General features: G+C 32.2%; 2 long non-coding RNA genes across 2 annotated transcripts; both read right to left on the reverse strand.

Annotated features, from left to right (window-relative positions):
• Positions 1-3,285: 3,285 nt before the first annotated feature.
• On the reverse strand, positions 3,286-24,090 carry LOC143069208 (uncharacterized). The gene is made up of 4 exons (XR_012976347.1): positions 23,823-24,090; positions 5,096-5,181; positions 3,750-3,843; positions 3,286-3,487 (listed from the first exon to the last, which is right to left on the reverse strand). It is a non-coding gene; the product is annotated as an uncharacterized LOC143069208 (long non-coding RNA).
• A 567-nt stretch (positions 24,091-24,657) lies between these two features.
• LOC143069264 (uncharacterized) lies at positions 24,658-41,577 on the reverse strand. The gene is made up of 4 exons (XR_012976352.1): positions 41,474-41,577; positions 37,929-38,065; positions 25,956-25,979; positions 24,658-24,765 (listed from the first exon to the last, which is right to left on the reverse strand). It is a non-coding gene; the product is annotated as an uncharacterized LOC143069264 (long non-coding RNA).
• Between the last annotated feature and the right edge of the window lie 30,512 nt (positions 41,578-72,089).

Genomic DNA, 72,089 nt, shown 5'->3' on the forward strand with positions numbered 1-72,089 from the left:
AAAAATTGTTTTATAAAATAATTCAATAAGAAAGTTTATAATAAAATAAATTTGGACGAATTTTAAAATACTTTGACACTTGGTGTATTTTGCCTTTTTCGCTCTATTCTACGGTTTGCACCCATTCCTTACATCCGTCAGTTTTTATGTTTATGAGAAATATCTTTTTCCAGTATCCTGACAGAAACACGTTTGTCCCCGCCGACACACCGGGATCAAAGGTTTCCATTTCTGTTACTGTGGATGATTTTTGGGAAATAACTGTTTGTACAAACGGCTTGTAGCGGTTAGCGTCATACTGCTTTTTTAACGTTGCAAACGTCCATACTTTCGCAAACAAACGCACTTTCGAGGAAAAATTGCGGCATCAGAATTTAGCGTGTTCAATCAAATAGCACAGACCATCGCACTTTAACGTATCAAACCATTACACTTTAGCGCGTATGCCATCGCACTTTATCGTGATCGTTGCGTTTTAGCGTCCCCATCGCACTTTATAGTCCTATATATATATATATATATATTACTTCTACATTAAATGGTACTGAATAAAATTATGATTATTCGTGCAATTGAACCGTTTCAGACTATTTGATCAATTGTTGATTAACCACAAGTGAGTTAAATGGTTGTATCTTTACTTCCCAGCAAGTCTTTACTAATATTTAAAAAGTTTTGGTCAAGTCCCTTAGCTTAAAAAATGGCGAGCCTTCGTTCTTAAAGTTATAAACTTAAAGATATAGTTTATATTAACTACCTAAGTGCGCTAACATTCAAGGGCATAACTGACACATCAGAATAATGATAACATGAAGACATAAGGCTCGATTTCAAATTAGACAAATATCATCTAAAGACTAATATACAGCAATGTACACAAATATATTCTTCAACATCGAGCAAAACCCATACCATATACACTTGTAGTTAGTATAAAATACCCAGGATATCAAAATGGAAAACAAATCACCAGAGAAAACCAACGGCCATAGTTAAACTAATAACATAAAATGTGAAATGACTACCGTAGACAGCAACCAACGACACCCACTGAACTAGGGGCTCTTGCTTTGGACAAACATTAATAATATGGGTGGTATAAACATGCTTGAAACATAAAATCAGATCGTTACTAATAAATGATATATAATATGCATATGTAACTTAATCACGGCTAATAACATTAAATGTGAAATGACTACCGTAGACAGCAACCAACGACACCCACTGGACTAGGGGCTCTTGCTTTGGACAGACATTAATAATATGGGTGGGATAAACGTGCTTGAAACATAAAATCAGATCGTTACTAATAAATGATATATATAATATGCATATGTAACTTAATAACGGCTAGTAATCTATACAAGCAGAACAATCGGTTCTGCAAAGAAAACCTTGCGAGTTTTTTCCGGTTATGCTTGAGTGCAGTCATTGTCGTCGCTTCGAAAGGTATATTCATTTCTAAAATCGCAATTTTCTTATTCAACTGATCAAATATTTGAAATTGGGGAATGCTATGCTGTGGTGAATGCTTTCACGAAGAGACACATGTATCGTTTACTGTTGTGCATGGAGTTAAACTCCTGCAAAATCAATCGTCCCACGAGAAATTGCCTAGGGAGTCACCAGTCAGTACATCTGTGTTGACATGAACTGATACGGTAAAATTCTGTAAATTTCCTTCTCTTAAATTTTGATTTTGCGACGAACTTACATGTAGGTTTTTTTGCATCAGTCGTATTTGGCACAATTTTTCTAAACTGGTTTTCATTGATTTTGTTGTTCCAACTGATTTGAGCGCCACTGATGAGTCTCATGTAGACGCATAGCGCGTCTGTCGTAACAAATTATAAGCCTAGTATCTTTGGTTAGGATTTTTCACACAACACAATTCTTGCAACTGAGACGCTTTGTACAGTTGTCATTAAAACGTATTAAAAATCATGAATTGTTTGAAAGGAAGTCTTTTTTCAATCTGTTTAAGGATATGTTGGCTTAAATCAGAGTCCTTGGACCTGATTAAAGCCTTTTGACTTACCATCCGGATTTATTGGCTCAACATCCATGCTTCTTGGGACCATCTGGGCTTCTGAGTTCAAATTTCTATTGAACTAAAGGTGGAGCTTCGTAATTATCAAAATGAAATTTGGCGCAACCTTGGCGGATATATTATAAATATATAATTTTTTGGGCTTACATTCTGGTTGATATTAACATTTCAGCGTCGGCCGAACAGCGAAGCACCTTAGGAAAATTCGTCTTAAATATAATAGTTTTTTTATGGAAAAAGGGGTAGGAATATCCAATTATAAATTTGAAGCCCAAATTATATCAGGACACTTATCAATAAACACTAGTTTCTTGTACGTTTGATCTGTATGATAATAACACATCCGTCGTTTTGGCGTCAGCAAAAATTTTGAAATAGTAATCTTCAATTGTTTTTAAACTGCACTTTATACACTTATGCAAATGGTGATCACCGAGACACATATATGTGTAGGCTACATCTATAATATATACCATCAGTGCGGAAATTAGCCAATTTTAGGTAAATCCTTGTGTAAAAACCAGTGAACTAGTATTCCATTTGCAACAATATTAGCTGTTTTCTGGTTCAACAAAATAATATTCTAGTATTAAAAAAAATATTAAATTCCGAAACTTAAAATGTTCGATTTTTTAATCTCCGTTTATTAGAGTATACTGTTTAGCACCAGGAATTTAATTAAGCGATACTGGGGCTTCTAAAGAAGAATGAAAAGAAGCTAGCAATATGCTATATCAGTCAAGAAAATCTTTAACTTCATATCATAAGATATTAATATGAAAATATAATAGAATTGATCTTTTATAAAAATTACTCTTACATATCGAAGAGGTTAAACAGGGTATAGAAATATGGTCGTCCATTGACTTCACGAACCGGCTTTTAAGAGCTGTGTCCGTTTGGTTGTTGATGATGCATAATTACGCATCCACATACGATAGGAATGGGGACGTTAATTCTGATGCGTCTTTTAGGTAGAACGACACTCCTTCTGCACGGTAAAAAGTCCTTGCTTTCTATGAGGGGTTCATAGATGGCTTCTTGCAAAGTAAAACGAATGCTCCTATCCATCATATATGCTCATTTCTCATTTGTTATCGAAATTCCCGCCCTTTATCTGACAATGAGATTAATTGTTAATTTGATATCCATGAAACATTTGCCACTGGACGTTCAATAAACATCAATTAATCATTAAAATATATTGCTCTTAACACTATACCTACTGTTTTTCGCAGACAAATCGAGATTGATCATCACATGCGCTATCATTCCACAAAAACTCCAAGTTGACATGCACATTTACACAATCTTCCCCATCATTTGCATCGTTTGGTTCTGCAATAGCCCAATTAAATAGAGTGACATTTCTATTATCACTCGCCCATACGAAAGTTCCTTCATCATCTTTGTCTGTTCCACCGATCCAAAAAGCTTTGAATAAAATCAAAATTGAAATCAATGACTGCGCACTGTAAATATAGCGGACGGCTGACGCGTTCAAAACTTGTACACCGAATTTTCAATATATTTAATGAATGGCTATTATCTATTTTGAATTTATTGAATCATAAAACTAATTTTTGACTCTTCACATTGAATAATCCGCGAAGTCAGAACTTTATTTGCCAGTCGTTGTTTTGTGGACATAAGTTTTTGAGTTACCCTTGAATATCTCGGAGAACATATAACTTACTGTCATCCATAGAGCTAGCTATGTCACTGATATAATCTATCTCTGATTGTGTATCAGGTTCTGCAAGTTTAGCGTCATGGTTCATACAGGCTTGCTGAAACAGAGTACAAATCATAAACTGATAACAGTGGCGGATCCAGGGGGGGGGGGGGTTCCGGGGGTTGGAACCCCCCTTTTTTTTGGCCGATCAATGCATTTGAATGGGAGCATATAGTTGGAACCCCCCCCCCCCTTTTCAAAATGGCTGGATCCGCCACTGGATAACACACTTTGTATGGACTTTTGGTGTATTATGAAGTTGTAGTAAAACAACTTAGTTGAAAATTATTGAAACGTATAGCTAGGGTATTTAAAAAATCAAGTTAACTTAAACGTGTTTTAGATTCACATTCAAAACGACAAGACCAAACTGGAAGATAAAATGTTCGAGAGCACAAAAACAAAAAGGGCCCAAACAGAACATCTAAATCCTCCTAAGGTCAAAAGAATCCCCTAAATGTCGCTTAATAATAAATCATATACTTAAGATAACTCTATACAGTAAAAAAAACCTAAAGACTTACAAACGGCTTAATTCAGTTTCTAATTCTAACATTAGACTCGGACTTCTTTTAAACTGAGTTTTACTGTGCGTATTGCTGTGTGTTTGTTTATTCCACATTGGTTAGAGGTATAGGAATGGAGCAGGGTTGAGATCTCACAAAACAAAAATAACCCCACCGCACTTTTGCGCCTGTCCAAGATCAGGAACTTCTGAACGTTGATAGTCTTGAATGTTTTTTTAAATTTTTAAATTTTGATTTTTCTATATGTTTCGGAGTTTAGTGTGTTGTCCATTTTCGCTGAACTAATGTACATTATTGTTTAGTGGCCAGCTAAAGACCGCCTTCGGGTGTGGGATTTTCTCGCTGTGTTGAAGAACCATTGGTGGCCTCGTGCTGCTTTCTGCTCTTTAATTGGTCGGGTTGTTCTCTCTTTGACACTTTCCCCATTTCCATTCTCATTTTTATTCTTATACTTTCATTATGACTCGAATAGACAAAGCAGGTTGTAATTTAACAATTCCGATTACATATGTTACAACGGCAATAAATTCTCTTCAAAATAGTCTTTCCAAATAATAATCAACTATTACAGATAAATGTTAGGGCCTAATACATAGTGGTAACGTTACATATACAAGATAAATTTTGATGTCAATAATACGGTTAGTTCTGCAATTATTTATGTTGCTATATACAAATATGTGTGTAAAAATGAACTATGCAATATTGATATACAAGCACGTTTCTATGTATCCTACTTCTTTTATTTGACAACAGTAATATTTTATCTAAAGGTACTACCCGGGCATCTTCCCAGTCATTGGCTGTTAGGTTGAAGAAATAGCAATTTGAACCTGGAAGATAAAACCATCCACTTTCACATGGAGCTGTAAAATATATATCAAATTTTAAGAAACAAACGCGAACAATAAATTAGTATTCTGTTTTAGGATGTAATCATAGTAATATATGATGACAAACAACACTATCTTCATCACTTCTGCACACAACTTTTGTTTATAAAAATAAAATACATAATTATGAAAAAATCTTGGTATAGCAAGCGGAAATAATTATTTAGGTTTGTGTTGAACAGTTATTATCCTATGTCAAATAAGCGAGTAGTTAGTCCTAACAAGTTATTATATCCACACCAATAATGATAACCTTCTCCCGCCACGTGTTGTTGGTTTTTTTTTTTTTTTTGGGGGGGGGGGGTAGGGGTGTTATCACTTACTGGTGTGACTTTTTAATGAATTCCATCAGATATCTGGTTAGATTTAATTTCAATTAGAGTATTGGTTAGGAACGAATATAGGTTTATGCATTTTCTTTAAGGTTTGAATGTCATACTAAGTATACGTTGTAATGGAGGCTGTGTAAACTTAAATGCAGTACTAAGAACAATCTTGCAAACACGGGTTCAGATTACTAGTATTCAAACAATTATCACAACATTATTTTTTTTCTCTTTTCTTGAAATTTATAAAGCTAAAACTTCAATAGAGATAACATTATTAATTTTGGAAAAAAAGACGACTTTTAAGTGTTTCGTCAATATTTAAAAAAAATCGTATTTTGATAGCAGAGACAATTGTGCATATATCACGTGTTCTCTAGGGTTTTATACCGAGTGTGCCCTAAATTTATTGCAACAAGCTGATTAATTTTTTTAAAAACATCTTCATATAAGGCCCAAAATAATATGAAAAAAATTGGCATTGGTAGATATCTTTGATTTTCGATAGGAGGCTGGTCTTTGGGTTTGGATTTGGATAATCCTGTAAGTTAGTATTTCGATTACTTTTTACATTTTAAAAACGGTAAATTTATAGAAAACGAACATATCAATACTATTTCAGGTCACAACAAACGTGATGACTACTGGGCTATGTATCATGCAATTTTATTTTATCTAAATAAAATGAATGATCCCATGTATTCAAAATCTGTTATAAAATAATCCTTTTAAGTTTGAATGGATAAGTAATTTTGTTTGAATTTTTTTTAAATATCTGAATGTAGAATATTAGATACATAAAAGTATGATAGTTTAAAAAAAAACTCAGAACAAAAGCTTGTTTTATGTATTTACGTATACCAAAATATAACAAAACATCCTGTATTTTGATTTTTTTTTTTAATTTGGGATGAACATGTGCAGGGGAGGGAAACAAGGGTCCTGCCTTCGTTTTAATGCGGATGATAATTGGAATAAAAATGTTGCAAAAAGAACAAAACCTAAAAAAAAAAAACGCTTTAGCCGACTGGTCATACTTGAAATAGTACGTAAAATAAGATTAATGCTTCCTAATTTGAAAAACAAAATATCAACCTCCTATCTTTCAAAATGATCATTACTTTTTCGAACATATGGGATTTTCATAACACTTGACTTTTTCATTATATACTGGTCTTACAAATTGCTAAGTGTATTGTCATTAAGATTGTTTGCTGTCAAATGTTATCAACTTAACAAATAGGTGAAAACATTAGAATATTCCGATATAGGTATGATTAAATTCAGATAGTCAACTATAAAATTTGTATTTAGCTTTTCAAATAACCTTTGATTTTAGTATATCCATTACCAAATATTTTTAATATTTTCAAATTGGAATGGGATTTTTTTCAATTACTAGCCTAGGTTTATTGCTTTCAATTGTAACGCTTTAAAAACAAGAATGTGTCCTCAGTACACGAATGCCCCACTCGCACTATCATTTTCTATGTTCAGTGGACCGTGAAATTGGGGTAAAATCTCTAATTTGGCATTAAAATTAGAAAGATCATATCATAGGGAACATGTGTACCAAGTTTGAAGTCGATTGGACTTCAACTTCATCAAAAACTACCTTGACCAAAACTTTAACCTGAAGCGGGACAGACGGACGAACGAACGAACGGACGAACGAACGAACGGACGCACAGACCAGAAAACATAATGCCCCTCTACTATCGTAGGTGGGGCATAAAAAATTAAGGTGAACAAAAACTACACTTTTCATTTGGGATTAAATATAAATACTAGTATTAACAATGTCTTCAATTCATCTGGGATTTTCATCAAACCAAACGCTACATTATAAACTGATCTAAGACTTACACGTTGCAAATAGTTTTCATTTAGATTTATGGTGGATAAGTTTAGTAGGTGACAAGGAGACTTAATTTCCAGTTGGTATTAAATTCAGATAGTCAACTGTGAGAAACCTTTAAGTTTTTAAAATAACCTGACATTTTCTTCATTTTCGACAATTATCTGAAGTATAATATATTGTACAATATGCAAAATTTTACTTCATTTCAAGATAAACTGTTTGTTTAACAGGAAAATTATATACAGTCGTACATCCAAGCCCGAGAAATCACATCAAAATGATGTTGAGCTTATCATCTGCACCGCGTACGAAACACCATAATTTCAAATTAAACTGTCACTCCAATTAAAATTTATTACTTGCCAGGAACCACATGTTTTGTTATCCAGATTCACAAGTGACAATTGTTGCATAAATGAATTAATAGTAAATACACAGCACTGATCAAAAAGTGTGTCTAAAATTTGTTGATTGATGCACGTGGCTATTCTAGTAAATGAATAAATCTACAAAGCGAGAGCACTTTCCATTTTCATCAGCTAAGAGTCGATTAGCCTTTTTGAAAGGCTAATGCTTGTAGTGGATAATTTGTTGTTAACAAACTATATAGTTAACATACTATATAGCAAAATATCTTTTCTATCGATCATCGCGGTGGGAAGTCGTCAAGAACACAGTATTATTTTATTTAGGGGGTTCACTCTATACGGTAGGCACTTAAAGTTAACCATCATCGAGGGATGTTAACTACCGAGGGTAGTAATGAATATTCATCTTTACCGGATGATTGCAATTGACAGCGATGTAAATAAAAACATGAGAGTGATTACCGTGTGTCAACGTCATATCAAATTAATTCCATTTAATTGTTAGAAATACTGTTTTCTGCTGAAATTTAAAAAATAAATAAAATTGAATTGAATGGAATGGAATTGAGCTATGTACAATACAGTAAATATTAGCAATTAGAATTAGACGGTAGACAAGCATATTTTGCCTATTGATTCTTTTTTGCATGCCTATTTGGTTATATTATAATCACGGCCGACACTCGGCTAACCGAGAGATTGGTCGGTTAATCTATATTGAGTATGCGGCTATATCGGCAATGGGTCTGTTAATCGGGTTGGCTAAAGTCTGTTAATCAGGTGTTATCGAGAAAATCATTGAAAACTCAGAATGTTTCATTGTATAACCTTTTAAATATATGTTTATCATAAAAAATATTTATGTCTGACAAAACTATTCAGTGTACTGAATCCAGTGGTGTAATTATTATTTTTCTAGCTTCTATGTACGATCTATAAAATGAAAAGGCAAATTACTCATCAGTAAATTTATACACATTTTACACACACAAAATGTACACAAAATGACACTTGGGTTGAATTTACTTGCATGCACTATTTTGAACATCGAAAAAAGACAGGCATTATGAGTGTTAACCAAATTGATATCATTTTGTGAAAAATCTACACGAAAATCTGTATTTTGGTGACATAAATCAATCTTTATTAAAAACCTGGTCTGTTAATGGGTCGGATGTATAAAACCCGGTCTGTTAATTAGTCTGTTAAGAGTTATGAATGACAATACAAGTAATTTTATTACTTTATGGTGTGTTCATTTGGTAGGCTCAAGACGAGCGGCTAAAATATACGGAAACAACACTTGAGCAATGGAACATAAAACATATACGGAAACAAAACATGAGCAATGGAATATAAAATATACGGAACAAAACACATGAACAATAACAATGTAGGCAATAGATATTGAAAATTGATAAAAATGGTTTCAAAAAGTGTTAAATTAAAGTAAAATTGATTTTATCCGAGAATGGTCGCATATATCATGTGGATTCTGTTTAATTGTCATGAATGACACCAATTTGTCATCTACATTGGTAACCAGTATATAAATCAGAGATTAACGTCGTAATGTAACTAAACATCAGTATATTGCCTAAATATAAAGAATAGAGAAAGAATAATGGGTAAGATAAATAAAATGTAGAGAAAAGTAACATAACCATTTAAAGAATACAGAAATAAACAACACCCCCAATCCGTACCCTCATGGTATACACGAGAATCTGGATGGAGATACAGAAAACAAAATAAAAGATAAGGACAGTAGAGAGTGATGCATTGCTAAAAAAGAGAAGAAAACAAATTGTTTAAGAATAAAGACATGAAACCCCCCTGGGTGTTGAAACAGTAACGGATTGCGATGTACTCATATTGGTGACAAATGCTTGACGTTTACATGTGGATACCTGCAGTTCTCTTCTGCACATATGTAGAAAAGGAACTAAACGGAATAAAATGAATCAAATTTTAATACAACCAAATGTAGCTGCATTCGCTATTTTCCATTTACTTCTTTAGAATGATTTGTAAACAACAGATGATTAAGTAATACAAGGAAAAAAAAAACAATTGGATGATGCTGAGGAATTAGGATTAAGGTGGTACCGAACACTTTCACTAAAATCAATGTGGTTCGTTTAATTTGGATAAAGTTTTGACAAAGTATTTAATTTGAACCTTTAACAGAAATATAAAAATTTCAAAAAATTTGAACCAATTTGTCAGAAAAATTAACTGGTTATATATCAGTTTGACAAACACCAATTTTGATCTTCGAGAAGCTTATTATTCCCTTTACAACACAACGTAATTAAAACGTATCACTGACTTTACAGAGTTATCTCCCTGTAGTGTTGGGTACCACCTAAACGTCCAGTGACAAATGTCATGTGCATATGAAAACGACAACACGTTATATATGTACCCTGTGTTGTATTAGAAAGACACGTTCAATCGGATTTGAGAACATGCTACTTTGAGCAGACACAAAAATTAAGGCTGATTGAAATCGTTAATAATAAATTCATGCATATTCCAGCGACCAACCCAGATCACGCTATATTGAAGTGACACACTCTTGAGTAAAATGCAAAGAAAGTCAAAATAAAAATGCTTTTACTGGAAGGATAGTGTTGCATCGTATTATTATTTTTTGTCGAGCCTTCGACTTTAGTCGAAAAAGCGAGACTAAGCGATCCTACATTCCGTCGTCGTCGGTGTCGTCGTCGTCGGTGGCGTCCACAAATATTCACTCTGTGGTTAAAGTTTTTGAAATTTTAATAACTTTCTTAAACTATACTGGATTTCTAACAACCTTGGACAGAAGTTTGTTTATGATCATATTAAGATAGTATCCAGAAGTAAATTTTGTAAAAATAAAATTCCATTTTTTCCGTATTTTACTTATAAATCATGGACTTAGTTTGTTCTGCGGGGAAACATTACATTCACTCTGTGGTTAAAGTTTTTAAAGTTTTAATAACTTTCTTAAACTATCCTTAGTTTGTACCAAACATGGACAGAAGTTTGTTTATGATCATAAGATAGTATCGAGAAGTAAATTTTGTAATTAAGTAAATCCATTTTCTTTTCCGTATTTTACTTTTGAATGGACTTAGTTTTTCTGCGGGGAAACATTACATTCACTCTGTGGTTAAAGTTTTAAAAAAATTAATAACTTTCTTAAACTATCCTGGGTTTGTACCAAACTTGGACAGAAGCTTATTTATGATCATAAGATAGTATCCAGAAGTAAATATTGTAAAAAGATAACTCCATTTATTCTGTATTTTACTTTTAAATGGACTTAGATTTTCTTCCAGTTAACATTACATACAGTCTGCAGTTAAAGTTTTCAAAACATTTATTAGATTCATTCACTATCCTAAATTTTTACTAAACTTGGACAGAAGCTTCTTACAATCATAAGATAGTATCAAGAGGAATATTTTTATTGATTTTTTTCCTCATTTTTTGTTGATCCTGCGATTTACAGCAAAAGTAGGCGAGACACTGGGTTCCGCGGAACCCTTACAATATTTTTTTTTTACTCAAGAACATCTCATTTTTAACATTTTCAATGGGAAAATGTAAAGGTAGCACAACTATTTTCGTGGCTAAATAACTCTTAACTGACACAATTTCAATTGTCCAACCCATTAACAGACTTTATTCACATAATTTTCACTAAAACTCACGTTATATTACAATTATGAAATATTTACTAATGCCAATTTATATTTAAGAACCAAAGTAGTATTTTGTGTCTTTTAAATGATATCTAAAATTGTTTGTTTCGCCTTTTATTAAAAAATTGCTATGCGTGTAATCATAAATACTACATACTTGCGCGACGCCTTTTACTTTTACTGAAAACTGCGCAGACTATGAAATGTTTTTAAAGGTGGAAAATGTTCTTTGATAGATATCATTTTGTCAGACACTTTTCTTTTTTTGATTTAATTCTTATAATATGCCAAAAATCTGTATATTTGATCGAGTTTAACATTAAATTGTGCGTTTTACTCTTAACAGACGTATAGCCAACCCGATTAACAGACCCACTGCCGATATAGCCGCATACACAATATAGATTAACCGACCAATCTCTCGGTTAGCCGAGTGTCGGCCGTGATAATGCACTAATTGTTTTGAAACTGTTTAATGTTTAAATAAGACCTATATGTGAACCATTTATGCACTGTTAATATAAAGATCAGGTTCACACAGGATCATACAGTTCGAGCTAACTATTTTATGAGGGGGGTCTTTTATGTACGAGAGCTATTACTAATGTAACGGTGATGCTGAGATAATCCCCCTTTGCTAGAAAATGGGATGACGCAAAATGAACAATATCACTGTGCAAGAACGGAATAGCAAAGTGAATATATAAATCAAAATGTATTGGGATGTTTTGGTAACGTTTATCCAACTTACTGGATATTTTATGGAAGATTTTGCCATTTGTATAGAGGAATTATACCTTTTCAAATGAACTTGGGAGAATAGAATTTTTGGCAACTTAAACGATCTGATTTTGTCAAATCTATAATACTAAAATTACGAGGTCCAATTTGTCAACCGTCATCGGGTAAAAACGACAAATCAAAGAATTCAACTCTATATATAACTAATATAGGACAATGGTGTAGATTAAAAATTACACCACTCCAGACCCTTTTGTTTTCCACATAATTAATATTGCCAATAATTAACAAGTTCCGGGTCTAATCCGATACCGATACCAATAGTATATTCACCTGTTAGCTATTACCTTATCTGTACGTTCCGCATTTGACAAGCGCACCACCAAACGGTGTATTTAGGATTTTGCTATATACACGGGTCATAATCAAAGGGCTGACACTACTAAATTCAATCATTGTCAATGCAAATTGTTCCCTATTGTAGCTTTATTCAGCAATCAGCAAGACTTTCTAAGATAACTAATATAGGACAATGCTGTTGATTAAAAAATACCCCATTCTTGGATAGCCTGGACCTTTTGTTTTCCAAATAATTAATATTTCCAATAATTGATAAGTTCCAGGTCGACGGGTTCAAACAGAAAGATTTGAAAGCAGAGAAAACTGTGTATCTTATAATCGACATGATTTTATCAGATGACAATACCAATTACTAAAATAAGGCTTAGGCATAGTTATATACTTTAATTCAGTCACGGACCCGCGATATCACGGGTGTGTACTTGTATACATTAAATTCATACTCTTTGAATGTAAATTTGTTGCGTGCAATTGTTTAATATTAAAATGCGATGAGTGTCACTATAGCCTGAAATAAGATTTTGATTACAACGATTAAGAAAAAATCCTGATTAATTCAAACGCAATATTTCAAAATGCGAGTCTTAATTATTGTTGCAATAATAAAAAACCTCGCATTAATTTCGTAATTTACAGACATCTGTACCGTGAGCGTACCGTGATCTGTTAAAGGTTTTTTTTTATAGTTAATTCCGGTGTCACTTTGTCTCTTTTAGAGAGTTATCTCATTGGCAATCATGCCATATCTTCTTTTTTTATATAATAAAACAAAAACCTGAACGACTTTACATCATAAATTAAAATGCATCCTAGTCGTGATGGAGGCAGAGTCAAATGAACAAATGGACTAGATGAAACTGGACGAAAAAAAGAAAGAAAACACCAATTTGATCTGATACGAGAAAAGATTATATTTGCTTCGGCTTTTTCCATTTGCGCCAATCTGCACTTAATTAGCGCCCATTTGTTTTTATTTCTTTGCGCCAAATTTATTTTCTTCATTTGCACAAATTAACAGGTAAACACAAGTCATGAGGCATATAAGATGTATAGAATTTATTTATATAATAACAAACATATTCCTTCTGGCCTTTTGCCACCTGATACTTGCTCACACGTGACGGGGAGGAGGAGGGGGATTGAAAGCAGGATAAGTTTATTGTAAAAGTTTTAAAACTGTGTATATCACACTTGAAGTAGCACTTTATAAAATAAAATTGTAACAGTTTGACATAAAAAACACATTTGCATATGCACAAATATTTTTTAACTGAGTATTGTCATGCAACACTTCTATTGAACTGCAACCTTGTGATATCTTCCCTACAATAAAGCATCCCCTTTTTTATTAAAAAAAATCTTTTCATGTTATGGTACATTTGCTGCCACGTTGAGAGATCTGATTATCATTTTTACAAGTTAATGCCTGTTTTTTTCTTTATGGCATCGGTTCCATATATGAAAGTAAATGTTCGGGTACCAGAAGTGTGATTAAATGATGATACCCATGAGCTCAACATGTGTCTATATACACATTTTTCTTTATTGTAGCTTGTGTTCATTGAACTGCTGCGTTTGGTTAAAAAAAGTTTAATTTTATCATCTAAATTTATCAGACCTAACCTTTCGAATCAATTTGGCGCAAATTAAAAAATGTCAATGTGCGCAAATGAAAAAAATATGCTTTTTCAAAATTGGCGTAATTGTCATACGTACATTCACCGATCACATATTACTGGTTAGATTAAAGAATAATATATTATTTAGATTAAGAAGTACTTTAAGAAATTGATTGATTGTTGTTTGTCATCAGTACAGCCGCAAATATTTTAGACAAGTTCAGGGAGAAAACTAAATAATGAATACAATAGGGAATGTTACTGGTCAAATAAATGTCATCGGTCATTCAGAGTGAAGTATAGATACAAAACTATGGACTGCCGATTGAACATAGTTTATTTTGATAACAACCGCCGGTAGGTATAGACAAATACGGTTGATAGACGGTATATAGGAGCACTATAGTGTAGGTTAACCACATACGGTAGGTATAGACAAATACTGTTGATAGACGGTATATAGGAGCACTATATTGTATATTAACTACCGACAGTAGGTATAGACAAATACTGTTGATAGACGGTATATAGGAGCACTATATTGTATGTTACCCACCGACGGTAGGTATAGACAAATACTGTTGATAGACGGTATCAAAGAGCACTATATTGTATGTTAACCACCGACGGTAGGTATAGCCAAATACTGTTGATAGACGGTATATAGGAGCACTATATTGTATGTTAACCACCGACGGTAGGTATAGCCAAATACTGTTGATAGATGGTATATAGGAGCACTATATTGTATGTTAACCACCGACAGTAGGTATAGACAAATACTGTTGATAGATTGTATATAGGAGCACTATATTGTATGTTAACCACCGACGGTAGGTATAGCCAAATACTGTTGATAGATGGTATATAGGAGCACTATATTGTATGTTAACTACCGACGGTAGGTATAAACAAATACTGTTGATAGACGGTATATAGGAGCACTAAATTCTATGTTAACCATCGACAGTAGGTATAGACAAATACTGTTGATAGACGGTATATAGGAGCACTATATTGTATGTTACCCACCGACGGTAGGTATAGACAAATACTGGTGATAGACGGTATATAGGAACACTATATTGTATGTTACCCACCGACGGTAGGTATAGACAAATACTGGTGATAGACGGTATACAGGAGCACTATATTGTATATTAACTACCGACAGTAGGTATAAACAAATACTGTTGATAGACGGTATATAGGAGCACTATATTGTATGTTAACTACCGACAGTAGGTATAGACAAATACTGTTGATAGACGGTATATAGGTGCACTGTATTGTATGTTAACCACCGACGGTAGGTATAGACAAATACTGTTGATAGACGGTATATAGGAGCACTATATTGTATGTTACCCACCGACGGTAGGTATAGACAAATACTGGTGATAGACGGTATACAGGAGCACTATATTGTATGTTAACCACCGACGGTAGGTATAGACAAATACTCTTGATAGACGGTATATAGGTGCACTGTATTGCATGTTAACCACCGACGGTAGGTATAGACAAATACTGTTGATAGACGGTATACAGGAGAACTATATTGTATGTTAACCACCGACGGTAGGTATAGACAAATACTGTTGATAGACGGTATATAGGAGCACTATATTGTATGTTAACTACCGACAGTAGGTATAGACAAATACTGTTGATAGACGGTATATAGGAGTACTAAATTCTATGTTAACCACCGACAGTAGGTATAAAAAAATACTATTAAAAGACGGTATATAAAGGAGCACTATATTTTACGTTAACCACCGACGGTAGGTATAAAGAAATGCTGTTAATAGAGGTTTTTCAACATCTTACGAACGAACGAAATTTGACCCAACTTCACGTAACTTGCCGTAACGAGAAAAGAGGGAGCATTCATTTATTTAATAGTTTTGGACTATCGGCTGTGATCTTCTTCCCTTCGAAATTTCTTTTGCATAAAAAATATTTACATTTTGGAATTTGTAAGACCTTTTTGAGTCGTAAAAATATTATTTTTACTTGATATATATAACATATGATATACAATTTACGGTTTAATCAAAACAGTTGAAAATCTAATTGATCAATAAATTATGGCGAAGGATATAAAATATTTAGACCCAGGACAGCAATCGTACAAAAGATGTTGATAAACATAACAACATCATTTCGAATTTTTTAATACATATATATGAAAAAGGGTAAATATAGAACTTTGGAATAAAAGAGGCTAGGAATAATTTTGAATTTTAGAAATGATAAGATCAATGGAAAAAGGTCTTTCGCAAACATGAGGTAAAACTAATTTAGGAGTGAACGCCTCTATTTTTTTTTTTTTTTTTTAAACATACACGGATCCGGGGTAACCTCCTTGCCCTAACTCTAAAATTTAAATGATCACTTCTTGACCTTAAATAATTATAACTGATTTATATTCTAGCTAAACTGATAAAGTCAAGAAGATAACTAAAGGGAAACATTGAAATAAATATTTGAAAAAAAACCAAAAAAGAACAGTTCCAAAAAGATGTTCTGTAATGTATTTAGGTTTTTTTGGTTTGTTTTGTTTTCTTCGCAGTTCTTATTTTCTTTGTTAGTATATATAAATAATTATTATTATTATTTTCGTGGAGTTTTTATGGAATGCTGTACATGTTTTCTTCGGTTTTTATTTTTTCATTTTTTTTCTTTTAAATTTGAAAATAGAATTTTATGAAAGTGCACTTTAAAAAACTATGTAACTATCAGTTTTGTTGGTGCTGTAGCACTCATACTTTCAACAAGAATACACAAAACTCTATAACTTTACGATTGATTGAGTGCACCTTTATATTTCTGTAACTTATTCCCAAAAATAGTTTAACAGCAAGTTGGACTAATTGGACCTAGCTCACATTGAGACTTTTCTGTTGGGTGCTTTATTCTAGGAGACAGAATTTACCCAATTTCACCCTCCTTTATTCGTTCCATATTTTAAAGGATGTGCGGATACAGTTGCGGACCCAGAACTTTTCATATTTAGGGGCCCACTGACTGACCTTAGAAGGGCCACTCCCAGTCATGATTAAGTGATTCCCTACATAATAACATTTTTTCCCCACAAAAGCCCCCACCCAACCCCCGGGGATCCGCCTATGGGATATATTAAATAACAAACAAATAAACTTGTGTCATCTCAATCACTTTTCAATCCATTTACAAACGCTAATCTGGTCGTGAAAAGCATGGAATACTGGCAACAGAACGTTAAACATTCAACAATCAATCAAATGAAATGCAAATTAGACTTAACGATTGTTTTAACAACATAAGGGAGATAAATCGAACGAATATATTCGACATGTAAACAAACGAAACTCAACGTAAGAATACGTAACATTCAACAACAGAAAATAAATTGGAACACCGATGTTTAACCTCAAAAATAAAATGCAAGGTTGCAAAAAGACTAGGCAATTGTTTACTGTTGTCTTTAAGCACACTGATATATAGGTAGACATTTATCGTAGATTTTATCATAACAAAATTACTGCTCCATAACGATACGTTCGTAGAGTTTCGTCCGTTCGTAAGATGTTGAAAAACCTCTAATAGACGGTATATAGGAGCACTATATTGTATGTTAACCACCGACGGTAGGTAAATTCAGATACTTTTGACAGACGGTATATATAAGCACTATATAATACGGACCATATAATACGTTATATTAACCATCGACGGTAGGTATAAATGAAAACTGTTGATATACGGTTTATAGGAGCGACAGTATGTATAGACACATAATTTTAATAGACAGTATATACATTTTGTAGGAGCACTATATTATACGTTAACCACCGACGGAAGGTATAGACAAATACTGTTGATATACGGTATATAGGAGTACTGTATTGTTTGTTAACCACCGATGGTAGGTATAGACAGGTACTGTTTAAATACGGTATATAGAAGTACTGTATTGTTTGTTAACCACCGATGGTAGGTATAGACAAATACTGTTGATATACGGTATATAGGAGTACTGTATTGTTTGTTAACCACCGATGGTAGGTATAGACAGGTACTGTTGATATACGGTATATATAAGTACTATATGTCATGTTAACTACCGACGGTAGGTATAGAAAAATAGTGTTGATAGACGGTAAATACATGTAGGTGCACTGTATTATATGTTAACCACCGACGGTAGGTAAAGAAAAATAGTATTGATAGACGGTATATAGGAGTACTGTATTGCTTGTTAACCACCGATGGTAGGTATAGCCAGGTACTGTCGATAGACGATATAAAGGAGGACTATATTGTATGTTACCCACCGACGGTAGGTATAGACAAATACTGTTGATATAGGTATATAGGAGTGCTGTATTATATGTTAACCACCGACCATAGGTATAGACAAATACTGTTGATATACGGTATATAGGAGTACTGTATTGCTTGTTAACCACCGATGGTAGGTATAGACAGGTACTGTTGATATACGGTATATAGGAGTACTATATGTCATGTTAACCACCGACGGTAGGTATAGAAAAATAGTGTTGATATACAGTATATAGTAGTACTGTATTATATTTTAACCACCGACGGTAGGTATAGACAAATACTGTTGATATACGGTATATAGAAGTACTGTATTGCATGTTAACCACCGACGGTAGGTATAGAAAAATAGTGTTGATATACGGTATATAGGAGTACTGTATTGCATGTTAACCACCGACGGTAGGTATAGAAAAATAGTGTTGATATACGGTATATAGGAGTACTGTATTGCATGTTAACCACCAACGGTAGGTATAGATAAATACTGTTGGTAGCCGGTAAATAGGAGTACTGTATTGTTATTGGTTGCTGTCTTTGATATTGATTTTACGTTTATCGTTTCAGCATTAATCGGGCTGTTAGTTTTCGTTTTTCGTCACATCTAATCAGGAATGGGTTTTAATAGCATTTTACATGAATACATATGTGTAACTCATGGCTGATTCACGTTCGTTTGTCTTTGGTGGATAACATCTTTCTTATTGGTCAATGATCTTTCGGGTTCAGCACGAGTTCACGTGTAAGTGTGTTGTGGCCACTTCCTTTTATCATCAGCATTTGATGTGTTAACTTGTGATTCTTATCAAACAATTTGTTAAACATTTTAATTTTATGGATAATTTTGGACTGGAATGATTTCCTTTTAGCAATTTAAGGTAAAATCGAACTATACTTTTATTTTTTAGCTATTGTATGCTTTCATTCTGAACAAATGTACAGCTAATTTTTTACCATTCTTCCATTCGGATAGATCTCACGCTTTTGAATCATGCAAAACATGTAGCAGTTAGTTGGTCAAATTCATTTCTTGGTCAAATTAATTTTGGTGTTGGTGGCGACACTGTGCGTTTGCGATCAAAATGTACTATACTTATAAAAATTGATAGCTGATGATTAACCCGATGTTGTAATTTTACAAGTTACTGAATGCTTAATAGCATCCTAATTTTTGCAGAACGTATATCCGCCTTGTGTATCTGTAGGAGACATGGTTCATTTAAATTTAACTACAAATACAAAACTTTTTGCATAACGATAATAATACCATACATGATAGAATGCATAGTTACACACTTATATACGATGTTATTCACGATTCCATACATTTAAACACTCTCATATGAAAGAGCAAGATAGTTTAAGTTTTAAGGCTATACTATTATTTATTGGGCTACAAACCCATTTGCCTTACTTGTTTAGGTAAGGTGGACGATATTTCAATTGGTGCAGAGAGCTTGGTTGCTTGTACTTATAACCTCTGTGTATTTCCTTTTGCAATTATGTTTTATTTAGTGTTTATTGTTTTATGCTATGTCACGAAACTCATGCTACTTTCGTAAATCTCGTAATAGTGGTTTGTTTGGCGCTTATAATTTTGCAAGTTAGACTAATCGCTATTTGTTAGTATTTTAATTTAAGCAGATGTACCTTGTTTGCTTAATGTTAACGGTATAAAAAGGATATGTCTCTTACCCAATGCTTATTTATTACGAACCAATTTACCTGTCTTTGCCTGTTTGGGTAATGTGGACGATATATAAATTTTTGTAGAGGGCGAGGTTGCTTCTACGTATGCCCTCTGTGTATTATTTTTGGGTCTAAGAGCTTGGTCTATGACCTATGTGTATTTACTTTTGCAAATATGTTATTATGTAGTAGGTATTGTTTTATGCTTCGTCATGAAACTCATGCTACGTTTGCAGAGGTCGTCGTAGCTTGGTCTATGACCTCCTTGTATTTGCTTTTGTAAATATGTAAGTACGTAGTGGGTATTGTTTTATGCTTCGTCATGAAACTCATGCAACTTAATTTGCAGAGGTCGTAGTAGCTTGGTCTATGATCTCTGTATTGTTTCATGATTCGTCATGAAACTCATGCTACTTTTAATTATTATTTCGTCATGGTGATTGGTTTGGAATAAAAAAAAATTGTAATCAATCCTTTTGCTACATACAAAATTGCCAGTATTTTGAGACATGTAGCTAGATTCACATGTTTGTCAGTTTTTAACACAACTTTTTAATGTATAATTTATTTTAATTATGTTTACTAGTATAATTCATGTACATGATATAGTTTGGGTTGCGATGAATGTAATTGATAATTTCTATGCCAATACTTATGCATTGTAAGGTTTGCTTTTACTTTATACTAGATTTATTATTAAAAATAACAATGGACATACATACTGATAATATTTTAAAGTTCATACTCTTCATTTAATACATAATATATAAAAATCATGTCTGTTTAATGGTTGATTATTGAAGTTGAAGTTGAAGAAGAAGAAGAAGAAGAAGAAGAAGAAGAAGAAGAAGAAGAAGAAGAAGAAGAAGAAGAAGAAGAAGAAGAAGAAGAAGAAACTATGATAATTAAATATGTTTTCGGTCCTAGAGTAAGATCAAGTATGTTTTTAATGAGAATTTAAGTTTTTCCATTCTTTTACATTTTAATTTTGTTTATTTCATGCTTTAACTATGGACAAAAGGCGCTGAGTCTGGTATTGATCTACAAAAGAACTTTTTCCATTGAAGGAAAAGTACAATAAAGCGTGATATCAAAAACTTACACATACTTTCATATATCAGCGGTACGCCATAGTTCCGATAATACAAACATACGAATGTTGATGGGTTGCTGTTTCACTGACATTATTTAATGACACATACCTAATTTCGAGATTAGAACTTTGATCCAGACGTGCGAGTCATATCAACAAGAATCATTGACAAATAGAAAATTCAAATTCCCGATGTAAATTAAGTATAATTTAAGTGTAAATTAAAAGTCCCCAAGTTTATTAGTGTTGGGTAAGAAAGTTTGGTGGATTCCCGTTATTTTTATAGTGGTATTATCGATATGAATTATTACTATTAATATTGAATGGTGGTATTCACCAGTCAAAAATTTCTAAAAAGCTGTATTTTCAAGTTTATGACTAAAGCTGAACTTTTTTTTTATCGAATCATAAGTTACGCAAAATATTTCTGAGTCTCATATCAATAATAACAAAAATAACTGAGAGTTAAAAAGGTCTACATTAGATACTTGTGGACCAATATAAAAACTTTTTTCTTAAGAAATTAAATAAATCTATGATCTTTATACAATTTTGATTGAAAAATGTCAAGTGTAGTATGATAATCAGTTGCTTTTAATCCCATATAGAAACAGTCAGATATAAAACTTCGTATTTAGAAAGGATCCAGGGCTTCGTAAAAATGTACTCATATTTTGTTTGAAGATTTACGATTAAAGATAAAGTTTCGGTTAATTAGTGAACTTATTGTCCGTACTAAAATATTTAGGGGATACTATAATTTATGTCTAGATGTAAGACGAAATATGAATCTGAAACATATACTTCACGACGATGATATCGTATTTTTTTTTTTTTTTTTTTTTGGCTGTGGTCCTGACCGGAATAAGATTTACACCTTTAATCATTTTTATCAGTAAGAGATAATTTAAAAGTAATATCTTGGTATATGATCATATGAACTTTTGATATTTCTGCTCAATGTGGAAACGTTTTACAAAAATAAAGTGTTATTGTATTCACGTCGCCTCGGGAGGGGTTCCACTCTTTCAGCCTAAGAGTGGATTTGGGATCCACTCTTTCAGCTTAAGAGTGGATTTGGGATCCACTCTTTCAGCTTAAGAGCGGATTTGTGGCAGATTGTTCTCCCCACCTTTGCTATTCTTAGTCATTTATTCAATTGATATGATATTAGTAGATGTAATTTCGTATTAATTATTTATTAATATTTCTTATTAAATATGAACTTTTATGTCAAATGTTTTATTTGCAAAATATATTTTTTGCATTTTATGATTTTGAATAAATGACCTTTATTCGTCAGTTTAGTTTTTATCATCTTCGCTAGCCAAGGGTTACGATCCACTCCCGCTCTCTCCACCCTTGGCAGATTAAGCCAACATTTGTGAAAACAATGTTGCGCCATCTATCGGAAGATTAAAGTCACGCCCATTTCGAATACATTATTCTTGACCAATGGTAGCACTTACCCTCTTCAATTTGGAGGTAAAACCACGATAGCGTCTAGATTCTACACACTTGGTAAAGCCGGAAACGAAAATATACGTCAACATTCAGCATTTGTGCATGAAACATTCACAGGAACTTCTAATAGTTGATTAAAAACATTCAAATTGTCAATAAATATAGTAGTATGTTTAAGAATGTAAAGACTTGTTGCACAATAAACACGTGGCAATTGTTTACAAACACCTTCTACATTTACACGTGATCATGTACGAGACGCTTTTTGATTGGAGGCAGCGAGTTTCGACTGCAACCAATGAAAATCCTCATCCTGTGTCTCCGAAATTTTATCTCAATCCGCCAAGGGTGGAGAGAGCGGGAGTGGATCGTAACCCTTGGCTAGCGAAGATGAGTTTTTATATCATATAGCAACTCAAGCTCAGACTCTGGCCTGTGTATACATAGTATGTTTATGGCATCTAGCTGTCTGTCTAAAAAAACTATTCCACTCATATCCAGTCAATAAGTATAAAATATCACATCTCCTTATTTAAAGATATGCGATAAAAACACATTCTCCAAAAAAAGAACAACATTAAGATACAATATTGTATGTTATATGACAACAACAAACGATGATCCTGACTTGGGACAGGCACAAAAATGGTAGGTTTTGTTAGACCATTACTATCCCCTTTCTAAAATGCAATGAGATGATAAATAAAACACTCATAAAAGAACATATTACGATAAAACCAAGTACAGGATAAGCACTTAACTCTAAAATCTGTTATCCATTTGGAAACTTCTAAATTGAAGACGTGGAATGTTGACCTGATCTATATATTTATCAATTGATTGATTTATGGAATTTTTTGATAAATTGTTTGAAGCTTGTTGATCATCCAGTGGCAAATATTGTTAACTTATTTAGAACCATAAACTTATAAAATGAACAACTAATACAATTGGAAGGTTCTGTAGTCAGCTGATGAATATAAAGGAAAGGCATATATGAATATATAATTTTGGTGTGTGATGGAATCTATAAAAAAGAAAAATAGATTGCTATATTTCATAAGCTTACATGTACAATTTTCACCAGTGACTCCGTTTTTGCACGCACATTTTGGCTGCAATTCATCAAGAAAGCACGTCCCACCATTGTCACAGCTATAGTTATCGCATGGAGTACCTGATATTGAAATCAAGTGTTAGGTTTAAATAATGGGAGAAAGTAAAGTCATTTGACGATCGTATATGGCCTTTAAAATATTTATTTTTCTTTCTTTGTGTGTTGTAAGGTTGAAGTCTAATAGACGAATATTTCGTAATTTTTGCAGTCATTCTCTATTCTTTGAAGTAAGAAATCCATATGTACATATACCGGTGTGTATTGTCCCAAAAACTGCATTTAAAGTGTTTATTTTATGTTTTCATACTCATAAAAAAAGATTGGAAATAAATAACCTTCACACGTTGTACCATTGTCATCGAAGACATGTCACCCTACCCGGACACAATTATTCCAACTTCTAGTCTTGAAACGGCTTCGTATTTATACTTTCGACACAGGGAATCGAAGGCCCAACCTTAGCGTGTGTTTAGCTGTTGGATGGGATAACTCTAGGGACGACGGATTTTCTAAACCCCAGTCAACCATTAAGATGGACATGTTGCATTACTGTCTTTAATAGTTGAAAACTTAATGTTGCCCTTTAGATACCGTTTAGTATTTTCGTCGTTTGATTGCTGTCTAATTCGGCTGTTATCTGCTCTTTGGTCGGATTGTTGTCTCTTTGACATGTTCCCCATTTCCATTCTCAACTTTATATACCGCATCTCTATTAAGAATAACGATTTATTTAACGGTTATAATGCCTATAACTAAGCACGTTAAATGTGAATATCATATTACTCAATTTGGCATTGTAATCCTGTGAATCCGTTTAAACAGGTACAGGAAAAACTATTGTCTGTTACCGAACAATTCCCACCGTGTTCACATGGGGATCTTGAACATGGCGTTACTTGAAGAAAAGAATAAATATAGTAGTTGAATGTAAACATAAGAAGGCGTCGTATGAATGCTTATGAGACAACTCTCCGCCGGAGACCAAATGACATTGAATGTGCATATTTAAATATGAGAGTTGTTGTGTTCTACCCTTTTTGTGGTTAAATAATGCAGAAAGAAAATGAGTTGCAGTAATAAGGTCGCCCAAAATAGTCATGTTGCCTTCGGTTTCAGAATCTCCATCTCTGTGTAACAGAAAAACGTATGAATGTATAGGTGAAAGTTTCTGAATAATGCAATACTTGTAATTTCTTTCTTTATATAAATATTATTCGTTTATGGTGGTTGCTCATTCATGTTTCTAAATTTCAGTTTCTTCACCAGATAGGTATTTGTGGTAGCCTTCGTTAGATATGTTTTGATATTGATGAAATTAAACTGAATAATAAAAATGTTTCTCCTATTTTATTATGAATAGAAAGAGATGTCCGGTATACGTCAATGGTAATGTAATAAAATCACAAAAATAACATGAGACATTCAGATGGCAGCAAACAGTCTTCCATAATAAACAGGTCTCTACACAGCATATCAAATCAACTGCCCATAGTCTATTTAAAAGTAATGCATATTTAACAGCAACAAGCATTGCACAAGGTCATGCTTTTTAATTCTATCTTTGACGTATTTACACTAAACTGAAGTTTGAAGTCTTTGAGATTATGGCTTATTTCTAGTCAATAAGTATAAAATACCACATCTCCTTACTTACGAAATGAAATATATGTTTTATTCCGTTTTCGTTTGTAAAAGTCGTTTATCAAATTGTGTGCAGTCAAAACATTTTTTCCTCTAACATTATCTGTATTAAAACAAAAAATTATTGTACAGATAAATAAAGACTAATTATCATATTTTGTTTTATTTTATAAAATGAAAATAAAACACACAAAAACGATTCTTAAAATTACACAACATTACACATGTTTCAATTTCACCTACTTCATCATAGATTTATGTATATCATAAAATTTAGCATTCCTTAGTCAAGCAACAGAAAGTTCGATAAACAGTTTCGATTTGAAACAATAATATCACATGATTGCAGTGTTTCAATAAAAAAGATCATTAGCTTAAGAGGTCATCACCTGCGAAAACTGATTATGTTTTGAAAGCAATATGCATTTACAGATGTTAACCTACCTTGATTTCCAGAATTTGTGTCTCCTGTAATAGAAAAAAAAGCGATGTCTATTAATTGAGCGTAATTGTTTGAGTGAAATTTTTTTAAAATGATAATGCAATTGAATTTCTTTGTACACATAATAATCATTATCAAATGATCAAGAGCAATGTTCAGTGTCACTACGCCATGACATCAAACTGGATTGCCTTTGTTAAAAGTGAACGTAGGACCTCCTTTATAGGCATTTCATTTATAGATTAGTCTTAGTGATAGATGGACTAATTTATAATTTTATATTTTATGATTCAGGAAATTTTAATAAATTGTATTTTGAACGTTAGATGACACAACGGTGCAATGAAATAATAGAACACAATGTATAAGTTTCCTAATGTTAATTATGTAATTGGTTAGTGAGGAATTATCTTTTGTTCATTAACAGTTCAATTTAATAAATTTAAATCTGAGGTACTCTTTTATACTGTATATACATCACACTTCCGCGGAGAAGTTTTATCGAGCACCAATTTTATAGTTTAATTGTTGATATTCACCCCACATTTACCAAGTTTTAGAATAGTTTAATTGTTATACAAAAACTTTCTTAGTTTTCCTAAACGTAAGGTTATACAGACAGAAGAAGTATACTTATCTTCAAAATTATTTTCATTTACCTGTGTTTAATTTTGATATTACAAATGGCGTAATTTTTTTTCCAAAGCTGATGTTTTTTTCTGAAATTGTTTAGCATTTCACAGCGGTTTAATACTTTTACTATAATTATTCATCCCTTATTTTTATTAACTTTGTATTAACATTGCATCACATATCAAATTTATTCGTTCAGTGTATGTTCATTTGGTCACTACGTCTTTTGATTGAGATAAGTCATTCCGATTGATATTTTATAGTCTGTCTTTCTATGTTGTGATGTTACACTATTGTTCCAGATTAGGGTGAATATTTGGTACCATTAAAACGTTTAAACCCGCTGCAATTGTTTGCACCTGTTCTAAGTCAGGAATCTGATGTTCATTAGTTGTCGTTTGTTGATGTAGTTCATAAGTGTTTCTCGTTTCTCGTTTTTCATGTAGATTAGACCGTTGTTTTTTCCCGTTTGAATGGTTTTACACTAGTAAATTTATGGGACCCTTTATAGCTTATCGTTCGGTGTGACCCAAGGCTCCTTGTTGAAGACCGTACCTTGACTTATAATGGTTTACTTTTATAAATTGTGACTTGGATGGAGAGTTGTCTCCTTGGCACTTATACCACATCTTCTTACATCTATTTACAACTTAATTGTATTCCACAGCCAATCTTATTCCAGCTGTTTACATCAAATACTACCTAAGTAATTTAAACTTAAATTGAAATCCACAAGTTATTGTTAATTCCTGTTTCAATTGTATTGGTATATTTGAAATAACCATTCTTACTAACTGTGGATATAGTAATTTGTTTGGTAAGGGTAGTATCTAAAGATTTAAATTCATATTATTTTTTTTTTATTATTTCTTTTTCATTTTTGCATTGTTTTGATATTTCTTATTTTTCTTGTATTTTTGAAGTTCAAATTATTCAAATTATTACATTAATGGATTAAATTGTACTGCACCAATAAAAAAAACCTTTTTTTTTCTCAATTCAACTTTCAATCAATAATCCATTAAAAAATAAAAAAAAAAAACATGTTATAAATTTCCTGCGTCCGAAGCGCTTTTCTGGATTTACCTGTATTGACCTGCAATAGGAACGCTCAACGTCAATTTTTTTTAAAGCCAGGGATATATAAAAACCGAAACAGTTGAAGACCTATACGACGACAAAAGACCTAAAAAAAATAGTCAAATCCATCTATAGTCAATTTGCCTGAAGGAGTTGAAACCTTAGTTTCTCATCAATTTCAAAAATTACAGAGAGGCAATTCAAGCTGATAAATGTGTTGTCTGCTCTATGGTCGGGTTGTTGTCGCTTTGACACATTCCCCATTTCCTTTCTCAATTTTATTCGAGGCATTTGTGTTTATAGAAATTCTTTGTTTTGAACTGTGAATATGCTTAAACAAAGGATAATCCCGTACGCAGAACATAATGTACATTCGTTCTTCACAATTATGGAAAATCAAATCCTATTCCTATTTCATTGGTAGAGAGCATTTGGTTTTTTAATAGACAAAAGCGCGCCCGACGTACACATTTAAAGCCTGGTTTCTCTGATGCAATTATTGACCAAAGATATTAAAAACAATTCTCAAATTTTTTACTTAAACTTTTGTTAGATTTCTTTTCATTATATACAGTAAAGCACCCGTAAAAAAATCCCTCATATTAAGGTCAACAAAACAGTTTATGCCAATACATAGACTAAATTAATAAAACAAAAAATAGGTGAGAAGACGAAATTATCCATCGCTTATCTCCGAAGACTGCCGACGGTCATATAATCCGATACATGTATGAATGTAAATATAAATTAACAGACAAACATGCGCAATCATATATTGACAATTTTTCGAAGTTTGTTTTATTTCATGTTATAGCTTTAAATTTATGTAAATAATCGTATTAAAAGTTTAAAAATGATTTTTTGTGGGCCTTATCAGTAAACGAACTGATTATTCCTGGTGGCTTCCTTGTTTCACTTTTCAATCTTGAAATTTTGTTTCTCTTTAGTGAATAAACATACTGAACACTTGCTAAATACATGCGCTACCTATCTCCACTAAAGGTGAAATTAAGGATTGCATGAATACGGAAAAACTGAGTTGAATTATTGACTTGCGATGTTTTTATCTTATTTTTACAAAATGAACCAAACTGATTGCTAGTAGAGAAACATTATTTTTTTATTTTCCTTTTCAAAGCATTTTAAACAAAATGTATTACCATATAACCTATTCGCTACGCATGGACATATTATATGAATCGAATAGACTCAGAATAATTATATAAACTAACAAAATCTCTTTTTTTTTCAATCTCTCTAAACGTTGGGATTGGGTAATACTACAATCTAGTTTGATTATATACTAGTATACAAATTTGCATCGATTCGGATGTGCTACAATATTGACTCTGCACAAATCATAATTGATCAATAAATCATGTCATCTGAAATGAGTCCGTATCATATTGAGTTTTATGAAATGGGGTGGCACAAGATGTTTAGGTTTTTTTTTCAGTTCGTTTTATTCATTTATTAAACTTTGAAATTGATGTAATATTAAGTATGGAGTTACTTTATATGCCCTAGTAATAGGAACATAGGTTTAAAGATAGTCTACAGAATGTAACAATTATATATTAATCACCATTTCTAAACTGATAAACTGAATTCATCAAAACTATATACTGTAAAAAATGATTTGACAGTTAACATTGACAAAACTAAGGTAGTTGTGTTTTGAAACGGTTGTCTTGTCAATGATTATGAGAGATGAGTCTACAATAATGACATTTTAGAGACGGTCGATTACTTCTGTTGCTTGGGATTTAATTTAAAATACAATGGAAAATTTCTATTTTCACAGAAGAAACTGGCAGGGCCATAACTACCTATGAGGCAGGGGAGGCCTCCCCTGAATTTTCTACACCAATTTTTTTTTTTGAAGTAATAAAATGAAATATTGACAATATGTACACGAAGAACTTGAATTTATATTATAAACAACAACAGTTTACAGTTTTAACTGTTTTATCATGATACGTGATATAGGTCAGTTTTCGGGATTTTGATCGATAGTGAAACGTTTCAGTATTTGGTTTTTTTTTCGTGTGGCCGTCCGTCTGTTACTCAGTATTCGTACGAGAACATATATGAAACCAAGGATTTGTATAGTAAAATACAAATCCTTGATGAAACTTTGCTTTCGACAATTTTGAATAAAACTTAACTGTTCACATTTATTTAGGGGCTCAGTTAAGCAGAGGAAGTTCCCTTTGTATTGTGAATCTTTTATGATATTGGAAATTCGTTACTGGCTGAATCCGAGCTGTTGGATCATTTTTTTAATGTCTCCCGATCGTACGAGAACATTATGGTCAATGTCTAAGTAGTTAAACACTCCCATTTGTTGTAGCAGGGACTTTCTATACTAAGTATATACTAGTATAGAAATTCAAGGCTCCGTGTTGAAGGCCGTACATTGACCTATAATGGTTTACTTTTTGTAAATTGTTATTTGGATGGAGAGTTGTCTCATTGGCACTCACATCACATCTTCCTATATCTATATGCATGTCTGTTTGGCTTTTAACAATATTGAAATTCAAGGTCCTCGATAAAAAAAAAATAAAAATATTGCGTTCTATGATCTTGCTTTAAATGTGTTTTTTTAACTTACCAGTTTGATTTCTAACAAAAATATCTTTAAATACAGATAATAATCATTATAATTGTTTGCAAAAAAATGCTTCCACGATCCTTTCTTAAAGTAAGGAAATCGAAGGAAAACAGGTCATTTTTAGCCACTGATTTTATTGAGAAAAAAAAAATCAGCGGTCACAATGTATTTAACTGTTTAGGGTTAATAATTATAAGTCAAAGTACCGGGCCTACAAGACGGAGCAAGCCGGAGCCTTGGCTTACCCCGAACAGCAATATCAGCTTGTTTTTGCATAAAAATTGCTTCCAGGTTCAAGCAATACTGATGTTTCTTAAAGTAAGAAAATCGAAGGAAAAAGGATCATTCTTAACGATTTTACTGAGAGAAAAAATCGGCAGGGGCTGTGCCCTCCCAACCCCCCTCTCTAAGGGCCTCAGTCGGCGGCCCCAAACCCGTGCCCCCCTTTGAATTTGAACCCTAGTTACGGCCCTGACTGGCATAACTAGGTTGAACATCAATGTTTGTCATGTTATCTACGTCAAGGAATTACTTTATCAATACTCAAACTCTCCTGTCTCTATTTGATTTGTACGTAGGTAGTATAATTTCATACGCATGCAAAGTCTGGGGATTCTTTAAAGCTGATGGTGTCGAAAAAGTCCACTTGCATTTTTGCAAAAGACAGCTAGGTTGTTAAACATGTCTACACATTCTGCTATGATATACCTGGAACTAGGAAGACTTCCAATAATTGGTAAAAGGAAAATTTTAAGCTCCATATATTAAGAAATGTGTATCGATTTTGATATCGAAAACCTTCAAAATCTGTAAATTGGGCAAAGTTAATAAAAAGTAAAATCACAAAAATACTGAACTCCGAGGAAATTTCAAAATGAAAAGTCCCTAATCAAATGGCAAAATTAAATGATAATACACATCAAACGAATGGACAACAACTTTCATATTCCTGACATGTTACATGCATTTTCAAATGTAGAAAATGGTGGATTGAACCTGGTTTTATAGCGCTAAACCTCTCACCTGTATGACAGTCGCGTCAAATTCCATTATATTTCAACGATGTGTGAACAAAACAGACATAATGTGTAAAAATAGTCAAAATATGGGTACAGCAGTTACCACTGTGTCACAATCTCAAAACAAACAAATATTTAACAAAAAAGCACAAAAAGCATCTATCAAATTTAAAATCCACATTCATGGCTTCGCGTGTATGACGTCAGAAAATGTAAACGTCACATAGGGAGAAATATAAAATAATTTTGTCGTTCAAACTATTTTCAAAAAAATTATTATTTCACATGGGGAATGGTGATATACAGGGTTAAAAAAAATAAAAGTTATGTGAGAACTAATTTAAGAAACAGACCGAGATTTAAAATTATGCAGAAGTTCTTTAGAAGTTTTAAGAATCAACATATGGTTAATACCACTACGCTAGTAAAGTAATTTTGTCGTTCAAAGTATTTTCAAATTTATAATAGAACAATAACATAATTGCGGGATCTTTAAAAGTACATAGATGAGCTAAACAACATTGGCATTGGAGATATGTGGTTAAAACAGTATTTGAGATTGATTATCCTCTTATTAAGCAACAACTTTTAGATATTAAAAACGTGAGATATATTCGTTAATAGATAGCAGTAGTAAGTTTCGTATCTATAAATGCATTATAAACAGCTTTGATTTACAATATTATTTGACGAATTTGATCCCTACTGTGTACCAGAGAGCACTTACTAAAATTAAACGTACTTCTCATTCGTTAGCAGTTAATACTGGACGATATCAAAGCATTGAGTTACCACGTCGTATATGTACAATTCGCCGTCAGCGTATTAAAGACGAATTCCATTTTGTCTTAGAGTGTCCGAAACATAAGGAACTTAGAGTAAAATTCATCAAGAAATATTACTGGTCTAGGCCAAGTGTGTTTAAATTTATTGAACTTTTTAGTATATAGAACATCAAACCGTTAAACAATTTAGGAAAATAAACTATTGCTTTTAAAATCAGAGACAACATTATAACATTCAATGACAGAAAATTCAATTTACTTTTGCCATAATCACAACGTCACAATGACATCATGAATATCACGTCATTGCTACAAAATAAACTTAGATGACCGATGGCAATACAATTGTCATGACTCATTGATTATTTAGTGTGTTGAATAAAAGCAACAGTAGTATACCGCTGTTCAATAGTCATAAATCGATTAAGCGAAAACAAATCCAGGTTACAAATTTAACCCGAGGGAAACACTATAAAAGGAAAACAACGGAACAACAGAAACACTGAACTGCAACAAAAACAAACGTCAACATGCATATAGAAATGGACAATTTGATAACAACTGCCATATTCCTGACTTGGTACAGGACATTTTAAGAAAAAATGGTAGGTTGAACCTGGTTTTATGGCTAGCCAAACCTCTAGTTGATATGGCAATGGTTTATTCCTTTGTAATAAATTTCATTGTCTATGACCATGTATTTGGATGACATTTTGTACAAAATGTGTACAAATTATAATTTGTATTTTAACTTTCTTTGTACACATAATTTGTGCATTTTGTAATTTGTACAAAAACTGACTATACAAATAACTTTTTGTACAAAATTTGACTTAAATTGACTAGTATTGATTTTGTTATATAAAAGCATTGGTATAACCTTTAAAATTATTATTCAATGACCACATAATAAACCTTATGTTGTACTATTAAACCCTGTCCCAGGATGAGGAGGGTTGGGCGACAACTAGCATTTTTTAACCCCGCCACACTCTGAATGTGCCTGTCCCAAGTCAGCAGCCTGTAATTCAGTGGTTGTTGTTTGTTGCTGTGTTACATATTATTTAGTTCATTATTTTGTATATGAATTATGCCGATAATTTTCACGTTTGAATTGTTTTACATTTCTGCCGTTTCAGGGCCTTTATAGCTGACTATGCGGCATGGGTTTGCTAATTTTTTAAGGCTGTATAATGGCCTATAGTTGTTAATTTATGTGTCATTTGGTCTTTTTTGGAGCTCAGAAATTGTTGTTGCAAAATAAAGATGTGTCTTAAATCGTTTTTCAGAACGAAAAAAAAAAGTTCTAAAACTCAAATTAACAAAGTGTCACTGGCTTCATTTGTGTTTTGAAAATAACAACCAAAAAAAAATAAAAACCCACAGAAATTGATGTACAAGTTTTAAGTGAGCTCAAGTCGAAATGTGTACAAATTGTAATTTGTACATGCATGCACTTTTTGTACAAAAAACAATTCGTACAAAATCAAAATACAAATTATAATTTGTACAAATTGATATCTTGTACACCACATATATAAAAGATGTTTCGGTAAAAGTCGTATGGACCTAAAGACCTATCCTCATCAGGTATCCCTACCCATATGTTTCCTTTTTCTTGATATTAAGAATTGCTCGAATTTGACTTTAACGTAAATATGGGGATAATTAGGAAATAACTTTATTGAAATTTAAGCTCCGACGGCATCAATTGCCAAATTGATGCCGTCGGAGCTTAAAATACAATATTGTTATCTTCATTCTAATGAAACTGACAGAAAACAACGTTAAAACATGTATTAAAAATCTGTCATATGCAGTCTGCGGTTATGCGTACGTCCCATAGCATCAATTGATGCCATGTAAGAAAGTGACGTTATCCAATCAAAATGAACGTTACAAACGTTTTTTTGCATTAAAATGGTCCTTGTACCCCATGGGTACATATTAAATTCAAATCTATTCAATTATCAATATGTATAACAAAAAGAAAAAAAATATGACCAGAATACCTGATGAGGATCATAATTAAAATGTATATATGACTCCGTTAAGGTCTACATATAGGTATAGGTCCATACAATCAGTATATATATGATAAGATCTACGGGATTAGTCCTGGACCAGACTGATTTTAATATTTAATTTACTGTTATCTTTTTTTGTCCCTTTTTAATTCCTAGTTATCTGTTTTAAGCCAAATCAGTTAACTGTTTTGCTGTTATTGGGACCCCTTTGCCCCCCTGATAATGCTGAAAAGATTTTTAAACAATAAAATAGTAAAAATGTATTCTGCAATACACGGACAAGAATCCAGCAAAACAATACGATCATTATTGTTTAATAGTATTGATCGAATAAGTTTAAGATCGTTGTGTCCCTATTTCTTACTATTTCGTTGAACGACTACAAGGAAAATCTATAATTTGATCAAAATAAATGAATAAAAAAACTGACAGGAATCAAATCACATTCGAATTCGATCTATTACTTTTTATTATATACTTAGAAGTAAATACAGATAAATTGTAGGTGAAATAATTCATTGGCAAGCATGCTGTATCAGCCAGCCGTGATGATATCGATATCAGCACGGTTGCAAAGGCTTTATCACACCTTTAATCTGTATGACGTCACATCATCGATTGTAGTCACTGTTGCAAAGGCTTTATCAAACCCCTCATCTGTATGACGTCATGTCTAACCTATAATCTCTATGACGTCATTTCAAACCTCTGTATCTATATGACGTCATGTCATATAAAAAAAATCTACTTGAACAGTATGAGGGAGGGTAGGAGGGGTCCTGATTCCGAAATCCCGGGCTTAAAAACACGAAATCCCGAGGTCCCGAATTTAAATAAATTGAAATCTCAAATCACGAAATTCAGAAAAAAAAGAATTCCTGGATCTTGAAAGGGTCAATCCCAAAATCCTGAGCTACAAAACACTCGATCCCGGTGTCCCGATAAAGTTCCTATCCCCCTCAAGTATATGTATATAATAAAGTGTATATGATATGGCTTTTCCAATATCACACACCGTATCAACCCTCAACCAATATAATCCCTCGAGCAGAGCTCTTGGGGTTATATTGGTGTATCGTGTTGATGCGGATGTGATATTGAAAAAGTCATATGATATTCTCTATATATCAATCTTTTTTCAAAACGTTCGTTTATTTGAAATTTATTCAAAATATACTTGTATTGTCGAGGTCTTTCCTAGCTTTTATGCGGGGTTGGTTTTGCTCCATGTTGGGGGTCATACCGTTGTCATATAGTTGCAAACATTTCTGTCATTTGGTCTCTGGTAGATAGTTGTCTATTTTGGCAATCATACCACATCTCCTTATTTTATATCATTTTTCTAGTTACACAGTAGCGTAAAATTCTAAAATAAAATAAACCAAACTAGAAATTTGTGTACTTGATAATTAATAAAAAAGGATAAAAAGAAAACTTTTTTAATTTGATCATCTTTATATTTTAGTTTTATCTAGAACAGTCATTTGCAATTTATTGTAATGTTGAAAAGCGACAATACCTAAAAAAAACCCGTTAAAATGTGTGAATTTTCCCTGACATTAACATTTTTCTTTCTATCAACTTATTTTTTCGGAAAAAGAGGAAACCGTTATCGAATTAAGTTTTAAAAGAAAACAACGTTCGGACATTATCAAGCACGTTAAATTTACGTTTCGGTGAAGGGTTGGAAGTTTTTTTTTCTTGTTATCACGGCTTCCTCCACCAACAAAACAGTACACCACGATTAAATTAAGATATTGTTGAAAGCGGCGTTAAACTTTCATATAGAAAAGTTAATTTTATTTTCTTTGAGTCAGAAGGATATTTTGAAAATGGGATATTCATTTTCACCTCTTGCAAAACAAAGTCTGCTAAATTATACGTCGGGCATTTATTTTTTCGATTTCGTTCATTTTGTTTTGCCTAATATTCATTATACACTCCGTTTTCTAAATTGGACGGTATAAAGTGATTGGAATGATCAATTCGTCCGTTCTTTCGTCCCTCTGTGTATGCATTGCACTCATACCATGCAGATAGTAGTAGACAATATATATCCGCCTTTGGATCTACTTAAGGCCAATGCACGTCTTAAAATTTCGAGTCGACGTTAACCGCTCGCTTCATATTGTATCAAACACACCACAAAAAGCCGGGATAATTTTCAATGCAATTGCATTTTGAGAAAGTCCACACTTAAATCTTATATCGGTATTAGTATTTAACATCAGCGCAGTATTTAAATCTCTTTCCTAACACGTCTAATAACAATGAATTGAGTCTTTTTGATTTAACATAATGATACTGCTATCGATGACGACTTTTTTTTTTTTATCGAAGACACTAGTGACATTCAAAATTGTTGTATTTTATTGGATCTTCGTAATCTTCAACAGTGTATTTGAATACAAATTTTAAATGATTTAAATTTACTACAATACAAACAGTTCTTTGCTCTCTTTCAGAAAATGACATCTAAACTTGTTGTAATGAAGCTAGTATAAAATTTGTCAAAGAAAGCTTCAATTGAATGATGTTTAATTGTCATTTCGAAGTATTTGTGACGAAAAGGATTAACTCTTTACCTTGGCTTCTATTTTTGCTGGCGACTATGTTATCGTTTGAAGTGCAAAAGGTCTATTCCGTACTAACTCCGACTCCTTAACAATGGTTGATAGCCCCGATAGTTCACCCCGATATATCACCCTCCAGTGACCGGAAATTGCGTTCCCAATATGTATGCACAGTTGGTATAAAGAAGTGATATATTGAAAAGTGTATTCAGTATAATATAACACATACTGCCTGTAATATCTTGAGATACGCCGGAATGCCACCTTTTATTATAGACAGTTTGTGTATTATATTATACTGGAATAATATATCCCAGCTAATACTGCAATTTGATTTGCTACCTTGACAGTGTATATATGAGCCTATATACCCTGTGAAAAAAAAATGAAAAAAAAAGATAATGGTCATTAAAATTTAAAATGAGGGCACTCGAGTATAATATAATTGTTATTCGGGCTTCATACGGAAGATCTATCACAACATATAACATGGGAAGTAAAAAACATGGCAGATGTATTGCAAGTTGAAAGAGATTTGACAAGTCTCCTTTCCGGTGCACATAGTGCGTTCACCTCAGTTTAACGGGATCCGTGTTCCTCGTAAGGGTTAATGTGGCCATTGTGCGTTTTTCTGGTCTCCGGACATTTTTGTGTCCCTTTATTTCCTTTATTCTTGACTAGAACTTGGATTTCCTGCCAAGTTTAATAGATGTAAACCACTTTTATGAATACGTTTTAACTTAAAACTTAGTTTAAATTTTAACCACCTTTATAAATACGGGCCTTAACATGTAAAGTCAGATACTTTTGTTACTATGGTGTGCGGTTACCACTGTCCAAGGTTAATCGAAGGATAGGACGCTTAAACATGTTTAACCCCACCACATTTTGTATGTGTCTGTCCAAAGTCAGGGACCTTTAATTCAGTGCTAGTAGTATGCTAGTGTATATAATATTTGTCTCTCGTTTGTTGTTTTGTATATAAATCAGATCATTTAAGTTCATTTACAATTTGTTGTGGCGGGGTCTTTTATAGCTTGATATGTGGTTTGGGTTTTTCTCATTGTTGAAAGCAGTCCGCTAACATCTATGCCATTTGGTCTCTAGTGGATAGTTGTTTCATTGACAATCATTACAACATTATAACCATTTGTCCTGATAATAACATTGAAATTCTAAAAGCATCATTATATTTGCGAAAATGTGCGAGCTTTAAAACAAATACAAATGTATATATCTACCTTTATATTCACTCCAAATAAATAGGCTTACGAATATCACTGTAGTGGACAGAAATAAACCTGTGGTAATTTTCCATATCCGATTTGTATTCGACGAAACTGTTGTTTTCGTAGGTGACTTGTCCATACCTTTATACCTAGAAAATAAGTTATCTTTTTAAAATCTATTAATGATGCAACGAATGAGCATTTGACTTTACTTTTGCTACAAAATATGCTTTATTGAGTTTATGTAGAACTCATTAAATATACCAAGATTATGATTTAATACACCAAACTCGAGTTGTATTTTCTTAAGACTCATTGGTGGTGCTTGAATCAAACACAGTTGGAAACCAAAAATATCTGTGAAGTTGAAAACATTCTGTTTAATTCTTGACTGTTTCCATGAATTTTTATAAAAAATTTCTTCTTTACTCGAAAAATAATTTCTTTAATTAAGTATTTGTCACTGAACTTCACACAAACAATCAATTAAGCAAATATGCGTCGCTTTATGTTATGCAAAGTGCCAATCAATCAATAAATCATTTCATTAATCAACAGACCAATACATCTACCAACCAACCAACCAACCAACCAATCATATAGAAGCATATTAAACTTAAAGAATATGAAATGACTTTCACCACATCTTCTTTTTATATTCATCAGTAATCGTTAGCTAAAAGAGTTATTTGCTAAAACTATTATCTTATATTTACTGGTAGCAATGGCACAAAAAATATCAATGTGCAGATTAAAAAGTAGAATAACAAAAATACCAAACTCCAAGGAAAATTCAAACGGAAAGCTCTTTATAAAATGGCAAAATCAAAAGCTCAAACACATCAAAAGAATAGAAAACAACTGTCATGTTCCTGACTTGGTACAGGCATTTAATATGTAGAAAATGACGGATTGAACAAACTTGGTTTTATAGCTATATAAACATTTCATTTGTATGACAGTCGCATCTATTATTAGATTCGGACGTTTAGATGATCCCTTACTTAAATGTCTCGACTCTAGTCTCTCGACATTTTTTTTTTAATAAAAACATCATCTTCAAAAATATTTCCAGAATAAAAAAAAAAATGAAAAGTGTGAAGTGGTGATTTCGGAGGTATGTTATAACAATCGCTACCTATTGATCAATTGACACGCGTTCCTTAAATAAAATGTTAAAGCGATAAATTCTCTCCAAAGTTAATCCATATGAGAAATTTACAAGACATGATGATGCGTAATCTGTAAAAGTTTGAGAATTAAGTTTCTCCTATTTTCATGCTATTTTGACATTTCTCAATCGGAAAAAAACTTTGTTCTCGGTAATTGATTGGTCGAAATGCAATATTGACGTCAAATTTTCTTGATTTCTACTTAATTTCCAATCGTGACGTCATAAAAAAAAAGATGACCATGCCTGATGACGTCACATGTAACACAAAGAACACAACTATCTGCAAACCTTTGAAAAGGAAGGATAAACTTTCTTTAGACATCGCCTAAAAATCATTAGAGAAACAGATTCCAAAACTATATCTCGTGAATTACGATATTTTTCCACTCTCAACAGTTTAATTATAGATATTCAAAAAGCTCAACAAGCCTCGCGTTTTAAATTTTAAAAGTTAACTGTCTCGAGTGGCGAAATATCGTAACACAATCAATGCAGTGGTTAAATCTATATATTTTTTTGGAATCGGCTGTTTGAGATCACGAGTAATATGTTAGTGAAATCATTAAGATCTTTAATTGACCTGTAAATCAGACATTCATCTGTGAAAACATATTCGTTTAGATGGTCACAATACAATATTTCACATCTTGTGTTTTTTCTCAGGAAGTCCTTGATAGAAGGTTGCTGCTTACAAGGAAGCTTTTGAACAAAGAATTCCTATTGGTAAAGTTTGGGTCATCCCTCGAATGTTAAAGGACGTCGTCATAATTCTGTTGACTGCTATGGAATATATGTGCGATAGATGACCACGAATATGTCTCCATGGTCGTAACTACAATCCCATTTTTTTTAAAGAGTGTATAGGCAAGTTTGTCAATTGAAAAATACAATGAGTTTATAAACATTTGAACATGACTAGATAATACTCAGGGTTGAGCACCCCTGTCCTCTACTATTACTCATTTTCATAAGTTTGATCCATCACATTGCTTAACTTTCAAGTAGTTGTTTGTAAATGAAGATTTTTTAAAGTTCATTCTCATTTCAACTAAATTTCAATCTGAAACTGCTGATTTAGAATATCAATTCCTTTCTTTTTAGGTTTAGACTATTTTCTAATCTTTTTCCTGAATTTATTGTAAACATATATTAGGTAATATATGTATGTGTTAAAGTAATTGGGTGAGCATTTGCCAATTATATCAAACCAAATTTTATTAATTTGATCCAACAAATTCACAGTCATGAAGTATACAGTTAATGTCATATCTGATGAAACAAACACAAATTTTGAAGAAAGCTTTATGTTAACTTTTCATTATTTATCACAATTATTAAGTGACTCAATATATTTGACCTCAAAGCATATATAAAAGAAAAAGACAGTGATTTTTTTTTAAACATCATTAAATGCAATATATATAGAAATACTTTCCAGCATCTTTTTTAAATGACCTTTTAGTCATAGCCCCTAACATTTCTACGTTGTTGTTGTTTTTTGTTCACCTCAGGATGTAAATGTCTAGGTTTGAGCGTTCCTGATTCCAAAGAGGCGTGCTTCTGGCACACGAAATCCATAAAGTGTTATTTTCATTTATTGTTCTTTTATGCTCTCCATTTCAACATTAAATTATCTACATTTCTAAGAGTTTTCTAAGAGTTTTATTTTTCCTCCAACATCTTTTGCAGGTAAAAAAAATAAAAGATTGTGCAAAGAGTATAGTTACTATTTTTCAAATTGTGATTAGACGAAAAGTGAAACATTAGGCTCAACTTCAAACGACAACTTTTTTTAAAATTGAGTTTGTAAGGGATATAACGCTTGACATTTGTAGAGCTTACTAAAATTCAATTCCCTGACACCTGAAGTATGAGTATTATGGAAATATTTTGTGTAGTTTTGTTCCCTTGAATTTAAGATGATAATGAATGCAGTCTCTTCTGTAAATGGTCAGGGATAAAATCACTAACCATTTCATCTTTAGTAAAGAGGATTTGTTTCTGCGGACAAACTAGTTTTATGTCGACGTTATGAAAAATATGAAGTCATCTCATTTTGCTCATAACATACAAGAACATGTATAATTAATTTCTCAAATGATTCTAAATTTATTATTTTAATGTTTACACTATAGAAAAGCTGATGTAAATGACAGAAAAGAAATTACAAACCAAACTTACCTATTACAATGGAGGAACATGTATACAATTGATTTGCATGGTCGTCATTTTGACAGATAGTAATTATTTTGTGGAACTTGCAACATTTATCTTATAAGCTGATTTCGTGTGAAGTACACACTAAATGTCAGCAGTAATAAGCTAATTGAACATGTATCAAGTCTGTGTAAAATTTTGTAAATGTAGAATGAAATTGTCTTACCTTTTTTATTATTGAAGACTTCTTCAAAGTATCCTTTTTAACAAAGATCTTTTTCCTTTTCTTTAAGATAAATTAAAACAGTAAGCAGCAACTGTAGAATTTATGTAACTTAATGAAAGTTACTTTAACATTATAAATTCATACAACGAGTTTTAGTTGACTGCATTTTAGGTTTGATGTTATTATTGGTTACTGATTTGCACGGTCGTCGATTTGACAGATGGAAATTTCTTTGTTAGTAATTATTTGGTGGAACTTTAAATATTTATCTTATATAAGTTACATGCTTATCTGATTTCGGATGATGTACACACTAAATATCTGCAGTGATAAGCTAATTGTACATGTATCAAGTTTGAGTTAAATTTTGTAAAGGTAGAATGAAATTGTCTTACCCTTTTTATTATTGAAGACCTCTTCAAAGTATCTATTTTAGCAATGATGTTTTTCCTTTTCTTAACGATAAATTAAAACAGTTATCAGCAACCGTAGAATTTATGTAACTTAATGAGAGTTATCTTAACATTATAAATTCATACAACGAGTTTCAGTTGGCTGTATTTTAAGCAGGATGATATTATTGCTTAATGATATTAAGACGGAAAATCTTTAGATCCAATTTTGATGATCAAGATTCATTACATTTCTTTCGTATGGTTGCCTTTGGTTTTGTTTCAATGTTTGGTAATGGTGATGCAGCTTGAGCAGCAAAATGAGATTTATTTTTCTACATTTACGGTTATAATGGTGTAATGTTTAGATACCTTACACTTAGATACATTCGGCGTATTTAGTCTCAACCAGTAATAGTAGATTGTCTTGATGACTTTTTGCAATTATGAGAAAATCAAATTCCATTTTGATATTTAGCAATTTTCACAGACCTACGATATTGTCATCATTATTTATCAAGCATCGCCGTTCATACTTTGTCCAATGAATACTATAAAAATCAAACATATTTTTGCAAATGATAAAACGTATTTTGTGTTGATTTTGTAGCAAAAATAATTATTATACATAGCGTTGAAACTATACATGTGCAAAATTTGCACCTCAATATGCTTAATCGTTATTTTTATTTCTTTTCTTCAGTTTCACTAGATAAAGCCTTATACACATTAATAGCGGTTTTCTTTTTAAAAAAAACCCACCCCCACCCCACCACAAAACGTATGCTCTATGTATAAAAATAATAACCATTTATTTTTCATTGCTTGGACATATTGATAAGAAAATATTAAAATCACGGAATTTACCGAAGATGTAATTTCGTTTCCAGCACTTTCATCGCTTCATTTTTCACATATTTTTTTTATATTATCATTAAATTGAACTTTTTTGTCACAAAATCAAAAGTTGAAAGATATCCATTGAATATTAAAAAAGTTATTGTAGTTAGAATTAGTCCGACATAGATTTTCAGGTCCCTTCAGGTCTTTTCATTTCTCCGTTCAGGTCCAAATTTTGGCATCAATTTTTTTTCCTTTTTTTTTAATTTTAAAATTTTAATGAAATATAAATATTTACAATTAATAAAATTTCAACTTGAAGAAATTCCATCCAATAATAAAAAAGTTATTGCAATTTGAATAATTTTAATCGTATATTTTCAGGTCTTTTCAGGTCTTTTCAGGTCCACTTTCAGGTCTTTAGTGTAACCCTTGATTTCTGGTGTAAATAAACAAACCCGACGATACTGATTAGAAGAATACAAAAATTACAAGGTGAGCAATATGGTTTCTTATGTGCAAAGAAGCCTACACCAAGCATCACGGTATTGTAATGGGCAAGGGTTTCAGTGCACTATAGGATACTATAGTGTCAGCTGTTGCAAATTATATAATTTAGCTTTTTACAATGCACAGCTCTATATTTGACAATGACCCCCAAGGCAATCATTTTATACGATCCTTCGAACCCAAAAAAACTTGCAACACAGTGAACTCCCAAAAAGATGTTTGCATGTGGAGGAGACAGTTTGATGATCTTTGATGTACTCGTACATGATGATTTATTCTTTGGAGTTGTCAAGAGGCTGATTTAGAAGGGGGCCAGGGGGCTTGCTATCCTTTTCTGGGAAATTTTGTGGTCCTGCACTTATGAAAATTTCTGGATCCGGCACTGGTTGTTGGACCATAATAGTCCCAGTATGGACACAGTGGTGATCAGCAGTCATTATAAAAAAGAAGATGTGGTATGATTGCCAATGAGACAACTGTCTACAATTAAGAGACCAAAATGACTCAGACATTAACAACTATAGGTCACCGTACAGCCTTTAACAATGATCAAAGCCTATACAACACAGTCAGCTATAAAAGGCCCTGATATGACATCTATAACAATTCAAACCAGAAAACCAAGGCCTTATTTATATACAAAAATGAAGGAAAAACAAATATGTAACACATAAACAAACGACAACCAATGAATTACAGGCTCCTGAATTGGGACAGAAACATGCATAAATAATGTGGCGGGGTAAAACATGTTAGCAGGATTCCGATCCTCTCCCTAATCTTGGACAGTGGTACATGTATAACAGTACAACATAGGAACAAACTATACAAATCAGTCAAAAAAGGCTTAACTCATCAGATTGCCCATTGATATATCAAAAGCACTGAAAACTTCATTTGATATGTCTGATTTCAATTTATTCACATCATCAGGTCTTACACTTAGTATATTTTTTCGTGATGAACATTACTATTTGGTTGATTATGTAGGAAATCACTGAAGCATGACTGGAGAAGTCGCACCCTCCCCCCTCCCCCCCCTTATTGTCCCAGCTGACCTGAGAATCTGTCCCATTTTAACCATTAACGTCATACAACAATTACTTTTCCATTGTGGCATCATATATTTTGTATGAAAACATCAAAATTTTACATGGAATATATGTGATGTACATGCATGCATGTACAGTTTGTAATGGCAGACATATACATATTGTAGCAATAAGGTGTATCCAAAGCAAAATAATTAATAATAAATCAACTCAATGGATAGAAGCATACTGGTAAGTCAATTTTTTTTTTCACACAGCATCTGCTTAGAGTGATGAGATATAAATCAGGAGATCAATCACTGGTTTTAGAAGTCAAGAATTTTTATATTTTACTTATTTGGGTAGATACATGTACATGTAACACAACATTTATCTTGTCATAATACCTGTACGCTCAGTGTTCTTCATGAAAACTATCACACTGACACACTGATTTTAAATCATTATCATGATTATAGGAAAGCACAGTGTATAAGCAAACATTTCAGGAGGCAAAGAGTCTATTATAGGCTGACTGCAATAGTCTGTATATTATCTGAAAAAGCTTAGTTCTTGTCAACTTTCTTATTATTTCAAACATTTAAATAGATGTCTATGTCTCCCAAATTTGGTGTATTTCTATTAGCTTTTTTTAAAGTCATTTTCATTTATTTTTCAACCCGGCCCAGAAATATGTTTAATATAGCTGATTTAGAGAAAGGCGACCTGGGTCACCTCTAACATAGGCTATATTTATTGTCACTGCAAACATTTTACCTGTTCAACACCAAATGCTGTCAAGTTTGGGGCCCCTGGCCATGGCTCTTTTTTTTTCATAATTCATCTTACATGTACATCTCCTTTGAATTTGTTTGCTTATTTGTTCTATGGTCTATCTATGCATATCTATCTATATACCACATTTTCATGGTCCAACAAAAATGTTTAAAATGTATACATTTGACTTTTTTCCAGCTTCTCTCATGTGATAGCCATACCTTTTTGGTCACTATTTATGTGTTGCGTTTAAATATGAATTGTAACACTTTACAGTGACTGAACAGGTAAAACAAATACTTCTCAAGAAACAGAAAAAAGAAGACTACTTGGAACAGCACCAGACTACATGTATGTACATGTATGAATAAAAACTCAGATCGGAATAGCATGGAGGATATGATATGTCCTTGTGAATAAGCAAGGAAAGCTTTTAATAATAGTGCCTATTTTTTAATTTACTAGATCTTTCATTCATTATCTGTGCAAATTTCAACATAATTTGTCATAAATCCTTATCTAACTTTACTCAAACTTTCAGTGGTGGATCCAGAAATTTTCATAAGCGGGAGCCCACTGACTGCCTAAGAAGGGGCCAACTCCAGTCATGCTTCAGTGATTCCCTATAAAAACAACAAAATTTTTCCTAAAAAAGGGGTGGCCCAGGCCCCCCGAAAAACCCTCTAACTCCACCTCTGACTTTAATTTAATATGACAAGTGTTTCATTCACCAAAATACTGGTGCGTTTCTGTGATAAATATCATGCACGATTTTATAAATGAGAGGGGAAAGAAGATCCACATGTGGTGTACCTGCACATGACAATTGCAAACTGCCCCATTTTTCTTATCACAACCAATCAACTGATCATGCTGATACTGACATTACCAGAGAGTACACATCAAATGAAAAATTACAAATAACTGATACATATTATCAGATATTACAGAATTAAATATGTTTTAAATTTATTACAAAAAAATGTGTTCTCAATCTTGTAGATAGATATTATTGGATCTCATATACATGTAAGTACCAAAGACAACTGTCTATCCAAGTCACAATTTATAAAAGTAAACTCTTAAAGGTTGTAGTTTGGTCTTCAACGCAAAGCTTGGTTCACACCAAACAGCAATTTTATATAGTCCATATCAATCATGACAATGGCGTTTGGGGTTAAACCTGTTTTCGTAGGTAAATAATATTGCCATGGAACTTTTTTCATGAGAGTGTTATAGTCTATAGAGTATTACTTCCTGTTTGGTGGAATAGTGAAATAAAAGTCAATACGTTCTTGCTCAATCCTATGTCGCTTTGAAGGTGTCATGATTGTAATCCTCAGCTTAAGCAATGTGTTACTGTAATTTGAATTTCAAAATGACTGCAATGAGCAACGTTTTTCGAAGCACTGGTCAACTCCACCATATAGGAAATCACATGACTTTGACAATCAGTAAATTCCAGCGAAAAATATCTCTATAAGTAAAGAATTGTCGGATAAAAATTAAATAATAGAGTACACAGGAAATGGCAAAGTTCACATAGTCGCGTATGATTAATCATTTAAAAAAAAACGAGCAAAAAAGGGGGGGATGTGGCATACACACTTTATGTCCCCCTCTGGATCCGCCACTGCCTTCTGTTGTTGTCCATTTTGTCAAGTAGTAATCCTCAAAAGTATGTGTAGGTTATATGCTATTTTTCTAGATAGTTTTTACAAAGAGTTGCACGTTTAACTTTATCTTTTTTCCCATTCCATATGAAATTATATACTAGAGTTTTAAACTTTTGTATTATTTCTTTTGATATGTACATATTTGATGCGATATAAGTTAAATTTGGAAGAATTAGTGATTTTACTACTATTATTTTACCTATTAATGTTAAATTTCTTTTCATCCAGTTTGATATAATTTTTTCACATTTTTTAAGCTGTTTATCAGTGTTTAGTTTTTGACAGTCTTGATTGTTATAACCAAAGTAAAAGCCAAGACTTTTAATATTATCTGTTTTCCAATTTATGTTTTCAAATTTGTCTCTGCTATGTTTAAGTTTTCCCAACCAAAATCCCTCTGTTTTATTTCTGTTTAGTTGTAATCCTGATAAACTTCCAAAAGTTTCAATTATATTCATTGCTAAACTAACATCTTTTGGTGATTTAAGAAATAGTGTTGTATCATCTACAAGTTGACATATTTTAAGTGAGCAATTTCTACCATCTAGTTTCACCTCTAAACCTTTGAGATTATTATCTTCTCTTAGTTTAATTGCCATAATTTCAACTACTAATACGAAGGCTAACGAAGAAATTGGACATCCTTGTCGAATTCCACGAAAAATGTTAAAACTGCTGGACACCCAACCGTTGTTGAGTATACAACCTTTTATGTCTGTGTACATTGTTTGAATCCATCTTATAAAGCTACTTTTAAAGCCAAATTTTACCAAGGTTTCTGACATAAAGTTCCATTCGAGGGAGTCAAATGCCTTAGAGAAATCAACAAAAAGTATAGCACCATCTACTTTAAAGTTCTCTGAGTAATCAATAATATCTTGTATTTGCCTTATATTGAAGCCTATGTATCTATTTTTTATATAGCCTTTTTGATCAGTATGAATTATTTTTGGTAATACTTGTTTTAATCTTTGAGCAAGTGCATAAGCCAACAATTTTACATCATAATTTAACAGAGTTATTGGACGATAATTATTTAAAGAAAGTGGATCTTCTTTTTTATATATTAATGATATTGCTCCAATTTTTTGTGAAGTTGATAATTCTCCTTTTTTATAGCAAAAATTAAATACTGATACAATTAAATCTTTTATTTTTTCCCAAAATTTTCTGTAAAATTCAACATTAAGTCCATCTAGACCTGGGGCTTTATTTCGTTTCATTTTGAATATTGCATCTGTGCATTCCTGCACTGTTATTTTTCCTTCACATAAATCACTTTCACTATCACTTAATTTTGGACATTTTTTAATATTGTTAAAGTACTTTTTAGTATCTTCCACATCAGGCTTAGTTGAGAGATATAATGTTTTATAATAGTTAACTTCAAGGTTAAGTATTTTTTCTTGATCAGTAATTATATTATTGTTTACATCATACAATCTAGTAATGGTTTTTTTGCACTGCCTGGCTTTTTCAAGACCTAAGAAGTAAGAAGTATTTTTTTCTCCTTCTTCAATCCATTTCACCCTTGATCTTATTTGATTGCCTTTAATTTTTTCATTATATAGTTTTCCTAACTCTTGTTCTACTTTCTCTATTTTTTCAATCAGGGAGGTATTTGTTTCATAATCATTAACTCTGATGTTAGTTGTGTGAATTTCATTATTAAGTTGCTTAAGTTGATTTTCTAACACATTAATTGAATCTTTTTTGTTGAGGGCTTTTAATTTACAGAATTGAATTGTACAATCTCGAACCTCTATTTTAAAAGTGTCCCATAAAGTAGCTAGATTTATTGAATCATTTGCTTTAATTTTATAGTTGTTAATTAGATTGTATATTATTTTTAGGTAGATTTCGTCGTTTAAAACGCTACTATTTAATTTCCAGTATCCTCGTCCTTTATTATTTCTTGATATTTGTAATTTTAAAGATACACTATTATGGTCAGTGTATTGAATAACAATTGGTCTAATATCACAAGAGGAGCAATTTTTTTTTAATTTCAGTACTAACAAGGAAGTAATCAATTCTAGTGGCTTCTGTTTTATTTCTTTTACACCATGTGAAGTGAGTTTTATCTTTGTTTTTTTCACGCCATATATCTGTTAATTTTAAAGATTTAATTAAAGTTTTAAGTCCGCAGACTGGTTTATCAAATTTTATTCTTTTATTTTTATTTTTAGTATCTTTTTCAGATAAAATATCGTTAAAGTCTCCTATTATTAGTTGTCCAAGACTATATTTATCTATAAAAGTTTTAACTGTTTAAAAAAAAGTGTTTCTTAGCTTAGTATTATTTGGTGCATAAACGTTTGCAATTGTAAGTATGCTTTCGTCAATTTCTATATTTACGAGAAGAAGTCTTCCATCTTTATCTTTATAAAAGTCAATAAATTTGTAGTTAAGCCTACTTTTTAACCATATAGATACCCCTCTAGCATTGCTCTGACCATTACTGAAGAATAATTCACCTTCAAACTCTTTTTTTAAAGATTCTTCTAAGTTGTCCGTAAAGTGTGTTTCTTGTATTAGGAGAATATCACATTTTTGTTGTTTTGTCCATTCAATTAGTCTTTTTCTTTTTTCAGATTGCTGTAATCCCTTAGCATTAACTGTACAGATGTAAAGTTTTTGATCAGCCATAATTATTGTTAATGTAAAAAGGTAAGTTTATGTTTGGGGAACCCCCATCTATTTATAGTATCAATTATCGATTTTATTCTTTCTGTTACCAGTTCACGAGTATTTACTTTATTCAACAGGTGAATAATTATCGGCAGTTTTGCTGTACTTTTAGCATTACATTCTTTATACTTTCTACAAAGTGCACATTGTTTTACTATAAGAAGTGATCCTACATAAAAACATATTAAATAGTGATCAAATTTAATCACAATAATTAGATACACAGTATCAATAATGTTTAACTTTACGGTATTATGTAAAAGAATATTACACAATGTTGTTTTCAAATTGACAATACATACAGTTTTTACACATGATGACCTCGCCTTACGGGTCATTATTTGGGTCAACAACGTGACTTTGTTTACAAACTGAGCTGTGACAATCATATACCACACACAGTTTGTGAAGACAATAATTGAGAAATAAATTGTACTCAATACAAAAATAATATAAATATTACAATAATTCTGTAGAGAAAAATATTTACATGAATATATTATACAAAAGATATATTTACATAGTTTACAGTAGATAAAGATCATGAGTTCTTTATGTAAATATGTACATTTTTTTTTATCAGTACTATATGTGTTTCTTTTGTCAGGTCTTAATCGTAATGTTTTATTATTCTCATGCTTCTTTGCTTTTAATTTGCTAAATTGTTTTTTTATAGCTGTTGAATGCTAAAAAAATTATGATTTTTTTCAGGAGATATAAGTAATGGTTTGCATTATGAAGTGGATTATATCTGTTTACCAGTTTGGACTCAAAGCTTTGCACATAATTTAGATACGAAGTATGAGCATATATGGAGCTATAAGTGTGATTCTGTATGGGAACATCTGTTGTCAATTTACTTATAAATTTTTGTGTGCAAAAGTGTGTCTGTTGCATATTTGTATACAGAATTAATAAAAGATATGCGTGTTCATTTTGTGATCTAAGAAGAATTTTGAGGCACATCTGGATTAATTGGAACTGTAGTGAGAAAAGTGCGAACTTTATATAAAATATGCAATTCACCAAATATATATATTGTGAAATATGAGTGTACCTATGACGCATGTATATCGAGTGGTACTAAATTCAACTCTACTGTGAATGAGTTTTGTTACACATTTCATCATGATTATACACAAAATAAATATCACTGAACATGTATTACAGTATAATAATAAACTAGTTTTACTTTTATTTGTTTTCATATAAATGTTCTGTAAACTGTTTGTTGGTACGTATACAGTACTGATAAATGCCATTTAGTTTCAGTGGTTGTTATTAAGTTGCCAAAGTTTTTGACCGTTTGGCTGTGGTATCACCTTCTTTGTCATGCAAAACATGGGTCGGGGTAACTGGAGACCGTTCCACGTTTCTGTTGTTTTTTTGTTTAGCCGGAGTTGATACAGACTCCTGTTGCCCCGATACAAATGAGATAATTTGAGTTTGTGTTGTTTTTCTCTCTTTCTTTGACTTTTTTTTCTTTCTTTTTTCTGCCTCCAGAGATGTTACTGATTGGGACATATCAATGTCTTCTTCATATACACTGGTTGATTCATGTTCGCTATTTGTAGATGGATCATCTGTGTGATTTGGTTGTTGTGTTGTATCATTTTCTACAGTAGTGTCCTCAGCATCATTTGTGTTTTCATTTGTGCTTTGATGTTCATTAGGATGTTGAGTGTTATCAGGGAGGTCATTTTCTGTACAGTCAATTTGTTTATGACCTTCCTTACCACATGATTTGCAGACCCAGTCATTAGGGCAATTGCTAAAATTATGCCCATCAGCTAGACATTTCGAGCACTTTTTGGGACGATTGCTTGTAGATGGTTGATCACGATACATGACTGTCGCTCTGTATTTGCCTATAGTAATAGAGCGAGGAATGTCTTGGGATAAAGGACCCTGACATATGATGATTCTATCACCAGTGAGACAGTTTTTGATTTCATTCTCATACCTAAGACGTTCTCTAAAGTGGTTCATTATTACACAGCTCCGTTCTTCTAGAGCTCTTAATATTTGGCCGTCATCGGCAGAGAGTGGAACATCTTTCACTCTCAATCTTACAGTGTCTATATTCTCATTTATGGTTACCCGAGGGTTTCTTGAGTAAATGTTGATTTTTTTACCCCGAATTTCCACTCCCTTACAGATAAGGTGGTCTCTAGCGGACTCACAATCGAGGTATATTCGCCAGAGGCCTCTTATTCGTTGAAGTCCTATGATGGAACGTTGTTTTCAGACAAGAGAAAAATTGTAAAATTCGAAGCAGATTACAGATTAACTGCAACATTTTGATGTGTAAGGTTTACCAAAATCATTTCTTTTGACATTTGCACGATCTTAATATACCAGAATATTCTTAAACTCTTGAAAAATGGCAAAATCTAATGAGGAGAGCCAGGGTGAAGAAAAAATGGCGTCGTATGCTGACGTAACCAAAACTGATCCAAAGACAATAACCTCTTCAACAATGACTGGAGTCAAACCAGTCTTCGTTCAAGAAATAGATCTATTTGGTTCACTAACAGATCGAGTCACAACAAAAACACTGTACCTTACAAATGTTGAAATGTACCAAACTATATATATATTCGTAATGTATTTGCATTTGCGGATCAAGCTTTTTTGAAGATTTTTTTAAAAACGGTTGGGGGCACCAATGCAACATTAGGAGTGTGACTTGTAATAAGTCAATGCATTAACCATATATGTAGCTCCAGCCAAGCCCGCCCCTGTGCTCCCCAAAAAGAAATAAGAATAACAATCCAGCTTTGACTTCATAAGCCTGACAAAATTAACAATTTGATTGAAAGTAAATCGATCATTTAAAAATTTTCGATCGGCTACTGCTTTCTTTTGATGTCTTCAATTTCTTCTAAATTCAGATAAATATTTTTAAATGTCGCACTGAAGTATTTGTGAAATACCCTTTACCTTGGCTTCCTTTTTTGCTGGCAAGTACATTATTAAAAAAAAAGTACCGAACTCTAATGCTTACTTGATAAAAATGGTACCATCCGCTACAATAATTTTGTTTTTGGATATAATTTTGCATATTTCATAAAAATGAGCCCGAAAATAAAACATGCTACACCGAAGTACAAGTGATTAGTATGCTGGAACTTGTCATTGACAACATGTTTGTTGAATATGGAGGTAGAGTTTTGGAGCATGTTATCGGCATTCCTGTGGGGACCAACTGTGCAATTTTCCTGATAGATCTTTTCTTATTTTAATATGAACCGGAGTGTCTTCATCCACTTGAAAAAAGTAAGATGATCATAGAAGCTAGATCCGTTAATCAAACATACAGGTATATGTATATTGATGATGTTTTTTCCATTTACAATCCAAACTTTTCTGATAGGGTTCCATTAATATATCCCCCTGAAGTAGAGATAAGAGAAACCACAGATACATTTCTGGACATTAACCTCAATTTTAAAAACAGCGGTCATCTCAGTATTGAATCTTTGACAGGATTTCAGTTTTGAAACTATAAATATTTTTCACCTTAGCAGCAATATTCCAACTTCCCCCGCGTATGTAGTATACATTTCTCAACTCAAGAGTTTGTTGACTTTGTAAAACGTCATCTATGTCTTAGCAAAATAATAGTTTGCAAGGATTTTACAAAGAACGTCTAGTTCTTTTTTTTTTAAAGTTCATCTGAAAGTACCAACACCTAACACATAAATTTTGAGTGTATACTTCAGAAATGGTATAAGATGGTCTCGAGTTATAGATTCTCAGTGCGGAAGTTGTGTATGTTTTTATGTATTTTAATGTTTTGCCTCTATTTGTCTTCGTGCTATTTTTTTTTGGTAGTCTGACTTTGACGTTACTCGGTATTTATGAATCCCGCTATTAGGTTTTTGACTCTGAGCGTTCCTGTTGAATGTGGGTCCTGAGGTGTGATTTAGACAAAAAACTTTTTAACCGGATTTTTGTGTCAAAAATGTCGGTTATTGATTTGGGGATGTACGGCGGGCGGGCGGGCGGCGGGCGGACGGGCGTCAACCAAATGTTGTCCGTGCATTTACTCATGATGTGTTCAACCAAACCTTTTAAAATTTTAATATGTTGTTACTGACAACATAACGGAGGTCAAGTTCAATAATGACGATTTTTACTTTTACCGTTCAGGAGTTACGGTTCTGGAAAGTTTAAAAAAATGTCGTGTCCGTGCATTTACTCATGAACCAGTCAACCAAACCTTTTAAAATTTTGATATGTTGTTACTGACAACAAAATGGAGGTCAAGTTCAATAATGACAATTTTGACTTTTACCGTTCAGGAGTTACGGTTCTTGAAAGTTTAAAAAATGTTGTGTCCGTGCATTTACTCATGAACCGTTGAACCAAAACCTTTTTAAATTTCCTATTAGGAGTTTTGGTCCTTGTAATATTGATAAATGCCAGAACACAAATAAATGTAAAAGAATCCGGTTTACTGTCATTTTGACAGTTCTTGTTAAAGTGTTGTTCCAATTTGTTAACCCTTGTTTTTATATTTACTTAATTTTTACTTGATGAATAAAGTGTATGCTATCTAATGTATGTACTATTAACTACAAAACTTTTTTTCGGCGTCAATCAGTATCAATTAGAATTAGTTAAGTTATGGTTCCAATTGATGTGTTGTGATTCTCTAAATTTTGGACAATGATATATCACCTTCCGGAGATGTTCATGTTGAATTATATTTAAATCACCAATAATTACATTTCCAGAGGATATGTAAATATATGAATAGTAGGAACAGTCACATATCAGAGGGCTTTTTGAAGATCTTGTAATGGTTGTTTATAGTTAAATATCTCAGGTACAATGGTTTTGGTGTAGCTATAGGAGACAATAGGAACAGACTGATTTTGAAAATAAGGCGGAATTTAAAATTTTACTTCTTTGTGTTGAAAATCGTTGCAGAAGTTGCTAGGATCTATTCCTTTGTTCGAAAACTGAATTGGAAGGAATTTCCGATGTTCTTCGTGTAGTGGTTCAGATTTACTTTTGTACGATGGTAATTTTTTCGACCATGATTACACGCGTGGATCTTAAGCTAGTTTAGAATACACCCATTACATTAACACCACAGGTGGACTTGACAAATTCACTACACCTTTGATGTTATGTTTTAACCGTATGACATTGCAGTAACCCTAGTCCAGAAATTCCGTCTACCTGTTCGGAATGGCGTACTTGGTATATGGCTATCAGTATGGCAGTACTTTTTTTCAATGATTAGTACTTTAAATTTGTGGATAAAAGGAAGGGTCATGGTCCGGTTAATTAAAATTAATATAAAGAATCCTAAATGTTTGAGGATGTTCATCTACATATAATAGCACACATAAGGTAAACTCTATTCTGTAAATTACATTGTTCGTGGAACTGTACAGAGGCTCAAATGATTTTTTGTTCTAGTGTTTTACTGTTAAATTACTAGTGAATTCTTGAGTGATAATTAATTAGCATGCTGCATGTTTTGCATGTGCTCTTTTTCCCCTTTTTTGTTGTCAATTCTACATAATTGAAGCCACTTCACTAGTTGCTTGACTTTTTAATCAAAATCAAAAGACTTTTGATCGTGTATGTATAAACAATAAGGTTATTGCATTTCCTCAAGGTAAGTTTTATCACTAAAAGTTGAAGATGCTAATGAAACATGCAGATGCATATATCATTTAAAAAATGCTTATTACCACATCATTTGCTAGAGGGATTGGTACCCTCAAATGTCCATTGAAATAAATGCATAATAGTTAATACTTAAAGATATATACGTTATAATTATATATAAATAAGTTAGACAAATGTAGACATAAACAATGTGCAATACATTCATTTATTAACATTTTTCAGGATAATATAACATAATGTTAAATCAAAAATGTTTTATTACTTTTATTTTAAGACCTTTCAATGACGTTTGATATTTTTGAGGATAAAATTAAGGGAAGAAGATGTGATACGATTGCCAATAAAACATCTCTCCAGCAAAGACCAAATGACGTAGAAGTTTGCAACTATATGTCACCGTACAGACTTCAAAAATAAGCAATTCATACCGCATAGTAAGCTGTTTAAGGCACCGAAATGACAAATGTAAAACAATTTAAACGAGAAAACTAATGCTTAAATACGAATAAGTTCACATCCAACATCCAAATGATTTAGTGTAGAGACTTCATTCACAGTCAGTGAAAAACATGACTTTGTGGAATTTTCAAATATAGGTATTGACAGATTGTTTGACATATATGTATAACAATAAAATTAAGTTTAGTTTTAATCTACTGATAACAAAATCAATATTCATACCGATAAAAATAATATTCAAGATCCTACTACTGTATTGAATTGTTAAACTTTTAATATAAATTTATTTAAAGAACAGACAAGTTCATCTGAGTTCAATGCAGAAAATAGTACTCCTTTAACTTGAAACTGTGAATCGTCGAAGTTTAGATATGTTCCCTATGGCCATGTTATTACGGGGGACCTCAAAATCGTCCAGGACAAAGAAGAGTTTTAAAACTTGAAAAAATGACCAAAATATCGTCTTCCATCTAAATATCTAAATTAGATTGGAAACAGTATCGTCAGGTCACCAAAGATGCTCTTTCCTCGTTTTGTAAAAATTGGTGTAAACGGGAAAAATCTGATAAAAAATCTCATGACTCTTATTTAAAGGTATGAATGTTGTAGATAATAGAATATCGCATTTTGAAAATAATTTAGAAATAAATAAAAGGGTACATAACACGCCTCATTTTTACGAAAATGTTGTTCACTGTGCACGGAAATTTAAAACGATCCTGGTAAACTGATCGATCCTTTAAATAAACTTATTCTAAAAGGTTATCAATTCAACACTATAATTAGGTCATTGAATATTGTTTTTATTGGTATGCATATTGACTTTTTTATCAGTAAATTAAAAGCAAACTAAATAGTATTGATATATACATATACACATGCATGGATCTATAATCTGTCGATACCTGTATCTTGCCATTGCACAAGGTCATATTTTCCCCTGATTGTTTATGACGTCTCTACGCTAAATCCATTGGATGTTGGATGTGTACGGATTGATAATTTAGTCTTAAATGCATGATTAATTTGTTTAATTAGTTGTTAGTGGCTTTGAACTAGCTGTCAGTAACTGCTAGTACTCTAAGATCTGTACTTAGTTTCCTTTTTTATTGGGATATACAAGTACCCGGCCACGTCCACTATGTGTAGTATTTCTGTTGTATTCATCTGATGATTTACGCCTTTTTCAACTGATTTTTGTAGTTCGTTCTTATTTTGTACTGTTACACCACTATACCAGGTTAGGAGAGGGTTTGGATCCCGCTAACATGTTTAACCCCGCCACATTCTGTATGTATGTTCCTGTCCTACGTCAGAAGCCTGTAATTCAATGGTTGTCGTTTGTTGATGTGCTACATATTTGTTTTTCGTTCATTTTTTTAAAGATAAATAATCCCGTTAGTTTTCTCGTTTGAATTGTTTTACATGTCATTTCGGGTCCTTTAATATCTGACTATGCGGTATGGGCTTTGCTCCTTATTGAAGGCCGTACGGTCACTTACAGTTGTTAATTTCTTTGTCATTTGTTCTCTTGTTGAGAGTTGTCTTATTGGCAATCATGCCACATCTTTTTTTTAAGTTTATGGGCTCAGTAAACAACATCACCGTACCAATTGGGACGTGTTATCCTGTTTTTGATAAGTTTTCCACAGGAACAAGCAAATTCCAAACCAAATATGTGTAACTTTGAAATAATTCAGTAAAGGTTTACACTAAGTTGCTGTAACGAAATCCCTGACTTAAGAATTTACCAAAAATACATAGATTACATTTAGAAAAATCCAAAACGCCACTATAGACACGGGCACATCGAAGGAGTTGGAATATACAACAGCGTAAGATGGTGCCAAAGAAACATCACCGAAAAATTAACAATAGAAAACGGAAATCATCCCTCTTGTAGTAATTTCCCGGTTAAATAAAGGCAACAGTAGTATACCGCTGTTCAAAACTCATAAATCCATGGACAAAAAAAAAAGAATCGGGGTAACAACTAAAACTGAGGGAAACGCATTAAATATAAGAACACGTCTCATGGTAATGCGAATTCACACTCAGCAAAACAGTCACAATTGGGAATAAGTCACGTTTGGTAACTAAAGATTAGACGACGTAATGACAAACCACAATCTACTATGCAGTAAAAATGTCCTTAACTAGTTTGGTGAAAGACACCTCGTATGGATCCACCAATTGGTGATGGTGTCCATGAAATTTACGGAGTGTCAATTTTAATCCGTCTTCCTCATTGTTGGAGCACTTTCTTCGTAAGGGACACACTCCTGTATATGAAGTCCGTATAGTGTGAACAAGCACGAGAATAACATATCAATTGTGATATGTTAACACCAAACAAAGGAGCAGAGGGTATGTTACTGCTGGGAAGTTGAAATCGTCCCGTTTATCATAGATTTTTTGTGAAGTCGTCAATCTGCGTCAATATTGAGGAAAAGATCAAGGTATGAAGCAGTCCTTCTAGTATCGGTAGTAAAAACTAAAAATATCTCTAAGTCTAGAAAAGAACATATATTGCCGTTTATATTTAATTTATTTAAATTTGATATAAAAATAAGAAGATGTGATATGATTGCCAATGAGACATCTCTCCACCAGAGACCAAATCACATAGAAGTTTACAACTATAGGTCACCGTACGGCATTCAACGATGAGCAAAACTCATTAACGCGTAGTCTGCTATAAAAGGCTTCGAATTCGACAAAATTGTACAAACGAGACTAACGGCCTGATTTTTGTTTACAAAACAATTAACGAAAAACTAATATGATATACAACAACAAACGACAACAACTGAATTAAAGGCTCCTGATTTGGGACAGGCACATACATAATGGTTCATTTTGGCTAATCTCGGCAGTATATTTAGAGAATTCCTTACTATTTAACGAAAAAGTATACCGGTAATTTTTGTTGAATTTACCCAATAAATGGAATTAAGACCGGTCTTTAGTGAGTTTGGCCATACATGGTGATTCATAACAGTACAGGACCAAGTATGCTATAAAAGTGACGCAATTAATGCCCATGGGAATACCTAAAACCTGTCGATAAACTTTATGGCTGAAACGTATATAAATATTGTCAAGGAGAAAATTTACAGCTTTATTCATTTTATTAAACATCTGTTAAGTATATCTAGCATATTTAACGTTCACAATAAAGAAGAAGGCTTTATATGGGTTGCAGCAAATAAATTTGCAATCATATTTTTTTAAACGACAGTTCAATTGAATAGGAAAACTTTTGTTTGGTAAGATTGTAGTGCCATGAGTTGAAAAGTCAAGACTGTCAACCCAATTTAAAGGAACATCAAAAGCAATATATGTTTGTGTTCATGGATTTGAACAGTAAAAAAACCATCGGTATACTTTTATCCAACTTAGTCAATAAGATGTCGTCAATGTGATCTAAGTTGAAAAAATAATTTTTACTTTACTTTTTTTTATCATACTATTGGTTACATTCTTATCAATCAAAAAATATTGGGGACAATAAATAATTTTAGGTTAAACTTTTAGGAAATTGTTGAGTTCAAGATGCTTTAAAGTCGACATGTATATAATTGGGAGTTCTATTTTTTAAAATTATGAATATGTATATGATATATATAAAAGGAACATACATTGTAAGCTGTCAAATTCATGTTCTCTGATTTGACTCAAATTTGCAATATTTTATTTATAACATACTAAAACGTATATCAAAATTAGATAAGTCTGAAATAATCAATCAACAATGCATGGACTCGATAATATATATCAGTATTTCGTGTTTTTTTAGTCTAGACAGAATTTAATTAACCCTCGAGATGACCTTCGAAGACTACAGACGGTCACATATCTAATATAAACAGAAACAGAAATATGAATAGACAACGTGCAATTGGACTTTTCTAAGTCTGTTTGATTTCATGTTATAGGTTTTAAAAAAGTTAATCACCGTTTTTTACCTGTATAAGAATGATTTTCTATGCATCGAATCAGTCAACGAAATGGTTCACCTTCGTTTCACTTTCAATGTTGACATTCTTTTCCTTTTTTAAATGGCTGAACACGCATTATACATGCGTAACCATTATCTTGCTAAGGGTTGAAATTGAAGGTCTCATGAATACGGATTCAATCAGATCGAATTATGCACTTGCAAGTGAATAATTAATTAACGATGTTTCTTATCTGATTATGACAAAATTGAGATAAACTGGCAACTAAAAGCGAATTATCATTAAATTATTTCACTTTCATTTATGATTGAACAAAATAAATCATATTTTTATTTTTTTCATATCTCATAGGGGAGGGACGAAAGATACCAAAGGCCGGGACAATCAAACTCATAAATCTAAAACAAACTAACAACGCCATGGCTAAAAATGAAAAAGACAAACAAAAAACAGCACACATGACACAACATAGAAAACTAAAGAATAAACAATACGAACCCCCTAAAAAACTAGGGGTGATCTCAGATGCTCCGGAAGGGTAAGCAGATCCTGCTCCACATGTGGCACCCGTCGTGTTGCTTATGTGATAACAAATCCGGCAAATAGTCTAATTCGGTATGTCACATTCATGAAAGGGAAGGGGATTGTAGTTATGACGTAAGGAACATATCCGATATCATTTATGAAACTGTTATTCCATAACGGTCAACCAACTCGGGATGGCGTCCGTAAAATTTACGAAGGGATGTTTTCAACTTTATTTCAACTATATTTATAAATATAACCATATCAATGACAATTCATGTCAGCACAAAAAGAAGATATTAATTACATACATGTGCATTTGTATGACACAAACAGTTGGGTTAATGTATTCGAAAACTAGGAAGAGAAGATGACAAAACATTCGGTGGTTCAATTTTAATTTTATTTTGTAACTGGAGTGCTACATTGTTGTACCTTGTACTACATCTGGATACACATGGTCTTGTAAATTCACGGCCCATATGCCAATATAAATGCCAGAGCAAGTTTCGTTGAATGTCAAAACACGTTTTTGGTACGCCACGGGTGCGTTTTATACGTTCACCGAGCGCTAAAACTACGTCAGGCGTCTGTTACAAACACGTCCCGCATACGTCCAAGTTAAAGTCGAAGTAAAAGTCGAACGATCTTAAGGCGTATACAACGAGCCTTAAAAGTGTCTCAAACTTATCTGTACCGTTTTCCAACGCGCTTGTAACGTATGTATTACGTGCGTGTAGCGAACAGGTGCACGCTTGACAAACGCTAAAGCTAGATGAAAATCGTCATGCTGCATAAAATTTTCCTGGAGTTATAGCGTTCATCAAGCGTATACCTTTGCATTTCGACGTACTTCAAACTTATGCTCGTGTGTCATACACTTATCCAGGATTTACCCTTAACTCTGAAATTGACCTTTACCAAATTACCCTTAACCAGGGAACAAACATATTCTGTGATATTTTTTCAACAAAGCAAAATTTGTTAAGTATTTCTTTTTGATTAGATTTACAGTTAATTAGTAAGTTTTTATTGGTATATTTCGATTATTTTGAAGAACGAACTAATATTTAAATAATTCTTCTTTGCAAATGGAGAATACATTAAAAATTTAATTTCATGGAATGGGAGACATCTGAAACTTATTACTCTTAAACGGAAACGCGTTTACTCTTATCCATAAAATGTAATGTTTTATCATTGACTTATTGTCAACACAGGAGGGCATTTCCAATATTAAATCAACTAAAAATAAATAGTTATATGAACAGTCAAATCAAAGGTAATTTTATTTCCTCAATAAACTTGTAGCTTTAATTTGGGGGGGGGGTGCAAAAAGATTTAGGAAAAATATACCCTGGCCTGGCCAAAACAAACACAGTGCAGGAAACAGTTGTGGTCAAAAGTGGAAATCAATTTTCGGCCAACAAATTAACCCGAAAAATGTCAGTCGTTACATTTGCAAATTCTGCTGATCTCCGTCTAATCTCCGATTGCTACATTAACCTTGATAGGCTATAGGAAGCTAGAGGGCGCAGAATTATTCGAGTTACCAACAAATGTAAGCGTGCATAACTTTAAGATAGATGGCAATGAATAGCCAATCTGCAAATACGACCACTTAATTTGAACTTTAGAAGATGGCTGTCTCAATTGGTAATTTCCACCTAACAATCAGATGGTTCTTTGAATTACTCCTTTCAAAATTGTCCCCCTAAAATTATGATTTTTGACTTGTTCGTGAAGTGTGCCTTTTATATAGAAAATTATGATCGGTTGGAACTATAAATAATCAACAATAGATTAAGGCTAATATATATAAATCAAAATAAAATCTGTTATCACTCCTCACAAATTATTTAATGTATTCAACACACAATTATATGGAAAATATACTATCTGTTGATCCTATAAGCTCCGTTTAAAAATACGTACGAAATAGGAAACAATTTGATGCATATAGATAATTATTAATATTTAAATGATACTTTCAACTGAATAGTCTGGCTTTAGTGTACATTTTTTATTTTGAATGTCAGTACACTTAGCCCGTCAATATTTTTTTTAAAGAAAAGTACATGTAGGATTAAGTAAAAGTTCACAGTTTCTTTGATACTGTTGTTTTCTCTCCTTTCTTTCTGAATGAATTAAAGTCCGTGGTATACTTATGAAACTGCTAGCATCTTATAAATAAAGTAAATGCGCCTTGAACTGCACATTGACACTGCTAATTGGTTTTTTTCCTTATCAGTCTGAAAAATCATATTTCGGTACTCTTATCCAGAATATGTTATGAATGGAAAACTTGTGATGCAGCGACAAGCGTGATGTAACTGTGATGCTTTCGGATGTCTTCACCTCTCTTCAAAATAACATACTTGTATGTATATATTCATATAGGTTGTACTTTAATAGATATTTGCCTGAAAAAAAAACTATTACAAGTTCATTTAATGTGTCGGTACCCTTATCCCGGAAATATGTAAAAAGATAAAATATGTATATGCTCCATTTTGTTTTAGTTTTTTGCTCTGTGTGCAAGGCCTGACTGTGACTTTGAGATGATGCAAACTAAAATCTTACTCCTTTACATTTTTGTATTGCTTTGCACATGCTGATTTCGTGTCTTTGAAAGATATCACATATCCTATACTTTCTATCAGGATAGTATCTCCGATGTCTAAGTTCTTTTCTAATAATCATATTCTTTTCAAGTTGCCCTCATCTTAGATTTTTTGAATATTTGTACGTTCTAAACGGGCATTCGAACAACAGTGATATATTATCATTAACCTCAAACTGTGTTTGCAATACACAGTTAAACGAAATAGCGACTAAACAATGCTATTCTTTTTTTAATTTTACCATTTTCCATATCAATCTCAAAAATTTAGTCTGTAATTTTATATCATATGTTGGTACTCTTAACTCCGAAATATGAACATGAAGGGAAAAGTGGCTAGTAACAGCAATGCTAGTTCATTTTTTTTATATATAAATAAGGCCGTTAGTTTTCTCGTTTGAATTGTGTTGCATTGTCTTATCTTGGCCTTTTATAGCTGACTATGCGGTATGTTAATATTAATATTCAATTACATCTTATCGTATAAATCATTTATCAATATTTGATTTGCACATATTCGAACAAATGCAAAGCTAAGTTTTTAAGTTTTGAATTTCATCGATTTTATATCATACGATTTTAACTTGTTATCACTAACTATTATATAAACATCTGATTTTTTTTGATTTTTTTTTACGGGTCAGAAATTCTCTCCAAACTATTCTTAAAAAAAAATGTTAGCATTTAAAATGTTTTTGACAGAATATTTACATGTCGTTGAGTGCAATTTCTATGGGTTGGTTAAAAAATCATGTAATTACTTCACAAAAATACTAATGTTGGATAATTATATATGAAATTAACATTACCTGACAAATATCTATATATTTATATTAGCTAATTTCAATGAAGGTATTAAGAAATTCCTCTCTAACGGGGTAAACTAAAGATCAATTGTATGGGGGAAAACGTAAACATACATCAAAATATTTAAATTTGCTCGTTATGAACAGTTTTGTTCAATTTTTTAAATCAACCATTAAATCAAAAACATTAATTTCCGCCAATTCACCTTCAATAGATCTACTTACAAAATTATTATGTCTAAGTTTGAAATTAACATAGAACCTTTTAACCTGATTGACCAAATCACTTAAGTAGGTAAATTATAGGCACAAAGGTCTTTTTGTGATATTTTTATTTTAAGTACAAGCGAATTAAAAACTTGTCCGTAATTATAAATCTAAAATGATTTGTATTTACAATGTGAAGTTGTTGTTTTTAAATGTCTAGTTACCAAATCAATCAAGATCAAGGGTTGCAATCAAAGTTATTAATGCCAGACAAGGTTATGAATTGTGAAGAATTGGACCAACTCTGATGTTTCAACATAAGTAATGCATAATTAAAGAGTCACATCATCGAAATATATAACGGGATACGTTATAAAGAAGACGTATTTTATTTGAAGTGATATCAAATCTGTTTCTATGTTAATTTCATGGTTTTTTTTTGTTATTAGAAAAAAACTTCAAACTCAAAACCGAGAGGCCATTTTCACCCTTCGTGAACTTATTACTTAATTTCGTCTTTTAATCAAGAATAGTTTATTCCTTGCTTAAGGAGAAGAATGGGAAATTTGTATATTTACAAAAACTATATCAAGTATGTTGATATAGTGGTACCATTTCGTTTTTTAGACGATGCAAAATCCCACAACATTCACATGATGCTAAATCCATTTATCATCGAATCTATATCCAATAATCAACAGCTGTCCAATATTTATTAAATAAATACGGAAGCGTGTTAGCGCCACACATTTAAAAAAAAATTGTCCTATCTTTGCGATATAACGCAAACCTTTGCGATATAACGCAAACCTTTGCGATATAACGCAAACCTTTGCGTAAATGATAAAACAGATGTCTGCTTTATTACGCATGTTTTTGCATTATTTCGCAAAGGTCTCATTATAACGCAAATGTTTACGATATTTCGCAAATGTTTGCGTTACTTCGCAATGTTTGCGTTATAACGCAAAGGTTTGCGGTATTTCGCAATTTAATGTTTGCGTTATAACGCAAAAGGTTTGCGTTAAAACGCAGAGAGTTAAAGAAAAAAATGTGTGGCGCTAATACGCTTCCATGAATAGAAGGTACACATAAACTATTAACATATATTTATAATTACTAGGCGTTATATCACTTAAAGACATAACAAATATTATTTCAATCCCATTACAACCTATATCGTATCCAATGATTTAAACATAAATATGGATAAACTGTATTCAAGATCTGTTTATACTTAGTATCATACTGGTTAAACATTCTCTAAAAGATGTACAACTCAATCACTTCGCAAAAGACGACACTGAGAAATGCACATTTTAGAAATACAATGTATTGAGTTGCTAACAATGTTCTTTGTGGTACTAATTTATTCGAATTCTTTTATTTAACATATATTAAAAAATACATTATGTCCCAAATTGGCTTTGTTTATCCGAACATCAATTAGTTGTGTGCTAAACGTTGTAATTTCTGTATATCACAAATGACTTAACATACACAGGTTGCGAAAACCAATGCCACTCTGTCCGCTAAAGTAACGTCGTAATTTTATGATCTGCCGTCATACCATATTTAATTTTGTATTGCCACTTGTTATTGTAATTGCAAATAGAATTACTGGGTTGAGTAAGAAATTTGAAATGATCCCAAAATGTTTGCTTGATCTGGCTTTCTAATGCATAGCAAACTGTAGATGTTGATACTTTTTACGGAATAAGTCGACAACGTTGTGAAGTACTTTGTAACGTTTCCTCATTTGACGGTTTGTGTAATTCCGTGAAAATGAAAGGCATTTGTGTTGCTCAAAATGTAAACAAACATCGCAAAAAGTATGGCATCCCGGCACCAAAGAAGACGTGTGTCAGACACTTATCCAGGAATTACCTTTAACCCGGAAATTTACCTTTATCAAATTACCCTTAACCAGGGAACAAACATCGTCTGTGATATTTTTTCAACAAAGCAAAATTTGTTAAGTATTTTTTTTTAATTAGATTTACAGTTAATTAATAAGTTTTTATTGGTATATAGTATTTCGATTATTTTGAATAACGAACTAATATTTAAATAATTCTTCTTTGCAAAGGGAGAATACATTAAAAAATTAATGTCATGGAATGGGAGACAACTGAAACTTATTACTCTTAAACAGAAACGTGTTTACTCTTATCAAAAAATGTAATGTTTTATTATTGACTTATTGTCAACACAGGAGGGCATTTCCAATATTTAATCAACTAAAGATAAATAGTTAAATGAACAGTCAAATCAAAAGTAATTTTATTTCCTCAATAGACTTGTAGCTTTTTTTGGAGGGAGGGGGTGCAAAAAGATTTAGAAAAATTTACCCTGGCTTGGCCAAAACAAACATAGTGCAGGAAACAGTTGTGGTCAAAAGTGGAAATCAATTTTGGGCCAACAAATTAACCCGAATAATGTCAGTCGTTACATTTGTATATTCTGCTGATCTCTGTCTAATCTCCGATTGCTACATTAACCTCGATAGGCTATAGGCCGCTAGAGGGCGCAGAATTATTCGAGTTACCAACAAATGTAAGCGTGCATAACTTTAAGATAGATGGCAATGAATAGCCAATCTGCAAATACGACCACTTAATGTGAACTTTAGAAGATGGCTGTCTCAATTGGCAATTTCCACCTAACAATCAGATGGTTCTTTGAATTACTCCTTTCAAGATTGTCCCCCTAAAATTATGATTTTTGACTTGTCCGTGAAGTGTGCCTTTTATATAGAAAATTATGATCGGTTGGAACTATAAATAATCAACAATAGATTAAGGCTAATATATATAAATCAAAATAAAATCTGTTAACACTCCTCACAAATTATTTTACGTATTCAACACACAATTATATGGAAAATATACTATCTGTTGATCCTATAAGCTCCGTTTAAAAATACGTACGAAATAGGAAACAATTTGATGCATATAGATAAGACTACCTTATTAATATTTAGATTATACTTTCAACTGAATAGTCTGGCTTTAGTGTACATTTTTTTTATTTTGAATGTCAGTACACTTAGTCCGTCAATATTTTTTTTAAAAGAAAAGTACATGTATGATTAAGTAAAAGTTTTCTCTCCTTTCTTTCTGAATGAATCAAAGTCCCTGGTATACTTATGAAACTGCTAGCATCTTATAAATAAAGTAAATGCGCCTTGAACTGCACATTGACACTGCTAATTGGTTTTTTTCCTTATCAGTCTGAAAAATCATATTTCGGTACTCTTATCCCGGAGTATGTTATGAATGGAAAACTTGTGATGTAGCGACAAGCGTGCTGTAACTGTGATGCTTTCCGATGTCTTCACCTCTCTTCAAAATAACATACTTGTATGTATATATTCATATAGGTTGTACTTTAATAGATATTTACCTGAAAAAATTCCATTACAATTTCATTTAATGTGTCGGTACCCTTATCCCGGAAATATGTAAAAAGATAAAATATGTATATGCTCCTTTTTGTTTTAGTTTTTTGCTTTGTGTGCAAGGCCTCACTGTGACTTTGAAATGATGCAAACTAAAATCTTACTCCTTTGCATTTTTGTTTTGCTTTGCAAATGCTGATTTCGTGTCTTTGAAAGATATCACATATCCTATACTTTCTATCAGGATAGTATCTCCGATGTCTAAGTTTTTTTCTAATAATCATATTCTTTTCAAGTTGCCCACATCATATATTTTTTTGAATATTTGTACGTTCTAAACGGGCATTCGGGCAAAAATAATATATTAGCATTTACCTCAAACTGTGTTTGCAATACACAGTTAAACGAAATAGCGACTAAACAATGCTATTCTTTTCTTAATTTTACCATTTTCCATATCAATCTCAAAAATTTAGTCTGTAATTTTATATCATATTTTGGTACTATTATCTCCGAAATATGAACATGAAGGGAAAATATGAAATGCAGGGAAAAGTGGCTAGTAACAGCAATGCTAGTTCATTTTTTTTTTATATAAATAAGGCCGTTAGTTTTCTCGTTTGAATTGTGTTGCATTGTCTTATCTAGGCCTTTTATAGCTGACTATGCGGTATGTGCTTTGCTCATTGTGGAAGTCCGTACGTTGACCTATAGTTGTTAATGTCTGTTACATTTTGGTCTCTTGTGGACAGTTGTCTCATAGGCAATCATACCACATCTTCTTTTTTTTTTTATATTTAATGTTATTGTAACATGTTTCCGGGATGAAAGTACTAACATATAATTTAAAAGTACGGGATTAATTTCGCGGACAGTATAATTTCAATATAAAAATCATTTCACTTTAAAGTCATATACATAAAGCGACGATGCGTGTACTTATATCTAAATATAAATCATACAATTCTATATCTTTTCTAAAAGATTATATCTATATAGAAATGCATACATTTTAAATTATGTGTCGATACCCTTATCCCTGAAATATGTCAAAAATAGAAAATATGTATTAATATACTTCTTTTTTTTTATTATTATGCCAGTCCAAATTCAAAACCATTCATTCCAGTCGACATACCATGCAAAACGTGCCAACTCTGTATTGTTGATAGTTTCTCTGAATCTTTATAATAAATTGCAATTGGAATTCGGTGTGAGTAAATGCTCCGTGTTGAAGGCCGAACTTTTACCTATAATTGTTCACTTTTAACACATTGTGACTTGAATGGCAATTTGTCTTATTCGCATTCGTGACACATCTTCTTTTTTGTTTGTTACTTAAGCAAACAACAACCAATTGGTCATCAAATTTGAATTATAGTTACTTTTTTTATCCCGTGTATTTCATACAAAAAAATCAAACCAAAAAATGAAACCACTTGTATCATTGAATAAATCTATTTCATAATCATGGATTCAGTTAAAAAAGCTTTATACAACATTTAGAAAACGAAGCTTTGAACCCTCTTCGATTACTTTTTTTTCAATTATCAAACTGCATCCAAACCAAACAATATCTGAAACAATCTCTTTAATACTAGTATACCTTGTTTGATGTTATTGCTGTTATTTATTATTATATATTATTATAAAGATATTTTTTCAATTCAATGCAACTTAAAATACAAAAGATAGGAAACTATAACACTGTGTGTCTGTATTTGTAATCTCAAGACGCCGACGAAGCTAATTGATGATTGTAAATATTGCGTTACATTAGGTTCAAAACATCTATTTGACATCTCCAAATTACACCTCTATTTTTAATACTACGTTTATTGATACAAATCTATTCCTCTGGCTCATCTGAATTGTAGTCTTCTTCTTGTTCAGGATTTCTTATCCTAAGTAGATATTGAACAAGATCATAATTACTGTCCTCATTCAAAGTTATTATGCAATTGCTATAGATATTAGACATACATGTGTGATTAAACAATGAAGCCCATCAACGAACATCATTGGTGAGGTATACACGAGATATTATGGTCAGGTTGTTGTCTACCTCGACACATTCCCCATTTCCATTCTTAATTTAATTTTGCATACACATAGGTGTTGAAAAAAATATATATTATCAGTCACATTGATTTCCAATATGAAGTACAATAATAGGGGATAAAAAGTATCTTCAGATAAAACAAAAGACTAGATTTTCGTTCGAAGTGTACCGAAAATTTAACAATTTGATATTTAAATATACAAACCATTCAAATGCGAACTTTTGCTAATGTTTGATTTCAGAAGGAGCAGTAATAAAACGATTGTATGTCAGGAATTGAAACATTAAATATCTTTTTTTAAAAGTAGACAACTTTGGGATATATTATGATTTTTCTATAGCATTTACATAATAATTTAAAAACTGAGTTTATGAATTAAGATTTCAAACTACTACAGAAAATTAAGTATTTCTAAGCTGAATACTAAAATTTATGATAAAAGGGATGATTTTTCATTTCCTATCGTTAATTTTCCGTTTTTAGATGGTGACGTTCCCTTGTCACCATCTTACGGTGTTTATATATCTCAACTTGTACGATTCGCTCGTGTATGTAACAATGTTTTAGATTTTAACGAGAGAAATTTATGTATTACTGAAAAATTATTACACCAGGGTTTTCGATATCACAAACTAGTCAAAACATTTACTAAATTTTATCATCGGTATAAAGACAACATTCGTAAATATAGCTCAACATGCAGACTTCTAATACGTTCAGGTATTTCACATCCAATTTTTTATGGTAATATTCTTTATAAAGCACAAAGGTGTCAGTATTCACCTCAGAAACTTATAAAACCTTTGAATAGACTTATTAAGAAGGGATATAATTACGATACTGTTGTCAAGTCATTAAAGATTGCATATTTTGGCGTTAATATTGAGTCACTGATAAGGTCTTTGCATCGGAACTAAACACATTATTTTTTTTAAAAAACAGTTGTTGGCATGACACGGGTTATGTTCTTCTCATATATGTTATGATGGTATGATACTAAACCCCTAACGGGAAGGATTGTGCCTGATGTTCATATGATGAAATCATAATCTTTCAGTCAGTTTAATTGAAGTCTGGAGCTGGCATGTCAGTTAACTGCTAGTAGTCTGTTGTTATTTATGTATTATTGTCATTTTGTTTATTTTCTTTGGTTACATCTTCGGACATCAGACTCGGATTTCTCTTGAACTGAATTTTAATGTGCGTATTGTTATGCGTTTACTTTACTACATTGGTTAGAGGTATAGGGGGAGGGTTGAGATCTCACAAACATGTTAAACCCCGCCGCATTTTTGCGCCTGTCCCAAGTCAGGAGCCTCTGGCCTTTGTTAGTCTTGTATTATTTTAATTTTAGTTTCTTGTGTACAATTTGGAAATTAGTATGGCGTTCATTATCACTGGACTAGTATATATTTGTTTAGGGTCCAGCTGAAGGACGCCTCCGGGTGCGGGAATTTCTCGCTACATTGAAGACCTGTTGGTGACCCTCTGCTGTTGTTTTTTATTTGGTCGGGTTGTTGTCTCTTTGACACATTCCCCATTTCCATTCTCAATTTTAAGTAACCTGGCAGATGATTTTGCTAAACATTTACAGGAATGCATATTTAACACTGCGATGTCAATATAGTATTTAAGATTATATATAAGTACACAGAATTTAAACTTGACACCTGTTAGATTTTTTTTCGGAACGCATAGTGTATTTATATAATAGTTTTAATCGTAACTATGATAACCTATTGAAGAAAGTTAAAATGTTTGAATCACGATGCTAGATTACAAGGTCGTTAATGGCTCTCCAAGGAGTAAGTTCATTTAAATACGAGCACACCTAAACCAATCGATCTGCTATTTTTCTTGTGTGTATTATATGTATACACTGTGTATCCTCTAAATAATGATCAATAATATTATAAAATCACTAAATAAAACTAAAAATTGTGATAATGTTTGTGTTGCTGTACAGGATTTGAGGCTGTACTCTCCGATTTATTAATTGCTACAACTGTTTAATCACCGGCAACATTGAAATATCGAATTGAAGGTATTGTATCTACTCCTATTCTCCTATCCACAAAGAATAAAGTTTTAAGTTACACATATTTCAATCCCCCCTTTACACCCTCGCAAAATAAAATGATCCTCCCATTGTCATATAATGTAAGAGTTTGGTGTTAAAAATAATAGATTGAATGAGTTATTAGATTTATTAGAACATTTACCTATCTAAACTTATCACTTTTTCTTCCTCGACAAACCATAAAGTTTTTTTTCTTGGACCCTCACAATATATTTTCGGTATTTGAGAAATGTCAATATAATCAAATAGTATAAGTTGGTACAACGGTTGGAGCGTTATAAGTTACAAACATGTATCTTGTTTATCTCTAATCATTTGGATTTAATTATTTTGACACGAGTGAATTTTATTTGTCAAAACGATATCGGCATTTACTTGCACTATGATGATTAATAGATCTGAAATGTGTGTGCAAGGTTTTTATCAATTAAAAAATATTCACAAATAATTAATACATACCTTTTCTTTTTCATCTCTGTGAGAGTTCACACTTTTCATCCGAAGAAATAATAAAAACAGCATCAATATTGTTGAAAACTTCATCTTGATATAATTACGGATTTCGGAAATAGCACTAACTAGAGCTGGTTCCTATTTTAAGTTTTCTAAGATGGACGTCAAGTTGGTTACCTATTCCCTATTCCCTATTCGTTACCTATACCCTATTCCCTATTCGTTACCTATACCCTATTCCCTATTCGTTACCTATTCGTTACCTATTCCCTATTCCCTATTCGTTACCTATTCGTTACCTATTCCCTATTCCCTATTCGTTACCTATTCGTTACCTATTCGTTACCTATTCCCTATTCCCTATTCGTTACCTATTCCCTATTCCCTATTCGTTACCTATTCGTTACCTATTCCCTATTCCCTATTCGTTACCTATTCGTAACCTATTCCCTATTCCCTATTCGTTACC

This window comes from Mytilus galloprovincialis, chromosome 1 (assembly GCF_965363235.1).
Source record: "Mytilus galloprovincialis chromosome 1, xbMytGall1.hap1.1, whole genome shotgun sequence".
Taxonomy (NCBI): domain Eukaryota; kingdom Metazoa; phylum Mollusca; class Bivalvia; order Mytilida; family Mytilidae; genus Mytilus; species Mytilus galloprovincialis.